Consider the following 60,948-nt stretch of genomic DNA (forward strand, 5'->3'; position numbering starts at 1 on the left):
ACAAGGCAGGATGGATCCATGCTTTCATGTTGTTTATGCCAAATTCTGACCCTACCATCCGAATGTCGCAGCAGAAATCGAGACTCATCAGACCAGGCAACGTTTTTCCAATCTTCTACTGTCCAATTTCGATGAGCTTGTGCAAATTGTAGCCTCAGTTTCCTGTTCTTAGCTGAGAGGAGTGGTACCCGGTGTGGTCTTCTGCTGCTGTAGCCCATCTGCCTCAAAGTTCGACGCACTGTGCGTTCAGAGATGCTCTTCTGCCTACCTTGGTTGTAACGGGTGGCAATTTGAGTCACTGTTGCCTTTCTATCAGCTCGAACCAGTCTGCCCATTCTCCTCTGACCTCTGGCATCAACAAGGCATTTCCGGCCACAGAACTGCCGCTCACTGGATTTTTTTTCTTTTTCGGACCATTCTCTGTAAACCCTAGAGATGGTTGTGCGTGAAAATCCCAGTAGATCAGCAGTTTCTGAAATACTCAGACCAGCCCTTCTGGCACCAACAATCATGCCACGTTCAAAGGCACTCAAATCACCTATCTTCCCCATACTGATGCTCGGTTTGAACTGCAGGAGATTGTCTTGACCATGTCTACATGCCTAAATGCACTGAGTTGCCGCCATGTGATTGGCAGATTAGAAATTAAGTCTTAACACACAGTTGGACAGGTGTACCTAATAAAGTGGCCAGTGAGTGTATATATATATATATATATATATATATATATCTATCTTGCATAGTCTCCATTACTATGTATATTACTGTCTCTTATTACACAGTGCCCTCTCTTGCTATGTACAGCACCGTCCCTTACATATTGGATTATTTATTGTGCCCCCTGTCTTTATTACATACCATCCTGTCTTCTTAGATATATAATGCAATGACGGCTGTTGGAGCATGGTAAAGCTTATTTTCTAATGGAGGAGCTGATGGACTGGTGGTCTGGCCACTGGCTGTCATTTTATATCTAACAAGAGAGGACTATGTAATAAAAGAGGGTGCTGTGAATAAAAAAAATAACAAGAATACATTATGTAAGATACAGCACTGTACATAACAGCAGAAGAAGCTATACAATAAGGGACATCACCATATATAACTTGAAAGGATGGTACGTAATAAGGGACATTGTTATGCATAATAAATGAGGAAACTATGTAACTAAGGATGGTGTTATACATAATAAGTGAGTACACTATATGCTAGGGGACTCTGCTATACATAATAAGTGAGTACACTATATACTAAGGGACTATTGCTCGCCAGGAGGTGGAGATGGTAGAGAGCTACAAATATTTGGGGGTTCACCTTGACAGTAAACTTGATTGGAGGTGTCATACAGAGAAGGTTCACAAGAAGGGAATGAGCAGACTGTACTTTCTGCGGAAGCTCAGGTCATTCAATGTGTGCAGTAAAATGCTGGAAATGTTCTGCCAGTCCGGTGTAGCAAGCGCTATCTTTTTTGCTATCATTTGCTGGGGCAGTAATGTGCGAGTAGCTGACGCTAGTAAGCTCAACAAACTTATCAAGAAGGCAAGTACAGCTGTTGGCCTCCATCTTGACTCTTTTGAGGAGGTAGTGGAGGATAGAATTCAAAAGAAGTGCATGGCTATAATGAACAATAATACACACCCACTATACGAGCTGTTCTGCAATCAGAAGAGCACATTCAGCAGCCATCTAATCCTACTAAGGTGCAAGAAGGAGAAATTCAGGAAATCGTTTGTGTCTACTGCTATTGGAATGTATAACAATTCACTAAGGGTGAAAGATGGCTATGACCTAGGGCTGGCACACAAAGGGAGATTATCAGATCAGGGGTGGATTAAGGGTAGTCAGGGCCCCGGGCTGTTCAGACTCTGTGGGCCCCCGATCATGTGATGGGGTCGGGAAGTCACTAGTTTTCATGATGCATACGGTGCGTCAAGGGGCGGGAAGGGGTTAAATACTGAGGTAAAAAAAACTCTGCAAATACGCAACGTGTGCACGAGGCCTCACAAATACTCAGGTAAAAAACACCAAATGCTCAGTGTGTCCATGAGGCCTTACAAATACTGAGTGAAAAACTCAACAAATGATCAGCTTGTGCACGAGGCCTTATAAACACTGAGGTAAAAACTCACCAAATACTCAGCATGTGCACGAGGCCTTATAAATACTGAGGTAAAACCTCACCAAATACTCAGCATGTGCACAGGGCCTTATAAATACTGAAGTAAAAACACACCAAATACTCAGCGTGTGCATGAGGCCTTATAAATACTGAGGTAAAAACTCACCAAATACTCAGCGTGTGCACGAGGCCTTACAAATACTGGAAGGCTTCCACCCAACATCTAGTCCTGACTCACCTGTACCTATCATCGAAACCAGCTAATAGTCTGCAATCACCTGCTGACCTGGACCCATGACCTGTCAGACAAGTTACTTCACATGAGTCACACAGAGGCTTCTGCTTCATGAACTTCCCCAGATAGAAGAAGCAGCCTCCAATGTGCAGCCTGTGGCCGGATACACAGGAAGAGACGCTCCTCGTCACAGGCTGTGCCAAACATGGCAGCAGAGAGGTTAACACCACAGACAAGTCGCCGTCTCCTCACACACTGGACACGACGCTGCATCTGGCAACAAACAAGCGCACAATGTGCAATGTTAGTCATGTCCCAGATGTTCAGCATGTGGAGGACCAAGGGGGGACAAAAAAGACCCCAGGATTGGAACAGGAGCATGGGAAAGTGGATGGCGGTTGGAGGGGCAGGGTTTATATAGGGATCGGAGTAAATATATATATATATATATACAGACACATATTACTACATGCGGGCAGCGTACACATGCACAATCCTCAGGTTGTATAACTTTCAACTGGTCAAAACATTTCTCTCAGTAGGCCAAGAAAGAAATGTGGCAGGAATAAAGTACACCTCATAGTAACTTATGTGTGAGGCAGAGGCGACAAGAGCCGCCATCTCGTGCCCACCTTACTAGAGGTGCCCACTGCCCACATATAACAAAGTTGATGGAAACAGATGACAGCCACTATGATGATTGGTTACCGGCCGCCCGACCACACCCATTTCACAACTAGTCACACCCATGTCCATGCCCCAACCACACCCATTTAGCACTGCTGATCACACTGACTGGTACTGAGGGCACAGTGGCTGGCATTATGGGCACAGTGGCTGGTACTGTGGGCACATTGACTGGTACTGAGGAAAAGAAAGAAAGAACAGGGAGAGAGAAAAAAGAAAAAGAGAGAGAAAGAAAGGTGGGAGAAAGAAATAACAGAGAGAAAGAAAGAAGAAACAGCGAGAGAAAGGAAAAAAAGAACAGAGAGCAAGAAAGAGGGGACAGAAAAAAAGAACAGAGAGAGAAAAAAAGAAAGAGAAGAAAGAAAAAAAGAACAGAGAGGGAGAGAGAAAGAAAGAGGGGAAAGAAAGAGCAGAGAGAGAAAGAAAGGGAAAAAGAAAGAAAGAAAGGGGAAAGAAAGAACAGCGAGGATGAGAGAAAGAAAGAGGGGAAAGAAGGAACAAAGAGAGAAAGAAAGAGAAAGAAAGAGGTGAAAGAAAGAACAAAGAGAGAAAAAAAGAAAGAAATGGGAAAGAAAGAACAGAGAGGGAGAGACAAACAAAGAGGGGAAAGAAAGAACAGAAAGTGAAAGAAAGAAAGAACAGAGAAAGAAAGAAAGAAAGAAAGAAAGACAAGGAAAGAGGGGAAAGAAAGATTCTATAAAGATACTATACCAGCTCGGCTCACATTGTAGTGTCCACCTGAGCCTCCTGGTGCAGGACATATTATGATCCACTCACATAGCCGACATCCCCGAGTCCAAGGCGATCCCGCTGTCCGCGCTGTCAGAGGAGGATATGGTGATGATCTGAAGAATTCCCTGAAGTGCCTCCATGGTTCCATAACAGTCTCCTCTGGTCAGCTTCCAGCACGTCACTTCCGATGGAATGTCACGTGCGAATTTTCTAGTGCTCCTCGGGGCTCCGCCATATTCTCCTGTGTCCGTGGGAAAAGTAAGCTCCCGGTCGGGGCAGTGGGGCAGACACTCAAAATCTGGGACGGTTGGGAGGTATGAATGCTCTCCATCATACACCTTGTACACGCATGGCTCCGCACACCTCATTCACACACTGTTCCGCTTTGTATGCCTCGTACACATGGCTTCGCTCCGTACACCTCGCACACACATGGCTCCACTCAGTACACACATGGCTCCAATCCGTAAACCTCATACATATGCGGCTCTGCTCCGTACACCTTATACACACGCAGCCACGCTCTGTACACCTTGTACACACTTGGCTCTGCTCTGTAAACCTTGTACACATGCAACTTTGCTCCATACACCTTGTACACACGCGCTCCGCTCCGTAAACACGTGGATCAGCTTTGTACACTTTGTACACACAGGGCTCTGTTCCGTACACCTCGTACATATGCGGCTCCGCTCCGTACACACACGCGGCTTCGCTCTTTACCCCTCGTACACACACGCGGCTCCGCTCCGTACACACGCGGCTCCGCTCTGTACACCTCGTTCACACACGTGGCTCTGCTCCATACACCTCGCACACGCGCAGCCCCGCTCCGTAAACCTTGCACACGTGCAGCTCAGCTCTGTACACACAGGGCTCCATTCCATACACCTCGTACACACACGCGGCTTCGCTCCGTACACCTCGTACATACACGCGGCTTCGCTCCGTACACACATGCGGCTCCACTCCGTACACGTCGAACACACACGTGGCTCCACTCTGTACACCTCGCACACGTGCAGCTCTCCTCTGTACACACAGTGCTCCGTTCTGTACACCTCGTACACACACGCGGCTTCGCTCCGTGCACCTCGTACACACACGTGGCTTCGCTCCGTACACACATGCAGCTCTGCTCCGTACACTTCATACACACGCGGCTCCACTCCTTACACCTCATACACATACGCGGCTCCGCTCCATACACCTCGCACACGTGCAGCCCTGCTCCGTACACCTCGCACACGTGCAGCTCAGCTCTGTACACACAGGGCTCTGTTCTGCATACCTCGTACACACACGCGGCTCCACTCCGTACACCTCGCAATCCTCACGCGTGCGGCTCCGCTCTGTACACCTCTCACGTGCATGGCTCCGCTCCATACACCGCACGCGGCTCCGTTCCGTACACCTCATACACACGTGGCTCCACTCCACACACCTCGTACAGACACGGCTCTGCTCCATACACCTCGCACATTCGCGGCTCCAGTCTGTACACCTCGCACATTCATGGCTCTGCTCCGTACACTTTGCACATTCGCAGCTCCGCTCCGTACACCTCGTACACACACGGCTCCGCTCCATACACCTCGCACATTCGCAGCTCTGCTCCGTACACCTCGCACACACACGCAGCTACATCCACCCTGTAAACCCCTCCTGACCCCACACATACTTCCCTCATCCAGCACCATTACAACGAGTACAGCAGAGTCCCGCATACAATACATTGATGGCTGTGTGCACAGGACCTGTGATGAGGTCACAGGAGGGGAGGAGTCAGGGGTCACATGATCAGGGGCCTCCGACTGAAACCCCTGATCATGTAACCCCTGACTCCTCCCCTCCTGTGACCTCATCACAGGTCCTGTGCGCACAGAGCAGGGATTTATCAGTGAGGGGCTGGCGCCGCGGTGGCCGGTGGGTCTGAGAGGGGGAGGAAAGGGTCAGCACATGGGAGGGCATGGCGCTATGGTGGCAGATTATAATGGGGCAATTTTCCATGGGCTCCTGGGCCCCCCACACCACTGGGCCCTGGGCTACCACCCAGATTGACCTCATTATAATCCGCCACTGGATCAGATATTTGTGTACCTTTGTTTGTTACGTATTGTGATTAGTCATGTGCAAGACTTGTGTCTAGTAATTACTCTATGTAATGCTGTTTGTAATGTTTTGTTTGTAATGCTGTTGTAACGCTGCTGTGATGCCATAATTTCCCTTGGGATCAATAAAGTGTATTGTATTGTATCGTACTGTGATATACATAATATGTGAGTACACTATATACTAAGGGACTGCTATACATAGTAAGTTAGTACACTATATACTAGCAGACTGTGCTATACACAATAAGGCTACATTCCTGTAACTATGGGCAGTGTCAGTGTGCTGCAAGCTTTTACAAATGCATTCAGCATGTCTTATTCAGATCCTCAAAATCAGATAAGAACAGAACATTCTCTGACCCTCACGGATCTTATTCTCAGATCTGTGATTTTCGCGTATGTGTGAAAGGACCTATAAAACTCTATGAGTCCGTGTGCTGTCCGAAAAAAAACCTGGAAGCACACTGTCAGTTATCACAAATGTAGAATAAGGGATTTTACAAATAACATTATCACTAGTGTTGAGCATTCCGATACTGCAAATATCGGGTATCTGCCGATATTCGCTGTATCGGAATTCCGATACCGAGTACCGATATTTTTTCAATATCGGATACCGGAATCGGAAGTCCCCATAATGCAATGAGCCACTGTTGTGGCTGTGATTGGCTGCTGAAATTATGTCATCATGATGCGCGGTCTGTGCGCATCATGATGCGCGATCTGTGTCGACTGCGGGGGGTCCGTGCCGACTGTCAGGGGTCTGTGCGGGCCTCTCGGAGGTTTGTACAGGCCTGTCGGGGGCCTGTGCCGGCTGCCGGTGGTCTGTACAGGCCTCTCGGGGGCCTGTGCCGGCTGCCGATGGTCTGTGCGGGCCTCTCGGGGGCCTGTGCCGGCTGCCGGTGGTCTGTACGGGCCTCTCGGGGGTCTGTACAGGCCTCTCGGGGGGCCTGTGCCGGCTGTCGATGGTCTGTACGTGCCTCTCGGTGGTCTGTGCTGGCTGCCGGGGGCCTGTGCCGGCTGCCGGTGGTCTGTGCGGGCCTGCCGGGGGTCTTGTGTGTGTGCAGGCATCGTCCGATGCAACTACAAGTCCCATCGGGCGATGCCTGCTACATTGACAGTGATTAATACATTTGCCAATGATGGGACAGTAGCAGTCCCATCATCCGGCTAATGTGTTGAATGTAAAAAAAAAGAAAAAAAAAACATACTACATACATACTACATTCATACAACATACATACATACTACATACATACTACATTCATACAACATACATACATACTACATACATACTACATTCATACAACATACATACATACTACATACATGCTACATATATACTACATTCATACAACATACATACATGCTACATATATACTACATTCATACAACATACATATATACTACATACTACATACATGCTACATATATACTACATTCATACAACATACATACTAGATATATACTACATTCATACAACATACATACATACTTCATACATACTACATTCATACAACATACATACTACATACATGCTACATATATACTACATTCATACAACATACTACATACATACTACATGTATACTACATTCATACAACATACATACTACATACATGCTACATATATACTGCATTCATACAACATACATACATACTACATACATGCTACATATATACTACATTCATACAACATACATACATACATGCTACATGTATACTACATTCATACAACATATATATATACTACATACTACATACATGCTACATATATACTACATTCATACAACATACATATATACTACATACTACATACATGCTACATATATACTACATTCATACAACATACATACTAGATATGTACTACATTCATACAACATACATACTTCATACATACTACATTCATACAACATACATACATACTACATACATGCTACATATATACTACATTCATACAACATACTACATACATACTACATGTATACTACATTCATACAACATACATACATACTACATACATGCTACATATATACTGCATTCATACAACATACATACATACTACTTACATGCTACATATATACTACATTCATACAACATACATACATACTACATACATGCTACATGTATACTACATTCATACAACATACATATATACTACATACATGCTACATATATACTACATTCATACAACATATATACATACTACATATATACTACATTCATACAACATACATACATACTACATACATACTACATATATGCTACATTCATACAACATACATACATACTACATGTATACTACATTCATACAACATACATACATACTACATACATGCTACATATATACTACATTCATACAACATACATACATAATACATACTACATACATGCTACATATATACTATGTTCATACAACATACATACTACATACTACATGTACACTACATTCATGCAACATACATACTACATACTACATACATAGTACATACTACATACGTACAACCTGCTACAGACATACAACATACATACATACTACATACTGCATACATACAACATACATACATTCATACAATACATACATACTACATACAATACATCCATACATTCATACAATACATACATAGACATACAGTACATATAACATAGAGAACATACTCACCATCACTTGTCACTATGTTATATGCACTGTATGAATGTATGAATGTATTGTATGCAGTATGTATGTAGTATGTATGTTGTATGAATGTAGTATATATGTAGCATGTATGTAGTATGTATGTTGTATGTTGTATGAATGTAGTATATGTGTAGTATGTATGTAGTATGTATGTATGCTGTATGAATGTAGTATATATGAAGCATGTATGTAGTATGTATGTTGTATGAATGTAGTATATATGTAGCATGTATGTAGTATTTAGTATGTAGTATGTATGTATGTTGTATGAATGTAGTATATATGTAGCATGTATGTAGTATGTATGTATGTTGTATGAATGTAGTATATATGTAGCATGTATGTAGTATGTATGTATGCTGTATGAATGTAGTATATATGTAGCATGTATGTAGTATGTAGTATGTATGTTGTATGAATGTAGTATATATGTAGCATGTATGCAGTATGTATGTATGTTGTATGAATGTAGTATATATGTAGCATGTATGTAGTATGTATGTATGTTGTATGAATGTAGTATATATGTAGCATGTATGTAGTATGTATGTATGTTGTATGAATGTAGTATATATGTAGCATGTATGTAGTATGTAGTATGTATGTATGTTGTATGAATGTAGTATACATGTAGTATGTATGTAGTATATATGTATGTTGTATGAATGCAGTATATATGTAGCATGTATGTAGTATGTAGTATGTATGTTGTATGAATGTAGTATATATGTAGCATGTATGTAGTATGTATGTATGTTGTATGAATGCAGTATATATGTAGCGTGTATGTAGTATATATGTATGTTGTATGAATGTAGTACATATGTAGCATGTATGTAGTATATAGTATGTATGTTGTATGAATATAGTATATATGTAGCATGTATGTAGTATGTAGTATATATGTATGTTGTATGAATGTAGTATATATGTAGCATGTATGTAGTATGTAGTGTGTATGTTGTTTGAATGTAGTATATATGTAGCATGTGTGTAGTATGTATGTATGTTGTATGAATGTAGTATATATGTAGTATGTTTTTTTTTTTTTAAATTCACCACATTAGCCGGATGATGGGGCTACTACTGTCCCATCATTGGCTAATGTGTCAATCACTGTCATTGTAGCAGGCATTGCCCGATGCGACTTGTAGTCCCGATGCCTGCACACACACACAAGACCCCCGGCAGGCCTGCACAGACAACCGGCAGCCGGCACAGGCCCCCGGCAGCCGGCACAGACCACCGACAGCCAGCACAGGCCCCCGAGAGGCCCGTACAGACCACCGGCAGCCGGCACAGACCCCCGACAGTCAGCACAGATCCCCGAGAGGCCCGTACAGACACCGGCAGCTGGCACAGGCCCCCGACAGTCGGCACAGACCTCCGAGAGGCCCGTACAGACCACCGGCAGCCGGCACAGGCCTGTACAGACCCCCGAGAGGCCCGCACAGGCCCCGGCCGCACACACAGACATGCACAGTGTCCGCCCACGCACTGCCCACACTCTTCCCCCCTCCCGAACAGGATGTACAAGGAAAGAAAGGGCTTTTTTAATTCCGATCTTTCTGTCCCATGGACTTGAATGGGACTTCCGGGATCGGAATCGGCGATACCTGATACTTTTTTTGTATCGGGCCAATCCAATCCGATATTTCTGAATATCGGATGGTATCGCTCAACACTAATTATCACTCCAAATCACACAGTGCAGATGCAGAATAATATTTACATCCAGGCACTTACCTCTGATGTCTAGTCTGATTAGAGCCGCTTTCTCCTATTTCTTCTCCATCTGGTCAGACCTTCATGTTGACATCTCGCAGCCACGACTTCTCTTTTAATTATGATCAACGCAGCCCTGAAAATAACAAGGTCACATACAGGTGCTTCTCACTAAATTAGAATATCATCGAAAAGTTAATTTATATCAGTTCTTCAATACAAAAAGTGAAACTCATATATTAGGCAGAGTCATTACAGACAGAGTGATCTATTTCAAGTGTTTATTTCTGTTAATGTTGATGATTATGGCTTACAGCCAATGAAAACCCAAAAGTCATTATCTCAGTAAATTAGAATACTTTATAACACCAGCTTGAAAATGATTTTAAAATCAGAAATGTTGACCTACTGAAATGTATGCTCAGTAGATGCACTCAATACTTGGTTGGAGCTCCTTTTGCATCAATTACTGTATCAATGCGGTGTGACATGGAGGCAATCAGCCTGTGGCACTGCTAAGGGATTATGGAAGCCCAGGTTGCTTTGATAGCAGCCTTCAGCTCGTCTGCATTGTTGGGTCTGGTATCTCTCATCTTCCTTGTGACAATACCCCATAGATTCTCTAAGGGATTAAGGTCAGCCGAGTTTGCTGGCCAATCAAGCACAGTGATTCTGTTGTTTTTAAACTATGTATTGGTACCTTTGGAAGTGTGGACAGATGCCAAGTTCTGCTGGAGAATGAAATTTCCATCTCCAAAAAGCTTGTCAGCAGAGGGAAGCATAAAGTGCTCTAAAATTGCTGGTAGATGGCTGTGCTGACTTTGGTCTTGATAAAACACAGTGAACCTACACCAGCAGATGGCTTGGCTCCCCAAACCATCTCTGATTATGGAAACTTCACACTAAACCTCAAGCAGCTTGGATTGTGGCCTCTCCTCTCTTCCTTCAGACTCTGGGACCTTGATTAATAAATGAAATTCAAAGTTTGTTTTTATCTGAAAACAACACCTTGAACCACTGAGCAGCAATCCAGTTCTTTTTCTCCTTGGCTCAGGTAAGACTCTTGTGGCGTTGCCTATTGGTCATGAGTGGCTTAACACAAGTACTGTGACAATTGTGACCCATGTCCTGGATATGTCTGTGGGTGGTGGCTCTTGAAGCAATGACTCCAGCAGCAGTCCACTCCTTATGAATCTCCCACATTTTTTTAATGGCCTTTTCTTACCAATCCTTTCCAGGCTGCGGTTATCCCGGTTGCTTGTGCTCTTTTATTATTATTATTATTATTATTATTATGCATTTATAAAGCGCCATTTATTCTATGGCGCTTCACATGTGAAAAGGGGAAATATAGACAAGTATAGTAAACATGTGTATGACAAGGGACACACAAGTACATAAGGAGAGGGGACCCTGCCCGCGAGGGCTCACAGTCTACAGGGGTGGGTGAGGATAGAGTAGGAGAGGGTAGAGCAGGTCTTGCTGTGGTTCAGTAGACCGAGGATCATTGCAGGATGTAGGCTTGTCAGAACAGGTGGGTCTTCATGTTCTTCTTGAAGGTTTCCGTTGATGGTGAGAGTCTGATGTGTTGCGGCAGGGAGTTCCAGAGTATGGGGGAAGCACAGGAGAAGTCTTGTATGCAGTTGTGGGAAGAAGAGATAAGGGGGAGTAGAGAAGGAGATCTTGAGATGATCGAAGGTTGCATGCGGGTAGGTATCTAGAGACCATGTCACAGATGTATGGAGGAGACAGGTTGTGGATGGCTTTGCATGTCATGTTTAGGATTTTGAATTGGAGCCTCTGGGCGATAGGAAGCCAGTGAAGGGCCTGGCATAGGGGGGAGGCTGGGGAATAGCGGGGAGACAGGTGGATTAGTCGGGCAGCAGAGTGTAGGATGGACTGGAGCGGAGCCAGAGTGCTAGAGTGGAGGCCAGAGAGTAGGAGGTTGCAGTAGTCGAGGCGGGAGATGTAGGAGCATGCACTAGTGTTTTTGTGGTTTCATGGTTGAGGAATGAGCGGATCCGGGAAATATTTTTGAGTTTGAGGCGAGGGCTTGGATATGTGGTTTGAAAGAGAGCGCAGAGTCGAGGATCACCCCAAGTCACCGAGCGTACGGGACTGGAGAAAGAGAGCAGCCATTGACATTGATGGATAGGTCTGGTGGAGGGGTAGAGTGAGATGGGGGAAAGATGATGAATTCTGTTTTGTCCATGTTCAGTTTGAGAAAGCGAGCAGAGAAGAAGGCTGAGATAGGAGACAGACATTGTGAGATTTCAGTCAGTAAGGAGGCGAGGTCGGGTCCAGATAGGTAGATCTGCTTGTCATCGGCATAGAGGTGATACTGCAAACCGTGGGATTCTATGAGCTGTCCCAAGCCGAAGGTATAGATGGAGAATAGTAGGGGTCCTAGGACAGAGCCTTGGGGAACACCAACAGACAGGGGGCGAGGTGAGGAGGTGGTGTGTGAGAGGGAGACACTAAATGTTCGGTCTGTTAGGTATGATGACATCCAGGATAGGGCCAGGTCTGTGATGCCAAGAGATGAGAGAGTCTGTAGCAGGAGGGAATGGTCTACGGTGTCAAAGGCAGAGGACAGGTCCAGGAGAAGGAGGACAGAGTAGTCTCTTTTGCTCTTGGCAATTAGTAAGTCATTAGTGACTTTAGTTAGGGCAGTTTCAGTTGAGTGATGCGGTCGGAAGACAGATTGTAACCGGTCAAAGAGGGAACAGGAGGAGAGGTGGGAGGACAGTTCAAGATATACATGCTGTTCCAGTAGTTTTGAGGCGTAAGGGAGAAGAGATATTGGGCGATAGTTAGACACAGAGGATTGGTCAAGGGAGGGCTTTTTGAGGATGGGTGTGATTGAGGCATGTTTGAAGGAGGAGGGAAAGACACCATTTGTAAGTGAAAGGTTGAAAAGGTGTGTTAGAGATGGGATGAGGACTGTGGCCAAGTTAGGGATGAGGTGAGACGGGAGTGGGTCGAGGGCACACGTGATGAGGTGTGATCTTGACAGAAGGGTGGAGAGCTGATCTTCTGTCATGGTGGAGAAGCTGGCTTTTGCTGAACAGGGCTGAGCGGCTAAGAGGGGCATTGAGGGCTGCGGACCAAAGTTTTGTCTGATCGTGTCGATCTTCTGCTTAAAGAAGGAGGCAAAGTCTTCGGCAGAAATGAGAGGAGGGGGAGGAGGTGCTGTGGGACGGAATAGAGAATTGAAAGTGTTGAAGAGCTGTTTAGGGTTTTGAGACAGGGAGGATATGAGAGATGCAAAGCAAGTTTGTTTTGCGGCAGATAGCGTGGACTTAAAGCTGGCAAGGGACTGCTTGTATGCGTTGAAGTGCTCAGTAGAATGGGTTCTCTTCCATCTCCGCTCAGCGGCCCTGGATACCCGTCTCAGTTCTTTGGTCAGGCTGGTGAGCCAGGGCTGTCTGTTGATTGTTCGAGTTTTGCTCTGCGTGAGGGGGCAGCCGAATCAAGCGTTGCTGATATTGTGGTGTTATAAAAGGTGGCAGCAGCATCTGTGTCATGAAGGGAAGCTATGTCTGTAAGAAGGAGAAGGGATTCAGAGAGTGATTGTAAATTGAGGTGTTTGAGATTCCTGCGAGGGTGAGCGAGTTTATGGAGAGGGGGTTGCGCAGTAGGAGAGGAGAGGGAGGAGAATGTCAGTAGGTTGTGGTCAGACAGGGGGAGGGATGAGTTATTGAGATTAATGAGGAAACAGAGTCGGGTGAAGATAAGGTCCAGCGTGTTACCATCTTTGTGAGTGGCCGCAGAGGACCATTGAGTGAGGCCGAGGGAAGCCGTGAGTGATAGAAGTTTAGAGGCAGCCGGGGTGGAAGTGTCAATGGGGATGTTGAAGTCGCCCATGATGATGGTGGGGATTTCCGCAGAAAGGAAATGGAGTAGTCAGGTGGTGAAGTGGTCGAGAAAGGTGGAGATGGCTAGTTCTGGGGGACGGTAGATGACAGCAAGTTGGAGGTTGGAGGGGGAATAGATGCGGACGGAGTGCACCTCGAATGAGAGAAGAGTAGCAGAGGGTGGCAAAGGAATTGGGGTAAAGGAGCAGGTAGCAGACAGGAGCAAGCCAACTCCTCCACCATGTTTGTTGCTGGGGCGAGAGGTGTGAGAGAGATGGATTCCGCCATAGGAAAGCGCAGCTGGAGAGGCTGTGTCAGAGGGAGTGATGTTGTGAGTTCATTTTCCCCTCCGTCACTGAGGCCTGGTGAACTCCCTATTCTAGTGAAGGAAGGTAGTGAGCCTGATTATCAGCCACCTGGGACTAATGAAGACGATTGGCTGAGTGGAGTCACTGACTGGATTTAAGGCAGCCTACGCCCTTTCTGCCCTGCGGGTGATTTCTCTGTGGACTCTTGGACACCAGTCTGATTCCTGCTCTCCTAAAGCTAAGTTTGCTGTTTTGCCTTTTTGCATCTAAGATTTGTTTTTGTTTTTCTTGCTTTTTGGATTCTGCCACTCCCTGCTGGAGTGTGCAGTGTTCCTTGAGCTCTGTTTTCTGAAAGTACCTGAGTGCTGATTTAGTTTTTGAAGCTTAGTTGCTTCAGGGCCATTTTTATATCAGCTTGTTGGCTTTTGTCTCTGATAGGGTTTTGGCAGATTGCAGACAGCAGCCTTCCTATCCGTTCCTATCTAGGTAGTTTTTGGGCCCCGTCTTTGCTCAGCCTGTCTTTCTGTCTGTGTAAGTGTTTTCATCTTGCTTCACCGTCATTATATGTGGGGGGCTGCCTATTGCTTTGGGGTCTGCTCTGGGGCAGTTAGATTTCCCCTTTCCTTCTTTAGGTCTATGTATCTCTCCGGCTGTGATCGAGGGGTCTAGGTCATCGTAGGAACCCCCCACGGCTACTGCTAGTTGTGTTGATAGGTTCAGGGGTCTGCAATCTGATAGTTGCCAACTTCTCTGGTTTTCAGGACTTAGCTAGCATTTCTGTTTTTGCCTCCTACGGTGACTCAATCATAACAGAGTGAGCCAGGTTTCAGTGATGGTGAGGAAGGAGAGTTTGTTGGTTATTAAGAGGTCATGGATAAATGATAGCTTGTTGCAGACAAAGCATGCATTCCATAGGGCTTCAGGTAAGGGGGTTGAGGCAGAGGGGGCTGGATGAATGGGTATGATGTTATCATGGTTGCGAAGATGTGTACAGGATCGTGGCAGGGTGGTAGAAGTGAGTGTAGGGAGGTGTTGAGGAGGGCCAGGATTTGGGGATACGTCGCCAGCAATAAGGAGTAGTAGACAGAGCATTAGAAGGTGGGAGCAGGATAGGACATGATGTGGCCGTGTGGGTCTGGAGAAAAAGGATTGTATGTGGAGGAACAGTTGTGACGAAGAGGTGAGATGGCTGGGAAGGATGGAGGGGGAAATGACAAGTTCCTGGAGGGATTGCAGGAGTTAGGGAGAAATAGAGTAGTATGGGGGTGATAGTAAAAAGAAGGCGAAACATTGCTGTGGTGTTATAGTCTGTTACCTTTCAGTCAATTCTAGTCCAATTCAAGTCTAATTCAGAGTACTTAGAAATTAGTACTTTGAAATTGATGGAGACGACTACGTCTGGAGCAGACCCATGGTGGTGAATATATGTGCAGCTAAAGACAATCAGGTGTGAGTGAAAGTGGGGTGTGACTTCCCAGGTCAAATGCACACAGTTAAGCAGAGGTCATAAAAGGGGGAAGGGGTTATACAGACCACTTAGATGTGTGGCCAAGATAACAAGATGGAGTACAATTATGGATACAAGAAGGTGGGTAAGCTATGCATACCATATAAAATACAATGCAGTTCACATAGGACATTCAGGAGCATGAGAAAGTGGTGGAAATTCAGCAATGCATACCATATAAAATACAATGCAGTTCACATAGGGCATTCAGGAGCATGAGAAAGTGGTAGAAAATGAGCAATGCATACCATATAAAATACAATGCAGTTCACATAGGGCATTCAGGAGCATGAGAAAGTGGTGGAAATTCAGCAATGCATACCTGTGGGAACAGAAGAACATCTCAGTCAGATGGTGATGATGATGACAATACAGTAGGAGACATGAGTGGCCAAATGCATTCTAGAATTCAAGTCTAATTCAAAGTACTTAGAAATTAGTACTTTGAAATTGATGGAGCCGACTACGTCTGGAACAGACCCATGGTGGTGAATATATGTGCAGCACACACTTTCCTGCTACTCAACTTTCCATTAATATGCTTGGATACAGCACTCTGTGAACAGCCAGCTTCTTTAGCAATGACCTCTTGTGGCTTACCCTCCTTGTGGAGTGTATGACTGACTGTCTTATTGATATCTGTCAAGTCAGCAGTATTTCCCATGATTGTGGAGCCTACTGAAACAGAGTAAGGGACCTTTTTTAAATGCTTAGGAAGCCTTTGCAGGTGCTTTTTGTTAATTATTCTAATTTATTGAGATAATGACTTTTGGGTTTTCATTTGATGTAAGCCATAATCATCAACATTACCAGAAATAAACCCTTGAAATTGATCACTCTGCTTGTAATGACTCCATATAATATATGAGTTTCCGTATTGAAGGACTGAAAAAAAAATACTTTTTGATGATATTCTAATTTGGGGATAAGCAGCTGTATATTGTATGCATTCTTGTGTCTCCACCCTCAATACAGATAAGTACCACAGCATTAATACTATTAGCCACACACTATTAAAAATATAAAATGATAAGCAGCACTGTGTGCCTCATTAACTATAATCTTTGACTCCCAATAATATAGATTATTCATTCTGTGACTCCCCAATTACCTGTAAGGCTATGTGCACACGGAAAATGTGCAAAGTTTTACAGTACAAGCGAAGTGCATAAGATCCCTGAAGTCTCATGCACACATTGCTTAATTTTTTCTTACAGATTTGCAGCAGATTAAAATCTGCATAATGTCAATTCTTGCAGCGTACTTCACCCATACTAATGGGGGAAAATATGTAAAGCATGGAAAAAGTATGGAAAAAAAATGTAACTTACGCAACTTTCTTCCTGCCAACACTTTAGGATATGCAGCAGAATTTTTTCCTGTAAATCCTGAACATGTGCACATAGTCTTAGGCCCTGTCATGTGCCCCCCCTCCATCATAATGAATTTGGAAGTGGGAGAAGACGCTATCAGGTACTGAGCATCCTCCACCACCTCCCAATTCATTACAAGTCCCTGACAGCGTCTTCTCCCACCTTTAAATTCATTATAAAGGGTCCTATGCTCCTTATCGCCTCCTCTTCCTCTCTCCAATAAATTTTAAGTCCCCAATAGCATCACAATAAATTGTGAGATGAAAGAGGACACTATCAGGGGCTTTGCACCCTCCTCCAACACCCAATTAATATTACATCCATATCAAACATCCTCCTCCCCTGTTCGTAAGTCTATTAAAAGTACCTCTTCATCCCATTGCAATCCCCCACATCCCTCATTATCTTCCTCTCCCTGCATTCCATCATTGTCCTCTCCCCCACCTCCATCACTGCCCTCTCTACCACCAGCATTATTGCCTTCTACACCACCCCCATCATTGCCCTCTCCACCACCCTCATAATTGCCCTCTCCACCATCCCATCATTGCGCCATCTACCACCTCCATCATTGCCCTCCCCATCACCTCCATCATTGCCCTCCCCATTACATCCATTATTGCCCTCTCCACCACCTCCATCATTGCCTTCTCCCTCATCTCCATCATTGCCCTCTTCACCACCTCCATTATTGCCCTCTCCACCACCCCAATCATTGCCCTCTTCACCACCCCAATAATTGCCCTCCCCTGTCACTTCCATCATTGCCCTCTCCACAATCATTCTTTTCTCTACTACTCCAATCATTGGAGTCCCCTACCACCCCTATCATTGTCCTCACCCCACCTCTATTATTACCCTCTACAATCATTTTTTCTCTGGCACTACCTCCATCATTGCCTTCTTCCCCACCTCCATCATTGTCTTCTCCACCACCTCCATCATTGAATTCTCCACCACCTCCATCACTGCCTTCTCCCCCACATCCATCACCACTTCAAACATTGCCTACACACATACACACACCACCACTGACCTCTCCACATATTATATATACAAACACACACACCACCGCTTACCACTCAGCTGTCCGCACGTTCCCAGCAGCCACAGCATCATTGTCGCTGGCAGATTTCTATCTGACACAGGCACCCGCTAAATGCTGACTTCATCCTGCCACGTGGCTGTGTCAGACAGGAAGCACTGGGCAGTTAGCTGAGGACAGATCCCTGCAGCTTCTCTTCGCTGCAATTTTCTGCTGTAGGCAGCAGAGCTGGAGGAATCGCACCCTACCCTCCGCACATGTGGGCAATCTGTCCAGGGTCCCTCCTGGAACCTCGGGACCAGAGAAACAGGCCAGATTGCCTTCAGTGTTAGCTGCCCTGCATGGGCCCACCTGCACCTCTGGGCCCTGGTGCGGCTGCACATGCAGTATGTCTGCCCCTGATACTTATACAGTTATAAATAGAACACTATAAAAATCATAACTACAGTATCAATTTCAGTGTTTAAGTGGTTGAAAAAACTTTGGTGCACTCTTGACCTAAATTCAATCCACAGCACACAGCATATAACTGTATAAGTAATTTAATTTGTGTTTTGGGAATGAAAGACTTCCTCTAACTGGTTAAATAGCACCAAGCTCTGTTCGCTGCTGTTATAGGCAGATGGTGGCTCTCTATGGTGCAGAGTCAGCTCCTGAGCCTGTTCCATACACTGGAACCCAGCATAGGTCATTCTATTACATCCGATTTTGGGAAGAAATTAAGACAGTTATGACAAGTAGGGCAATATTGTGTTAACATCTTTAATTCCTGTCAAAAGAAGACTAGGCAGAAATTAAGTGAAATGTTTAATTTTTTATATATATATTGTACAGAACTAAAGTAAAAATAAACAAGTAATGTACAAAGGGATTCAATACACCTGTGCTACAGTTGTGAAAAAAGTGAACCTATGGGTCTTTTCTTGATTCCTTTATGAATTCTCTTTTAAAATGTGCTCTAATCTTTTAACAACTTATAATATAGAAAATCCTTTTATACATTGCCGTATTTTTACTGAACAAATGATTAAGTTCATTAAACATATTTAATACTTTATGGTAATGACCATGAAACAATCAAGTAGAGTTTGCAGTTCCAAAAAAATTACAATTGTTCTATAAAATGCACATTTTCATCACCTTTTCTTCATTACAACATTCTGATAACGCGCAAAATGAAGAAAAGTTATTTTTAATTCCTATAAGGTAAGGGTTAAATAGCCAAAAGGAACATTCCCTTGGAAGATATTTCTCCTTCTCGTGTATATCGTGCTTTGGACAGAGACTATTGCCCTGAAGACACCATACTTTCTGGATCACTGTAAGAAGAGGATCAAGAACATCGACTCTGAAACAGTGATGACAGATTGGGAACTTATGATTGCCTAGTAAACTAAGCAATGTTTTGGGGTTGGACTATTTTAAAGTTGAGAAGACCTGTCATTTGCTCAAAGAAATTGAATTTAATACCTTAAATCCCTGAGCTATCCAGGTTCTCCCATTTGTTTGGTTTTGTTTTATTTTGCTCTGCATCACTCTATTGTGCTCCAAAAGCAACAACTGTGAATATATCTGCAATGGAGTAATACAGCATAAAAAGGAAATAAAAAAGTAGAATTGGGCAAGCTCAGGGCTTTTTAAAAGGTATTTACCACTTTTTAACTTTTTTCTTTGAGCAAGCAACAAGTTTTCTTTAAAGGAAAGGTGGCACTAAAAAAAAGGCTTAATAAAGGGTAGTCCACAACTGGACAACATCTTCTTAAATGCAACAGTGCCCAATGTAAAATTAAAACAAAAATTATAATCACCTCCCAGACCGGCGCCATTCCAGCAACATCAGTACTGATTCTGCCGGTGCTCACGTGACATTGTTATGTCAGGTGAGCCCTGCAGCTTATCATCAGCTGTTGATAGGCTGGATTGCTCATGTGACATTGCTGGAAATGGTGCCACTCCAAGAAGTGAATATAGATTTTTTTGATTACTTTATTTGACTTACTTTAATGTTTAAGCAGGTGTTGTCCACTAGTGGACAACCCCTTTAACTCTTATATGAAATGAAGAAAACTATGATTTATGGGAGAAATGTGTCACTGTTGCTCACTAGGAGTCGGAGTCCTACATAGATCTAATAGTGCTCTAGAATCCTTAAAGAATAATTAGCTAGCTAACAATCTGCAGCAATTCATGGCATTGGCTGCAATGAATTTTCCACATGGAAATGAACCAAATGTGTCGTTCATGAAGTTCAATACTGATGTTCTATTGTTTGCTAAATTATTCACATCCTTTAACAAAAATGAACTCAATTGTTAACGCCAATTGCTCAATAAAAATATGGCACTGTTAAATGCTGTCAATTAAGACTTTATGGCTTAGTTGACATTTTAGGATTTAATCATGAAATCCAGATGTTCCCAAAGGTTTGCAAACTTTTTCTCACAACTGCTATGATATTACTTTGGGTGAACACATATATCAGAAGAAGGTAAATTTTTTTTTTTTTTAAGTCTTCATGATAAACAGCAATGGATGATGGTTGGATATCTTCAGCTGTGGAGTTAATGGCTTTCCTGCTCTTGTATTAGCTATAGATCTTTAAGGATTTTGGCAGCACTTAAGACGAAACGACTAATACAGTGCATCTCCAGCCTGAAAGAAAGAAACAAAAAATGCAATTATCACAATGTTTAAGATCACTTTCTCAATTTATTTTTATTAATTCACACAATGCTACTTAATTTTCCATCATCTGTTTTTGATACTGCTTCAGATTGTCAAAATTCCTGATTGATCATGGTTGTTGAATGTACCTCTTAAAAAAAGGTCTCGGGGACAAGGAATGAAGTCTGTATCCATGTTTGTTCAACATAGGGCTGAAATATAATACCCTACTGGCTCACACAGGTGTAACAATGTGCAAGGGTCGAGGAAAAAGTGCTAAAAACCAGTTGTTACCAGGTTGCACCTTGGACTGTAAGTGTTCAGTACTTGTATAATGAACAATAGAGCAAGATGTGAAGATGATGGTAGCATTTTTGACTGTATCACAAACATTATAATATTGGATATTTAAGTAGTACTTAGATCAGTACCGAGTTTGGCATGTAAGTTTTATTTTCTCACAGTGACAAGAATGTTTTCACCAGGTCCAGTCTTCTATGGCTACTGGATGTGACTCCTGTATGAGTCATGCTTCAAAGATGACATCAAGCCAGCATGGCTAAGCAAAAGAGGAGTTGGGATGCCATTAGAAAGGAGAAATTTCACAGCCCACCCATTCAGTGGCCTAGAAATACTGACCCAGTCCTCTAAATCGATTTGATCATCTGTAGTTGACAAATTAGCTGTCCACTTTCAATTAGCAACTGACAAAATAATTAAAGGGTGCCACTGAAAAATGTAATGGGGGAATTCCTATTTATTATCAGGCTCTGAAAGGTAAGCAATAAGAAGGAATCCCATAGAATTGTTCATGCTAATTTCCCAAGAAGGCAGAAAAGGTTGTTTCTGCTCTACTGTAAATACATTGGATGAAAAATGTGTGTCATGCTTTATATTATTTTATAGTATAAAGGTATTGTAGTAAACCAAATAGAGCATCATATGACAACCAATGTTATACCATCCATGGCCTGGGACAGCATGAGCGCTGGAAGTTTTGGCCCACGGGCTGCTCTCTCTAACTCTATCCATCATCTGTATTCCTCTAGTATCTGTGTATTGTTGAAAACAATGATGAGAAAGGCAGCCATCGGCTCCATCGTACACCATTAAGCCTGTGCGCCTGAGCGTCTCAATGTAATAGGTGTGATGATGTCATTACTTTGAGCCTGCTTTGGAGCATTGGTGTGCAGTGCAAAGACCAGATCAGTCCACTGGAGGAACAGGGTGAGGTGAGTAGAATTTTTTTTTCATTAACTTTTGGGGGAGTGAATGGTACCATCATTTTGTGTTTGAGGACTCTGGGGGATCATACTAGGTATTGGTCATAATGTGTTTGGAGTCTGTGGGAGATAATATGGTAGTGGTCATCAGTCTGTTCTTGATGGCTGTGGTAGACATATTAATGTTTTGTCAAAGTCATTCTATGTGTAAGGGTGCATGTGTAGTCCATTCACTATCTCCATCCATCTTTCACTCCCTCAAGATGGCTGGACCATCATTATAAATACACCATTGTAAATACACCCCTGTACTCTGTACCTCCCCCACCTCATTGTAGATTGTAAGCTCTCACAAGCAGGGTCATCTTATTTCGTCTTATTTTGCTTTATTGTATTGTTAATGTTGTTACTTATGACTTGTGTTTTGAAACTGTTAAACTGTTAAGTGCTGCGGAATATGTTGGCGCTATATAAATAAAGATTATTATTATTATTTGGAGACTATGGGGGATCATACTGTCAGAGTCATCAATCTGTATATAGGGAGCTGTTTGTGTGTAAAAAGTCTGTGTGTTGAATCATACTTTTTGAGGGCTTGTGCAGGCCATCACATTGTGTAGGTAGTTGTGGGGGTGATCATACTGTGTTGGGGCTGTTGAAGTTTATACTCTAAGGAAGAAGGTCATACTGTGTGGACAAGTAAACTTTGTGGGGGCCATCATACTATGTCTGGTATCATACTTTTTGAGGGTTATGCGTACTCTTACAGTGTGCCATCTTGCTATGTTGGGGGGCTGTAGGGACATCACACCATGTAGGACACTTAGAGGTTTAGTATACTGTGATTGTAGCTGTGGGGACATCATACTCTGTGCTGAGGGAGCTATTGATCGTTGTACAAGGGCAGAATAACAGGACCAGTATAAGTTACTATTTTTTATAAACTTTATAAAAACCAGTAAATAATATGGTTGATCTGCTCAATAATAAATACTAAAATTGATATTAATATAAAGTAATAGTAATATGTTGATATTGAATAGAATTAAGTTCAACATAGTAGTTGGGCCTTCCACAACAATCACGGTCTCTCGGGTGGCATCTTGGGGAAGTTAATTGTCCACCCTTGGTCTAGGAGATTTGAAGCAATAATTGCTTGTTTGCTACTATGATACTTCAGAATACATAGTATTTAAAACGTTATCCCCTGTCTGGGTTATACTACTACATAATAGTTGCTAAAAGATCTGGGGGTTCCCTGGTCATCAAGGTAGTTTGTCAGCGCCCCACTGTCGCATAATAGACAGCTTAAGCACTGTCCCCATGTAAAGTATATCGGATGTCATGTAAAATATACTGGATGTCATGTAAAGTATATTGGAAGTCATGGTCGCTAAAGACAAAGGTATCTAAGGAATTATGGATCAGATTTCTATGGTGTGGCTGCAGCAGTTCACAAGGATAGAGCACAAGAAAAGATTTTGTGATCACCATGACATACTGTACAATTATGGATGGCATGGTGCATTTACCTAATCCCTTGTTGTCATAGAGCAACAAGGGATTAAAGAGACTGTACAGGATTAGAAATGTCTGCCTCCTCTGTAAACAGTGCCATATCTCTGCTCAGTTTTATGTGGTACTGAAGCTCAGACTATTAGTTTCAAAAGAGCTGGACTGCTGTCCCATACGAAAGACATGGAGTGATAGTATGATGCTATTTGTGAAAAATAGGAATCTTTTTTCTATCACCTTGGGAGGGAAAAGTGTGAGGCAGCAGTATGGGAGAATATAAGATGACATATGGGGTATTGTGCAGGGAGAGTATGGGGAGAGTTTGAGGTGTCAATATGAGGGGGACATGTTTGAGAACAGTATGGGTTGAAAGTGTGAGGGGACAATATTAGAGGCAATGTGGGAGTTAACCTTATAGAGATTGGGTAGTGTGGGGGGCAGTATAGAGAGGGGGCAGTATTGAAGGACAGTGTAAAAGCACAGCACGAAAGAGACAGTATGCAGGGGAAGAGTGTGTAAGGAAGAGACATACTAGAGACTAGGCAGTATTGGCTGAGACACTGTGAGAGGAAAGACTGAAGAGAGGGCCCAGCATGTAAAGTGGGCAGCATTGTGGGGGACACTAAAAATAGGGACATAAAGGAGGGCAGTGAGGCGGTTATAGCTAAGGGCAGACAGTGGTACTTAAATTTCTTAAGAGGGACAGTCTGAGAGTCTTATTTTGTGCATGGAGTACAGTGAGAGGTAATTATTTAATCAGGGGCACAGTATCGGCAGATATATTTTATTCAGGACCACTAAAAAGACAGGAGAAGATGAAAGTCTGCAGAAACGAGCTGTGGATGTCCAAATGATTCCAGTCAGAGAAGATATAACTTGCAACGTACCTGGATGTAAATGTTTATCTGTGATACTGCCTAATTAGTAGTGCCTTGAATGGTCTGCAGTCTTATGATGGCTCTTAGCAACCACTTCAAGTATCTCCTTACTATTATTAAGGACATACTTGTAGGTTCATGGAATACAATTTATATCCTGACATTGCAATTGATTGCTGTACTAAGCTTGGTGATGTGTTCATGTACTGATGGTGGTTCTGGTGCTGGATTCATATAATGATGGTAGTTCTGATGTTGAATTTCTGTTCTGATGGTGGTTCCATTTCTCTATTCCTGTACAGTTATAGGTGTTGCCTCTGTAGACATGTAGCAATCCATAACTTGTCAGATAACGTGATACATGGCAATGTTAATAATGCATTGTGCCATCGGAGAAGTTAAGGATTACTACATCTGTATTTATGTTAGGATCATTAATTATAAACTTCATCATATTAAATCGTAAGAGCATATAATATACTCACTGTCAGAATTCGGCTCTGCGTGCCAGTTCCAGCGGTCAACACATGACCACTCATATGCAATATCATACTTACGGTTATGTTCCAACTAGGTGGCCTTCCTGCTTCTCTCAATAAAGCAGGGGACAATAGTCTTTCATTGAACATTAGGAGAATTAGGAAGACCAGCTATTCAGCCCATGACTGTAAGTATTGATATCGCATATGAGTTGTCACATGACAACTACGCAAACCTCTTAAATTGTGTACAGGAAACGACATCAAACTAACTTTTTGCCCTAGGTGCAGGATAACTCAGATTTGCCTCTGCTTATATGTATGTATACATGATTTGATTGGAGTATTGGGGGGTCAGACTTCCTTTAATAATTATTAAATCACATCATATTGAGCTGTAAATAGCACTTTGTTTCTGAATCTCATTAATCCTGCTTGTGTTGCTAGGTAACATGAATTTAGTAATAATAAATATTCACAGTGTTCGCTTCAATTTTTAACTAGTAGATCATTTATTGTGAAATGTCTCAAGTTTTACATTGTTTTTTTGTTATGTAAAGATTTGTCATATTTAAACCATAAGACAGAATAGCACTTGTTAATTCATCTATCACATGTCTAATAAATGTCACCACTCAGCAGTCAAAAGTGCATTCTATTTTACGAGTCGATGACACATGCCCTGAGCTTTAACAAGACTCAAAACTTGTAGATGAGCACTCCAGGTGGAAGGTTTTATGAACTGCACCCTATAGTTAAAAATTTTGAGGACATAAAAAGACATCAACAACAATGAAAACATCAAACATTTGCATTGTCTCTTTCTCACCATTTATTCAAAGTGCAGTTGTGTATAATTTTACTTTATAGGGAATCTGTCAGCAGGTTTTCATGCCCCAAATTATTTATATGTGCATGTAGCTCTTTCAAAGACAAGTCAAAGAAGATCTTTACATGGCCAGTCCGTTCCTCTATTATTGAGAAATCTGAGTTTGAACTAATATGCAATTGAGGCTGAAGAGCTATTGTAGATTGAAGGCTCTGCCACTCCAGCTCTGTTCCCCATCAAGCACCGCCTCTTGCTGGTTGATTGATAGTCTTTATACTTTAGGAAGAGGAGCTGTCGGTCAAGCAGGAGGAGGTGATGGTTGATGGGGAGCAGAGCTGGAGTGACAGAGGCTTTAGATCTATGAATAGTTATTACACCTAATTTGCATATCCAATAAAATGCTGATTTTCTTTTACTGGAGGAATGGACTGGCTATGTAAAGGAACTGGACTTGATATGGACTAGACTTTGAAATAGCTACATGCACATGCTAAAACTTTGGGGTATGAAATCCTTCTGACACATTCCCTTTAAGATATTTCTGTCTTTAAGCTGACATCCACACATTTCTCAAGCTTATAAGCTCACTCATATAATTTACATTTCCAAGAACTTTGCATAATTTTTTTAAAGTTTTCTGGTTGTTGAGGTTTTGCAAATAAAAGATTTAGTCCCATCGCTATGGATAAACTTTGTCAGATGCTGCTTACCGTATATAAAAAAAAACGCTTTTGCAATTAACAGTTATTGAAATTTGCAGCTCTTCTTGAGATATTAACGGTTTTCTTTTGTTTACAGCTCATTGCCTAGGAGACCGACCACTGCTGATGTCTAGTTTGTAAGCACTTCGTTTAAGCTTTCCAGGGATTAGGAGGTAAAACGCATGCTCCAGCAATCCTTGCCAGCTTCAAAACAGTTCTTGCAAGCTTAATAAAAAAAAGCTTGCGAGCACTGCGCAAGTTCTGCTGTATAGCAGCAGTGGTCAGTCTCCAAGGCAATGAGCTGCAATCAAAAGTGTTAATATCGCATGAACAGCTCAAAAATTTCAACAAGCTGTACATTGCAAAATTGCTTGCACTATCTTAAAAATATCTGCTTATGAAGATGGTATTAACCCTTTAATAGGCAGAGGAATGTAAAAACTAATACATGTATCAGAGTTGTATGGCGGCACATGAAGTCCCCTGTGGCTCAGGATAAAGGAGACATAGGCCCTCTCTATATCAATGTGTGATGTGCCATGCTGTATTGTACCGCTTACATAGCCTGGCATGAGCACATATATAACTGAGTGCCACCAATTGCCAAAAATGTTGATTATGTTTAGTGGCTTGTCAAAAAGGGGCTCTTTTGGGTAAGACTTATTGTTGCTTACCTGCTCAATGGCTTCTGTGGCCTCCAGTGCTGACTCGTCTGCACCAACCGCTTCTTCTGGGTGTATAAAGTCGTCCTGTAATTTGAAAAATACTCAATCACACTTAATCCTCATATATTAAAACTCTATAACCATTATAGATTGGGAAAGAAATATATAGGGGAAGCATACGTAATCAATGTCAACCCCTAAGGTAAGGTCTAAATGGGGGACCCCCACCACATGAAATTTATATGCCCAAAAAAATCACATTTATTGTCACGATCCAAAGTCCACATGTGATTTGTTGTACCTTGTTTTCCATTTTTGTGGTATAACTTCTGCCCTTCAAGGACATAACTCAGGAAAATGATGATTGACCATTAATACAGGAACCACAGCTTGATTCCACCGATTCATTAAATATTTCAGCTTATCGATATCTAACTGACATATGAGCTGCTACAGGAACTAAAGGCACTCATCTACACTCATGTGGCTATCGATCACATTGCAATGACCTATAGATTCCTAAATCGAAGCCATAGCAAAGCTTTATTTCACCTGGAGCAAGTTGCCCCGGACTTGTATCCTAATTACCCTGGCCAAGACAAACAGGATGGATACCCAGCAACAATGACACATGTCCCATAGCCCCTGCCTAAATTAAATGAAATATTGCATGATCAGAGTAATGAGATAGCTAAAGGCTATTCTGACCTGAAGAAAGAATTTGAAGAACGGAGAATGTCAAAGCTGTCACTATTTTTGGCTAGTACATAGTAGGTGGTAGTTGCATAGATAGGTTTATTGGAGTTGGAAATATCTCGGTAAAAAGACAATATAGGGCAGATATTATGACTTGTTGCTACAGAATTACTATTATGTGACGAGCAGAGTCATAATTACCATAGCTCCTTTATTATGTCTGGTATGCCGCTGATTACAGGTTGTCTTCTTTATCCATTACCTATTCATCATATAGCTCTTTCATTCTCTACACCCATTTCATCATCATGCTGCACCTTCACATTATTGGGCAAAGCTTCCCTCCCGTACCTGTTTTTCCAGAACAGACTAGTTGAGGTGAAACTTGACGTTCCCATGAACAGATAATAGGGATGCAACAGGGAGTTATCCCACAGGATTTCATCACTACATATCTTATGATCTTGTGTCAGCACAACAAATTTCACTTTATTCCATCCTTAAAATATATCAAAATGACTAGTTTGAAAAGAAGAACGTAAACATTTTTTTAAAAAGTTTCTTGTGAATTTTCGTAGAATCTATGCGATGTGTCATAAAACTTATTCCATACATCAGATGTGCATCTTGAGCTCTGTGTGTGCAGTGGATCTTTACAGACTACTGTGGAAATTTCCCTAACCATGTCAACGTCTAAGCCTCTGATCCAGGTTATGAAAACTGAACCACCAGCTAAACACTCAATAAGTAACCATAGAGAACCGCGCTCCATGGTGAGAACATGTAAAACCTAGAATCTCCAGGCAGAAAATCTGTATTATTGATGACAGAGGAAAATACTGATCCATATTTCAGTGGAATCTAAATGAGATTACTATTTCATACAGCACTGACTTCCATGAGAATAAGGAAGATCTACATGTTCTGATCTGCAGTATATTTGTAGACTCCTTAAATCTCTATGACCAGGATATGGACCTGTTTCTCTCCATATGCTGCAAAAAAAAATAGGTATTTAGTGTTTAGTGGATGCTCCAACCAGGTTACATTGGTATAAAGTCCAAATCCTGGTAAAGTTTTACTGCTAATTACTTAAGATGATTACTTGCATCTCATAGAAACAGTTTGGTGTAAACATGCCTTATGCACAATAGTATGATCTTTCTTGAAGAAATGATTGGCCTAGGTCAAGGGTTGACTGACGTTTTTTTCTTGGAGTGCTGTTTAACAAAAATACAGTAGTGCCATGCATAGAAAGTCATATAAGACAAACTGTTGAGGCACATACATGTTGTGATATGGGGCCAGCTGTCTACTTGCATCATGGCAGACCTTTATAATTTAGCCTCTAAATGTAGAAAAGGTTGAACTCAGTGCCACTCACGGTGCCAGGCAATGACCCTATACACTTTACCAGCCCATTTGCTCAATATATACGATGGCATTCTCCTAGTAAAAGTGTTCGGTCTTTATGCACCCTATGTGCCAGCTTGGTATTATGTTCACAAAGGATGCCATTCTAGCCGTTACTGCCACCTTCAGCTGGACAAAGACTGCAGGTTAAAACTCCAAAATTCTGATGTCAATGTTAAACTTCAGCTGAGTTTCAGCCACTTCAACAGTTAGATCATGTGGTTTTCAAAGCTGCACAATCCCTCTGTCTCTGCACACTAAGCCTTGCCCGATATGTTCATGATATTATGAGCCAACTACTCAGTGTGCCCAACAAACCTAACCCAAGCGCTGGCTGTGGCAAACATGCTAAGGGTTACTAATCCCGGTCTGGGTGAAGCATAGAGAGATTTAACCATAGTTGCAGCAGACTGTAGCAGCCTGAGCTTTGGAGCCTGTAGGAGCATGAAAGGTCCATGTTCACAAGAAGAAAAGCTAGTGCTATATATAATCTCTAATCAATGGGGGCACTGCCACAGACTTAGCATAGGGCCTAAGAGCTTCGAGTTGTACCTTAGGTAGTGATGTTGTGGGCTCCTAATTTTAGAGAGCAATGGATTGTACGAGCTTAGAAGACAGTCACACCGTTTATCAACCTGAATGTTTGCAGCTTTGGTGTCAAGGAACAGATCAGATTTCTGAAACGTTATTAAAGTGGTCCTCTCCCCTTCTGACATGGTCACTTTCAATAGACTAGTAAGACTAGTAAGATTATACCTAGTTTCCAACTGTCTTCAAGAAAAAGGCAGTGCGCATGCGCACTGCGCCCGAGATCCCTGCATTGGTCAAAGGCCTTTGACCAATGCAGGGATCTTGGGTGCAGTGCGCATGCGTGCCGCCATTTTCTTGAAGACAGTTGTAAACTAGTTATAATCTTACTAGTCTTACTAGTCTTTCAACTGCCGGCGTGTGGATGTGGCATCATGGAGGATTTCCTTCCCACACACCGGAGCTGAGTGCCGGAAATAAACGCACCTGGGACCTGAGGACGGCAGTGGCATGTGCGGCATACGACTCGCCCACTATTGGTTCAGATTGGATATAAAAACAGGATGAGGTATGGATATGACATACACACTTTTCCCCTTGAGAAAGCAATCCGTGAAACGCGCGTCGGGGCGTTTGCGGTACCATGGACGGGAACTCCATTCATATATGGATATGTTTTGGAATTTTACACATAACATCCTGTGTGGTTTACATTTGCCTTGCACTTCTTAGTACCTTATAGCCTGATATATTAAGTGCTTGCCGAGTGGCTGCTATATCCCAGGATAGATCTATGTGATATGTCTTTGCAATAACCCATAGCCTGTTACTATTCCCACTCTATCACTTGTGTTTTCCTTGAGTAAACTCTTTTCCTCGAATATAATTGTTTATTGATGTTAAATGAAAGGTTTTTTTTGACATTTTATGAATTTTTGTTTTGTAAAAAATTGTTTTCAATAAATTTACTATTTTTTAATATACTCTCTTGTGAGAGGTGTGTTTGGGTATGGGGTATCCAATTTTTTAGGTTATATACAACCTGTCTGTCTGCAGCTTTGGTGTCAAGGAACAGGACAGATTTATGAAATGTTATTAAAGTGGTTATCCAGGTTTTTAAAATTGATTAAATATCCCTAGGCTAAGCCTGAAATATAAGACGGTTGGGGTGTCTGACTAACAGCAGCCTTGCCGATCAGCTCTCTGAGAGGAACCTCTTTGTCCTGTTTCACACTTCCGTTTTTGACCATCAGTCAAAATCCGCCGTTTTTGCAAAAAAAAACGGATCCGCCATTTTTTTTTGGCGGATCCGTTTTTTTCCCCATTGACTTGCATTACCGGCGGATCTTGACGGATGGCCATCTGTTGGATCCGTTTTTTTGCGGATCCGTCAATTTTTTTGCGTCCGCCGAGATGCCTGGACGGACCATGTAACTTTTTTTACTGCAGGATTCGCATTTTTATACAGCACATGCCCGGAGGAATGAAGTCAGGAGGAAATTTAACCCTGAAATCATTTCTGGCGGACAGAGAAAAAATTCTCTCTCTCTCTCCTTCCCGGGCAGCGGTTCCTTTAAAATTCTTCATTCAGCGGATCCGTCAAAAAAACGGATCCGGTGCCTTCCGTTCACATCAGTTAGCAACGGATCCGCTTTACGCCTTTTTGGTGGATTTTAACTGAAACAAAAAACTGAAGTGTGAAACAGGCCTGTTTCCATTGCTATGTACTACACAATGGCATAGGCATACATTTAGTAGGCAATGGGCTTTTTATTGTACAGCTTTGTTCCATTCACTTGAACAGCTCATTGATCTAATATTGATGGCCATTCCTAAGAATTAGCCATCTGTTATAAAATTATAGATGACACCTTTAAGAAAATGTAAATATGCTTCAAACTAATCTCATGGGTGCAAATCCAGTAAGGATGGAATCCTACAGATAGATCCCCTCACTAGGTCCTCACAAGTATTCAGAATCCCCCAATAAGACCCATCAGGCTCATTCCTGCTAACAAGTCACTCATTTAAAGGGGGTTCTCCAGTGACATATTTCCATAAACCTAACACAAGTCTCAACAGGGTAACGGCTGAGGTGTACTTTTATCTACAGGAACTGTTGATAATAAGTTTGGGCCACATGTCGGGGCGTCCATCTAAAGCCTTGAAAACGGGATTTGTCCATTCACTGTAATAAGGCAGATGGCATCACTTTGTGATCTGCCTGGCCTCCAACTCAGCCGTAAAGAAAACCCTCCTGGTTAGTAAGTGTCTGAAGGTTATATTTGCTGTACAGAATCCTCCCATTACCTGTAAATTGTATTCTTATATAAATGCTGACTGCTCCACTAATTTTTGCTCTGTATTTTTTTTAAGTTAAAACCAATCTTCATTGTTTTTCCCATAATTGTTATCGGAATGATGCCTATTATGTTTATCTAAGCTTTCACTTAATCTTTGATTATGGATTCATTTATCCCATTTCATTAGAAATGAGTACCATCTCTCAGTCCTGAGACAGAACTGCATATTTCACGTCCACTTACTACTACTAGATGACTTGTCTGTACAAGTGTTGTGTACTATGTTGGCGCTATAGAAATAAAAATATTACTACGTACATGATACTGAGTGAGTCTTTGACTAGTGCTACAACACTGACCTCTAGCTGCCAAACAAGCTCTGTGCAGCATTTTGCTTTTTCTCCCTTTGTAATAGGGTTTTTCATCTTTAGTATCTAAATAGCATCAGTTATATTTAATATATATTAGTAAAGTAATAATTTTTTTTTACAGAATCATACTGTTGGCTTAGCATTTCACCTAACAATAAATGAGGCATCTGCAATAATTACGCATCAGGCTACATGGATACATTTCCTTATTTCCTTGACCAAGCTACCAAGATGTAGATTTCAGAGCCAAGATGCCACAATGAAAACATTGCCTGAAAGAACACCACCTACCACGTTTAACCCTTTCATAATGATTTTATGTTTTTGCACTTTTTTTTACTTCTTCATCCAAATGCCAAAATGTTTCATTTTTCCAATGACATAGTACAAAAGGTCTTTTTTGTGTGTGTGAGAGGGATCTACAATGTACGAAAAAAGGGAACAGAAAAAGCGATGTAAAATCAAAAGAAAAAAAAAACGCCACGCTGCCATTGCTTTTTAGATTTGGTTCTTTCACCTTTATCTGAAAACCTGTACGATTTTCAATTTTACGTCAGCAGAGCTGTGGGCAGGCTTGATTATTTGCCAAGCGAGTTGACCTTTCTGCGGACACTACATTGGGGTACTCACAATCCTTTTGATCACGTTTTATGGCATTTCTTATTCGAGCAATTCAAAAAAAGACAATGGCAGCTTTTCGATTTTTGCTTTATTTATTTTTAAAAATTTTCCAGTATGGATTGTAATTAAATTGGAATTTTGATAGCTAACGCTTTCATGCATTCAGGAATATTGAATATCTTTATTTTTTAATGTTTGTAATTTCTTTTTAATTGATGGAAATAGAAACTGTCATGGTTTGAACAGGGTTCTTGCCCTGCACTCACAGGGTTAAGTGTATGTGGTTTCTGGATCTGGGAGGGGTATTTATACTCACTCTTTCCCTGGGTTCTCTGTCAGCTATACTGTTGTTCTGGTGTGTCTGACCCCTGGTGTGCATGTATTCTGCATTGCTTGTTTGCTTCCCGTGTATGACCCGGCCTGTTCCCTCACTCTGTACTCCGTCTCTCGCTTTGGTACTATTGTCTTCTCCGGTTCTGACCTCCTGGCTTGGCTATCGTTACTCCATTACAGTTTGTCCCTAATGTACCGTCCATTGCCCGTTCTGGTTTTCTGACCTATTGCTACGTCCTGACTATCCATTCTGTCTAAACCTTTGGTACTGTATTTGTGCTTTGACCCTGGCTTCATCTGGTTTCTGTCTCTGTCTATGCCCCTTGGTAACATTGTCCTGTAGTTACCTTTCTAGGAGTTTCCCTGCAACTCCTAGATCTGTGGAGCTTAGGCCACGCCCCCAACAGTCATGTGCTTCAGGTCCTGATACTCTGAAGCACGCATCGTCACCGCTGCTGCCCTGCTCCACAGGTATCTTTGAGCACTGTCTTTGTACTCAGGACACCCGCACTGGCTCAGTGAGCAAGTGCAGTGCGGGGCTCCTGACAGAAACCACCCGGACTGTGCGCCTTAAGTGCCCCTGTCAGCGATTGATAGTGGTATATAAGGGGTTAACAGCACTGAGTCGAGTTCTGCCCCCCCGCGCTGGCTATGTAATCTATGTATCGTAGAGGGGGTCCAGCACGTCCCATGGCCTTGGTGTGACAACAACCTCTGCTCCTTCTGCAGCTGTTCCCCTGTGTAAAGATCTACATTGATCCTTTATTCACCATTCCGTCTAGATCCCGTGCTTTGCCATTTACGTATACGAGTAACTTCCATCATTCAGCTCTACAGAACACATCACCTTTTTTACAACGCCGGCTGAAGTTACAATGTTTTCTGCTCCTTCTACAGTCTTTGATGCCACTTGGTTTGCCCCGGCGACTACTGTTCCTCCCACCACGTTGGCTTGTTCTTTGGTCTTCTCAGCAACTAAAAATGACAACAAAAGAAATGAGTAGTAAATATTTGCACAGTCGCTTCCACCAGCACAGCAGGACCTTTCCCTGAGTACAGTGTTTGGGCTATCGATGATTTCCCGTACTTTATTGCTAATGAAGTCACAAAAAAACATTACCTACAAATAGTTTACAAGACATATCAAGCCAGAGACCAGACATTTGATTACGTGTAAAATGTCCAGTAGTACCATGTATTAACTCTACTATGCAGCATGACATGTAACCGGGGGGGAACTGCAGGTCACAGTGCCCCCCACAACTTAGGCCATCTAATCTGCTTATGTAGTATTTGCTACGGCTTCTCTCTTTGCTCTACAGTCTATATCAGATGCAGTTATTTATGTCAGTGCCATTTGTCTGGATTAGCGCAAATATTAGCCCAATACACCAAAAGTAAAAAAGAATGCACCCTTTCATGTTGGTAGTCAACGGAAGTCTCCTTATCTCTGATGACGTTTTAAAAAATATGCGTCTTTTTTTAAATAAGTCAGCCCAGTTCTTGGAAACCTTGCACCCTTGCATTATATTGATATACGTCCCCTTGATATTGGGTTCACTTCTTTCCAATCACTCCTGACGGTGCCACATTCTCCCCCAGAATAACTCAAACCCTTCATAATTTATGTTCAAGTTATTAAAGCAGTTTTGTGCTAAAACACAGTATTGTTTTGGTTTTGCAGCTCCCATGAAGTATGGATGGATCAGGCCCTGCATAAGCATATTTGTGTTTTCTGTTAACACGGCAACACATTAGTCTGCATAGGAGCTGCAGTCACAAAATGGTCAGGGAATTTTTCTTGATTTTATTGTAGATGAATTAGTGCGATACATATGGGTGCAAAGGCGGAAATATCATTTTTGACCACACTGAAAGCCCGATATAGAAGAGACTTGTAGCAAACACTGGATCCATTTCAATGAGTGTTAATGTGACCTACCTGTATTGACGCTCTGCACCACACCCTCCTTAGTTTTGGCGCCTATGAAACAAAATTGAGATAATGTATCACACAATTACACAAGACCGAGAGCACAATTTACCAACGACATGGGGCATGCCGTCAGTTTATGGAATTGGGGTTCTTTATCTATATTTGGCTCTGTTATTCTTCTCATATGGAATATACATATTTTTTCACTAAATGAATGTAAATGTTTAAAATTAACATGACTAAATGGAGCACAAGGTTCTCATGTTTTCTCCCTGTGTAGTCTGAGTTCGAGGGTTCAGATTGTTGTTTCTTCACTTACCTGTTGTCCATTGCTGTACTTGACCCTCTCATGACTCCATGCAGCCTCTACGTTACGTAGAATGGAAATAGGGTGTATGTCATATTCTGGACATGGGACTGCTGCAGCTAATCACTGATCAGCTTTGCTCATGCATTGGACACCGCTGCTGCAAGTGATTGGCTGCTGCAGTCACATAACTCTCTGGCAGGAGTAGGCAGTAGGGAGACCAGTAGGGCGACTCAGGCAGCATATGAATACAAGGGGTGGGGGATAAGTAATGCTTGATATTACTTTCATGTATTTTATAGCACGCACGACAGTTTCTGAAATTTTCAGGGGTGGGCAAAACTTTAATGAAGTACAGGTATATAGCGATCCTCCATATATTACATAATTATCATGTTCTCTAGCTGTAAATATTGCAGGAATAATATCCCAAAACTATGCCAGTAAAGCAATATAGTGGTTATATTACATAGTTATTTCATGTAGTGATGTCACCTGGTTGATAATTAAAGGGATTGTCTGGTGTTGTTTTTTTTTTTTCAGATCTCCAATAAGGGAAATTCTAATCTAAAGGGTTGCTCCCTCACTTTTATATGGGTAACTTGTGCACATGATACTCATCAATATCAGATCAGTGGAGGACCAACACTTGACTGCCCCAGCAGATCTCATTGCCTGGATGTTAGGAGTTGATGAGTTAAACAGCACAGCTCCATCAACTGTGTAGTGGCTGCGATCAGGTACTGCACATCCATTCCTATTCAAATGAATGGATCTGCAGTACTTGGTTACGGCCACTACACTGATGATGGAGCTGCTAACATCCGGCCAATGACAGCACCAAGAGCAGCTTATCGATGGGGGTGTCGGGTGTCAGAACCCACCAACTTTACAATGATGGATTACATTGTGGACCCTGTATCCATCAATACAACAGTGGTAGAGTAACCCTGTAAAAGTATTGTACAAGTATTGAAAAATAGTCATTTTTACAGATACGGAGCCACGTGATGAATATGCCACTGAATTGCGATATTAGACGTGTACCATGGACGATGTAGCACAGTTCTAAAAAGAAAAGGCTCACAAATAGGAATTGTGTCTATTGGCCAAAGCATTGATTGGCTCCAAACATTGTCACTCACTCTGAAGGGCTCAGCTTGATCACATATTAAATGGACGGATCAATAGTTTCAATAGGATTTGTGTAATGCTCCTCTTTCCCTACGGTGACTTTGTAGGGAAATCAAACACTTGTCACCAGAGATCACATAGATAACGGCTGATCACTGAGGGTCCCAGCAATGGAGCCCCCCTCTATTCAGGTTATCTATGGAGGATCCTAACAAAAAAACTTGAATAAAGTAGAATTCCCTTGAAATCATGGTCACTCCAGCACTCAGTTCCAACAATGTTACATTTTATAAGGTTAAATGTCACAGGAAAAGAAGAAGAAGAGGTAGGCTGGAGAAAATCTAATTAGTAAACATTATAGTACCCAGTTTTGTCTTGATATTTGTTTTTCTCTGAATTTTATGTTTTATTTGCTATCTTATAGTTTGGAGCATATATACATTTTCTGTTGTTTTTTTTTGTTCTGATCTTGTGAGAATAGAAATTATCTGGAAGCTTTGTACAGACAACTATTATATCATTTCTGGACTACTGGATGCCAGACTATCAGATGAAGGATGTTTTATTCATATTGTTGGAGTATCTGGAACCATTGCCCTAGATCGATGTTTTGTCCCTACCTTCTGTACTCTCAGTACTGTAATACCGGCAATACGCTATAAATCACCCCATGACTGGCTAATTGCAGGATCCGCTCATGTCACAGGTGGAACACCATTTGGAATATTAGGACGTACGTGCCCTCATTTCGTACTACCTTGCTTTCTCAGAGTAATGAGATTTCCTGTAGGTGTGGAGATAATTGGCGTGATCAGGGCATGGTAGCCGCACCCAAATCTCTGCAGATTCACTGGTGAATGGACACTGAGACGCCAGAGCTGACGTGTCCCATCCTGCAGCAATGTGTCAGGAGCTTTCAGATAGATTGATTCTGGCTTCTGTGCCAAAAGTACATCAGCGAAATGAGGTTACAAAACCAGATTCCCTTTTACCACTGAAATGTTCATTTTGATGTTTATGTGTATTTATGTATATTTATGTATTAGGCTCTGACAATATTGACTTGCTCAGAGATTGTTATGCCATATGCTGCTTTATTCTTTAGGCACGGGTTACATATACTATTTCTAGGCTTCTAATTCTCTAAATACTCAAACAAAAAGGATCCGATGTTGTAAAGCAATGCACCCAATCCTTCTCTCCTCCAACATCATCTTTCAAAGTGATCTAGAAGGCCCCCAAATATCTTAGATGGTCGGCCACGTACCCCGGAAATCAATGGGTTAGGTCTGACTTTAATCTAATGTGCATGAGGACCTTTAAGCTGAGTTAAGAGATGGATGAACAAATGGGTGGTGATCCGGGGATACACTGATGTTACGTCAAATATATTAAGGATTATTCTGTAATTCACAATATTAAATATATTGATGAACTTTGACTCAAAATTATTTATATAGCATTAGATTTTCTATAAAGGGCTGATATCGACCTCATCGGTAAATCCAATGTGCCAAAGTCCGAGTATGACGCTAAAGGCCCAATGAGTCAGCTCTTCTTGTACTACCGTAGTGAGCCACAAGGGGCATTGTGATGACATTGATGATGATGATGATGCAGCTATTTCTGTCCCCGTTCCAGGAGTTTAGCATTAAGCCTCAATCCACAATACAATCCACAAATAAAGATCATTTGTCATTTTTTAGCTTTTCTTAGATATGACTTAAGATTTTCTAAAAGAAAACATAACTTGTAAAAGTATAAACAGGGATAGTATGACAGATAATACATAGGCAGATGGATAGATATAGACATACAACATGCTCTGTATACTTAGACTATTCTGAATCATACTTTGCATTGCTAATAACCATATTGATATACACAAAAAAGCACATGTCCAATAATAATTATATCTCTGACATGTATTTGCCGCACCCAGCTCAGCCCTTCAGACATTGATTCATCTGCCACACCTAGAAACCCTGCTCATCAGCGTAAGTCCTGAGATCTGTCAGATGCACGTTGTCAAAACACAGTCAGCACAATGCAGAATATTCCTATAAAGTGACTTTCTCGGGTTTTTCCACATCTGCCATTCTTCCATCCAGCTACCTGCAAATCCCACTTCTTATATAGAGCCAACGTAATGCTAATTATTGACAAACTTCATAAACAAGGCAAAAGATAATAAGATGTAAGAGCTGACATTGCATGCTTTTCACGGCAAACTTTTACCATTTTTTACACTTGTGAGAAGGTTTTGCAGTTATAGGGAGAAACTGGGCAGCTAATTAGTAGCCAGAGATCAGCACTTTGGACAGTTCACACATGGATGGAGAATAGGCCCCTCTTTGGTTATCTGATAGGAGCCATAAAGTGTACCCCCGTAATGAAAAGAGACCTATTAATGTTCCCTGGGAGCCTGCAGTCATTTCATGATGGGACGGCTGGATCAGAGGGCACATTGGTTTCTCTTGTAAATCTCAGTAAAAGCGTAGTATTCCTTGTCCATTCACAACTAGGCTTATTATTCACCAGTCATATTATATTTACTGCCCTAGCCCTGTATTTAGGGTATCCTGGCAAGAAAGACCCCCCAACTGCAACCAGGGCACAAGTCCAACCAAACCTCTTCATGCCACACTCCTGCTGCTTAGCTTTGTCAATGTTATATATATTTATATATATATATATATATTTACCACTAAATATGTCTTACTGTTTATATATATATATTATGTACAAATATACGTGTGTATATATATAGATAGATATGTATATATATGAAACATATATATGAGTGTATATATATATATATACCATATAGGAATATAGATAAAGAAACACACACATATATACATATATATATCAATGCATTATCATATGGAAAGGGAAAACTCAATGTGGCTATATCACCATCCCATGCATCTCATGAGATATAGTTTTATGATGCTGTCCTGTTAGTCTGTTGTCATTTATTATATTTGATTAATTAAAACATTTTTAAAAAATCCCAGAAAGCATTCATTTTATAAATGCTCAATAAAGCCGATGCTACAACGATCATTTTACTGTAATGTGCCAATACTTCAGTAACTAATGGGTTGGGCAGGGCAGGGTTGTGTGACTGTTAAAGTCAAGGTCATTAGTGTGAGAATTGCAGGAACACAGCCTATGACATGATTTTCCATCCTGGTAGTCACTCACCTACATACATGACCCCCTCTTTGGTCTTCTCTGCAGCCTCTGTCACACCCTGCTTGGTTTTCTCTGCAGCAGCCACCACACCTTCCTTAGCCATGGAAAAGCCTTTCTTGAAGACATCCATGCTGCCTTTATAAATCTAGCAAAGTTGAAGAGACCCCTTAGCTTGACCTGAGTCCTACTTGAGATGTGCCGGTCTTCGGTACCGTGGTGGCAGTGGGATAGTTTTCAGATTTTTCTCCAGCTTCTTATCAAATTGCTGCACTGCAGTCTGACCAATGACCGGGACTATCCAGCTCTAAAATATTAATAATGCTAGAGTTAGGTGGGACAGGGGGCTAGAGAGGAGGAGCTGAAGGATGGAAAAAGGATGGGGAGGAGGGAGAGAGAAATGCAAAGGACCACTGGATCCTTTCCAGCTACTTCCAAGCTGGAGAATTGCTGGGCTGCAGTATGCTGCGCTCCTTCAAGGACAAGCTGCAGTTGCAGGGAAGATGCTGTACAAGCAAGATCTGCACTTTCTAGATGTAATCTGTGTGTACAGGGAGACTAAAAGGCTTCTTAACCCTTTCCAAAAGGAATTAGAAATAGATTTCAATTTTGAACAGTTATTCAAATCTTTAAAATGGTATAGAGAGGCTGAAAAGAGTGGGGAAAATGCAAAAGATGGGTTGAAACTACTGATAAAGTAAAATATATTATACAGATGACAAAAACAGGGAAAATCAGGTACATCCATGGGTTACAGCCTGATGTAAACCAAAGATATCTGCGTCCCACCGCACTGTATAAGGGTCTCTCTATGGAGTAATGTATATCAGTATCAGCATTATCCTACACACTCCTGTATAGCAGATGCATACGCTGGATCATAGCATCACATCAGATGCACTTTGCTGCAGAGTGATGTCACTTTTGCATGCTGGGAGAGCAGATCTTCCCTGTGGGCAATGAAGCAATGTCTAATATAATGGACACTAAAAGCCTAATGCTTAAAATGAATGTCTTGTAGAGCAGCTAGTATGTTACCTCCCCTCCCTAGCAGCTGCGCCACACACCCACTACCGCATTGTATGACTGCTTTGTCTGTAAGATGCTACATAGGCCTGATTACATATGTGCCCTGCTCCTCCGCTATGTAGTGATGCTATTATAAGGAATTATGAGATATAGTCAGCATTCATTAAAAAAAAAAATATATGGAACATTGGCTTAATACTTGTAAAGTCTTTCTATGGTGTTTGAATATTTAGGCTGGGTCATGCGATCACACCCACCATTATTAGGGCTCGTCCACATGACCATATTTTTCGGTTCGAGAGCAATCCGACAAAACATTGGATCACACTCGGATCAAAGTTATTCTATGGGGTCGTATACATGTCTGATTTTTTCCCCAAAATGAGCCGAACGCAGGATAAAATCGCAGCATGCACAAGTTGGATCCAACTATCAGATCACACTAGGCCATGCAAGTCAATGAGTGAGTGGAAAACATCGGACTGCACTGGGATGACATCTGAGTGCAGTCAGATTTTCACAGATATAAAGAATGGAGTAGATAAAGAATTTTTTCTCTATCTTCTCCTCATCCCAGAAAATCTGTCCAGTGTTACGTATCCAGAAGTGATTACGAAAGTGAATGTTGCATATAGGCAGGGGTCACACTTGCGAGTGCAATGCGAGAAACTCGCGTCTCAATACCCGGCAGTGCCACCGGTGGTTGGGACAGGAACGTTCAGCTGCATAGAAAGACATATACCACTGTTACTATGATGCTTGTATACCACTGTTGTTGTAAAGCCTGTATACCACTGTTGTTGTAAAGAATATATACCACTGTTGTTGTAAAGTCAGTATGCCACTGCTTTTGCAAAGCCTGTATACCACTGTTGCCGTGAAGCCTATATACGCTTGTTGCTGTGAAGTCTGTAAACCACTATTGTTGTAAAGTCAGTATACCACTCGTGCTGTGACACCAGGATAACTACTTTGGTTGAGATGTAAGTCACATTCCTCAATTCTCCTTGTCTTCTGTCTTCATACTTTCTCCCTGCTGACTAAGGCCTCTTTCACACATCAGGTTTTCGCCGTCAGGCGCGATCCGGCGCTTTTGACAGAAACCGGATCCGGCGAAATGCAATGCCGGATCCGGTTTCCCCCCCATTGACTTGCATTTGCGCCGGATCGCGCCGGATGGCCATGCGTTTCATCCGGTTTTCGCCGGATCCGGCAATGTGTCGCAATCCGGCGTCTGGAAAAAACGTCTACTGTAACGTTTTTTGTCTCCGGCGAAAAAGCCGGACACGCCGGATCCGGCGCGTCCGGCTTTTTCACACAATGAAAGCCTATGAGCGCCGCAATGCGCCGGATCCGGCGAAGGTTTTTTGGTCTGAGCATGCTCAGTAGCTCTGCCCACAGGAGATATATAAAAGCAAGACAATGGGACCCTCAGCCACACCCAACATGCCACCCAAGCCAAGAACCAGGAGCAGGAGAAGGCAGCAGACATCTGCAGCAGCAGCACCATCAGCACTACCCCAAATGGAGCAGCAAATGGAACATGCTGAGGAGGGGAGTCCAGCAGCAGATGAGAGACGGTAATTATCAAATCCCCCATTCCTCCAAACTAGGGCCATGGAATATCAAGATATTCATTGGCCCTTTGTTTCTCTTTATTCAACAGCCGCCAAAGAGATGCAGCAGCAGCAGCAGAAATGGCATCACTGGCAGCAGCAACAGCAGCAGCAATACCCACAGCCATGGAGTCTGGCCATCAACAGGACAGCACATCTTCTTCTGGGAGCCCTCCCTCGCATCGTCAGCGTTTGACGGTAAGTTTTTATTTCCAAAATCCATCATCTCTGTAATATATGTCTATTCATTGACTTTTATTTCAAAACAGGAATCACAAGATGAAGAGGAGCTCCCAGAAGAAGAAGGAAGGGGTGGACACACACCTGGAGTGGGCTCACAATTGGTAAGTTTTTTTGCATCAAACGCAGAAACACAACATCACACTACACACAACACATAGAAAACAATGTTTTGCAGACCACACACAGCAAACAAATGCCTACATCCAAAGACATAACATTTTTTGTTTTCTTCTCTAGTCTTCCCAATCTGGTGCTCGGCCAAGAGGTCCTCGCAGTGCCTCCCAGGGTCGTCGGCGACAGCAACGCGGCAGTTACCAGCGTGTAAGTATAAATATTTTTGCTTTGTTTTTTTGCACTTTTTATTTCATTTCTTTTGTGGAGGCTAATTATGTTATTTTTGTCTTTTTCTTTAACAGCCTTCACAGCGTGCTCCCGACTCTGACGGTGAGGATGGAGGGATTGATGTGGACCGCCTCATCGATCTCGTCAGAGAAAGGGAGCCGCTCTGGAATATGGCTGACCGCCGCCACGCTGACCTGATCGTTACCCGACGACTCTGGGAGGAAATCTGTTCTCTCCTTGTGGGCCGCTGGGAGGACCTCGAAGCTCGGGCCCAGATTAAAGAGCGTAAGTATATACAGTACCGGTTGCTTGATGTAAACCAGTGTTTCCCGAACTCCAGTCCTCGTGGTCCCCACGGATCATGTGTTCAGGATTTCTATTTACTATGGAAATCCTGAAAACATGACCCCTGGGGACCATGAGGAATGGAGTTTGTGAAACACTGATGTTGTATACTAACCACTCCTTTCTCGTTTCAGGGAACAGAATTGTGAATCGGTGGCGGTCTGTGAGGGATCGTTTCAAGAAGGAGTTCAATAAAGAGATGCGGGCCCCAAGTGGATCTGGAGGACGCAGGAGCAAGTACAAGTACGCACAAGCCCTGTCGTTCCTCCGGGAAACAATGCTCACCAGAAGGTAAATATTACACACCACATGTGAAAAAAATGTTAGATGTAACTTTTTTTTTTCAGCCAGGGCCATACCATGTCAGTATTTTAATTGTTTTTTTTTCTCTTTATTACACAGCACGGTGAGCAGCACTCGGGAGCCTGCACGATTGGACCCTTCTGAGGCGATCCCTGAGGAGACCGGCACCGAGGGACACTTCGACCGCTCCGGTACATCTGCACCTTCCCAGCCTTCCCACACATTCGACCCATCTGTCCCATCCACCAGCACAGGAGCATCGTGGCCGCCTACATTACATGAAGCTGCTGGTGAGGAGATCGCTTTCCCTTTACCCCACCCTTCTGCCCCTGCCACCTCTAGTACACCTGCGGGTACTGGGCGGCAGCGGCAGAGGGGTCAGGAAAAGAGTTATGCGCAAGAGTTCTTGCATCTGAATGCATCTTTCCAGAACTGTCTCAAAGTCTTGTCAGAGCAAATCTCCGCAGGCTTTCAGCAGATCAACTCCAGCATTCTGGAGGTGAAGACACTTCTGCAAACCATGCATTCAGAAGCAAGATCTTCGCCAAACCACACCTTTTTCAGGTCTGTTGTGGAGCGCATGGCAACACTATCTCCTACCCAGCAGATGCATGTAATGCATTCGTGCCACGGTGCTCTACAGCAGGTTACCTCCCAACCTCCACCTCCCACCACTGTAGTTCCTCCACCTGCACCCCCTCCAGCCACTTTCCATCCTCCCCCTCCTATTACATCTGCACCCCCTCCAGCCACTTTCCATCCTCCCCCTCCTATTACATCTGCACCCCCTCCAGCCACTTTCCATCCTCCCCCTCCTATTACATACCAGCAACCTCACCAGTACCAGCAACCTCCCCAGTACCAGACATCTCCCCACTTCCAGCAACCTGCCCCGTACCAAACTCCTTCCCCGTACCAAACTCCTTCCCCATACAACTTTCCATCAACATCATCTGCTCCTACAGTCCCTGCCCAACCCTCCACTCCACCGCCCACCACCTCTTCTGCCTCCCACATGTCCACCCATTCTGTAGCTTTTTCCACACCTTCACCTCTAACTGTTCCTTCCCCACCACGATCCCAGTCCTCTCTCCACACACCCAGTGTCGAAGTGTCCCGCAGCCCCTCCAGCAGTATTTCCACCCCACAGTACACAGATTTGTAATGTGTGTTTTTTGTAATAAAAATGCCCATTGGGTTTAAAACCTTTATTTAAAAAGTTTTTTGCACTTTAAAAACATTTTACAAAAAAAAAAAAAAATTTAAATAAAAGTTAAATTATCGTTTCACAATGGTTGTCTGTCATTTCTTTCTGCGGCGAACTATGTTTTAAAAAAAGGTTAAATACAGGGTATTTCAAAGGTAAAAAGGTATTCAAAACCAGGTATATAACTGTGGGTAAATTTTAGCTTTTTGCCACAGTTGTGTTCCTGGTTGTGTTTGAAGCAAAGTATTTCACCTAAAAAGTTGTGTTTATTGTTGGTGATTTCCTACCAATGTACACAACTTTTGTTAAAAGGTGAAATACTTTGCATAAAACACAACCAGGTACACACCTGTGGCCTAAAGGTAAAAATAGTAAGACCATGACAAGATAGCCAACTTTGGTTGGCAAAGGTATATACATTTGGTCCAGAAGGTACACAAGTTTAGGGCACAAATCTTTCACACTCTGTCATCCCAGTGTACTCTGCCTTGAGGTGACATAAAGTATAGTGGAAAATTGTCCCTGAAACCGTCACAGAACTTCTAGTGGTAATATTTCCAATGACAACATCCATCTTCGCCAGTAACTTGCTCTTCTCTCCAACCTGCACTTTCTTCTCTACAACCTGTCAAATAAGGGCTGTAGGAACATGCTATATCTAGTTTTCCAGTAGCCAATCCCGTTCGGAAGGCCACAAGGGTCAATTTTAAAAACCAGATCCGGCGTAATCCGTCGAAAAACGGATAGAAAAACGGATAGAAAAACGGATGAACCGGATGAGACGGATCCGGTTTTGTCTGTCAAGAACAAGACGGATCCGGCAGAAAACCGGATCCGGCACTTCAGGTTTTACAAAACATTTGCCGGATCCGGCATTCCGGCACGACACCGGATCGCGCCTGACGCCGAAAACCTGATGTGTGAAAGTAGCCTAACTGTTCCTGTGGTTTACAAGTGCATGGAGTAGATCTGTGAGTGGTTAAGCTAAATGTATGTCATAAATGTTTAAAAATGCAAGATCCCTTTATTGAATTCCAGACCCTTCCTCTTCAGAGACTTATATCTTTGAGCAATCATATTTTGCTCAATAGCCCATTTAGAAGTTGAGATTTTGGATTAGGTTGGAATGAAAGGAATTCCGTTGTTCTGTATTTCTTTTTGAACATATGAACAGAAATGGAGTTAATTACATCTAGTCATCAATTTGCAGCATCAGTAGGAATCTATTGACATTCTCAAGGTCAAATCTTCTCCGCTTTCACTCCTCCATACGTTCCTGCAGTATTGATTACCTTCTCATTTAGCAGAAACAGACCATACGGTACAATTTTAGTGCTTTTATGTTACATAAAGCTTTGAAGGTTGCATCATTGACTGGACAACTGCATCAAGAGATGGTTTTAAATTTCCACTCATTGTTATAATGAGAATATTCCAGATCCTATGCTGTGTTACATCTTTTCATGTGATTTATTAATGATGCAATGATGAGCATAATTTGGGTACCAATGGAATATCAAATTATTTTTGACAATTGCATTTTTTTTAATCAAATTGGTTATTACTTTTCTCTCTAAGGGTATGTGCACACGTTGCGGATTTTGAGGCGTTTCCGCAGTGTTTTTGGACGTGTGGAATTGCCTCAAATCCGCAGTGCAGAGTGCACACAATGTTAATGAACGGGAAATGCAAAAACGCTGTGCACATGCTGTGGAAAATTCCACGCGGAATCACAGCTTTTTATTTTCCGCAGCATGTCAATTCTTTTGGTGGATCCTCAGCTGCGGTTTCCATTCTGGCACATAAAAAATATTCTCTCTCTCTCTTTCTCTCTCTCTTTCTCTCTCTCCCCTCCAGAAACACAAGAGAGAAAAAAAAACACAAGAGAGAATCCGCATCAATTTCTGTATAAAACCACAAGCGTTTTACCCTGCGTTTTCTGCCAAGAGATGCCGATTCTCTGCAGAAAAATCAGCAGGCTAATCCGCAACGTGTGCACATACCCTAAATGTGGATACCACATAATGATGTCACAGTTGTACCTACAGAACATGTGTGACCTAATTACATTGAAGTTAGGTATGTAATATTACCTGCTACTAGGAATGAGCGGATTGCTTTGTGCACCTCAGATTCTTATTCCAGGTCAGTGCATTCTGTTCGTGCACAGGAGCTGTGCATATTTACTCACCCTTCACGATTAGGGAGGAGTAAGTCGGAAGGCGAAAATTCTGTCCATTACCGAAACCAAAAAATGGACATTTTACTGTATGTACGGTTTCCTGTTCGGGTTCGCCCGTCTAATAAAACTTGTCTAAAGGCTGCAGCGCAGCCAATCAACAGGCTTTTAGACTGTGGGCACTTCTGGAGCCATCACAGCCATGACAAAAAATGGCATGGCTGTGATAGGCCAGTGCAGCACGTGTATATAGATCGGATCACGAGTCCTGGATGCAGCTGGAGTGATGGACAAATTGTGACTGCACACTCTACCAAAAAAAACGTTGTGTGTACTCTGCAACCCATAACAGTGGAAGCAGCACATGACGTCCCTGCCATGCGCTGCTTACAAGCATTTAGCAGCTGCAGGCAATTGAGCAGGATGCTGTGAGAGAGTGGAGGAAGGTGTCATGATACCAGTGCTGGGTGACCGGCACTTCTGGGGTTAATGTTTTGATCTCAGTGCAGACTCTTACCTGCACACCTGGGACCTATTATGGTGGCATCTCATTGGTTCTGGGAAAGCTTCTTATAGCCTCAGGGCGCTCCCATCCCCATCAGTTATACTTTCGCCCTTGGCAGAGTGTGGTGACCCCTGAGTGTGTTTGTGCTGTGTTCTTGTTGCTTGATTCTCTGTGTACAACTCGGTCTGTTCTCTGGATATTGCTTTGGATTCTGCTTGGTACCTTCTATGTCTGTTTGATTTTGACTTCTGCTTGGCCCTGACTATCCGTTCTGTCTCATCCCTGGTACTTTACTGATATCTCTGTGTATGACCTCCGTTTTTCCTGACTCAGAGTATTTCTGTATAGTGTCCTGCCATCTCTGAAAGCAGGATGCTAAGCCCCGCCCTCTTGCAGTCACATGACCGTAGGTCCTGTGACTGCTTGCTAAACTCAGCATCCACAGGTCCTGTGTATCTGTACTTTTCTGGCTGTACCTGACCTCGGGCCCCCTACAGTGCGGGTGAGTCCCTGCTCAGCGGAGACTGCATGCCGGCACTGACAGGATCCTTACAGAAGGTAAGTGTAATGGTTTGTTTTTTTAATCTTTTCTGATGGGGCCAATCATAGCAGGATAAGGATGGGGCTATGCATGCCAGGACTGGGATGGGGCCAATCATACGAGGACAGGGATGGGAACCAATCATACTGGGATGCTACAAAGAAATGTATATTTATTGCCCTCCATGCCCATGGGTGTAGAATGCAGTGAAAATTCATTTCTTTTTAGCAGTGGGCATAGGAGTTTGCCGCAGCCGTGGCTCCTGCTTCTGTGACTCGCTGATCCGCCGGTGCTGCTCCCCCACATCCTCATCACAGCCAGAGCTGGTACATCCGGACTATAAGACGCACACCCCATTTTCCTCCACATTTTGGGAAGAAAAAAGTGTGTCTTATAGTCCAAAAAATACAGAAGTTTGTAAAATGGGGTCATTTATGGGGGGTTCTGCCTTTCTGGCACCTCACAGGCTCTGCCAATGTGATATGGCACCCTCAAATCAGTGCAGCAAAATCTGCACTGTAATATGGAGCTACTTCCCTTCTGAGCTTTGCACTGTGCCTCAGAATTAGTTTTCACTCGCATATGGGGTATCAATGAACTCAGGAGAAATTGCAAAACAATCATTGGGGTCCATTTTCTCCTGTTACCCTTGTAAAAATACAAAATGTGGAGCAAAAAAAGATTTTGGCAGGAAAATTGTGAGTTTTTTATTTTTACGACTTAACGTTATAAACTTCTGTGAAGCACCTGGGGGTTCAAGGTGTTCAATACACATCAACATAATTTCCCATTTGGGTCTAGAATCCAAAATGGTGTAACTTGTTTGGGGTTTCCACTATTTAGGCGACATGACATCCGCTAATTATTCCAGCAAATTTTACATTCAAAAAATCAAATGGCTCTCCTTCTCTTCCAAGCCCTGCCGTGCACCCAAACAGTTGTTTTCCTACACATATTGGGTATCTGTGGACTCAGGATAAATTGCACAACAAATTGTATAGCGCAATATCTCCTACTGTATGAAAATGCAAAATTTTGAGCTAAAAAGATTTATCTGGGAAAAATGTGATTTTTTTTATTTTCACGGCTTTCCGTTATAAACTTCTGTAAAGCACCTGTGGTGGGTCCAAGGTACTCAATACACATCTAGATAAGATTGCTAAGGGGTCTAGATTCCAAAATGGTGTGAATTGTTGGGGGTTTCAACTGTTTAGGCACATCAGGGGCTCTCCAAACATGACATAGTGTCCGCTATTTATGCCAGCAAATTTTACATTCAAAAAGTGAAATGGCTCACCTTCCCTTCCGAGCCCTGCTGTGTGCCCAAACTAGGGGGCAGGTCAGTAGGGGATCAGTGACCTGTCAGTAGGCTGAATTATGAATAGCTAATCAGAGCACCACATGAAGACCCCCCACACGCCGCCCCAGAGCACGAGCATATCACTAACTCAAAACTGAAAATAAAGATTAAACTGTTAACCACAAGACGGATTCCATCAACCAAAGTATCATTTTAATCAGTATAACGGCGCCAACTTGACACTGTCTGTAGGTTACTGTGCACAATCCTGCTGACAGGTTCCCTTTAAATGAGACTAGCAGTTTTGCAAAAATCCAGAAGGCATCAATTGTTTGCTCTCACTTTTCTTCCCTTTTTTGTAAAATATTGGAGTTTTTCCTTTTTAGATATTTTTTATCCTTGCATAATATTTTTTATCCATTTCTCTTTATTGGTCTCTCGTTTTCTTTTAAGCTACCTGGTTGAGATAACATGTGTAATTACTATCAGCAATCTAGGACTGTGTTTAGACACTGGTGAAAATGTTGTTAAAGACTGCAACGTCTGATGTAAACCGCATGTAGAACGAAGTAAATTAATGCTGAACACTAGTATTATTTGCATTTAGTGTTACAATATGATTTTCAATCATTCATCAGCTCTATTTTTTGCTGTTCTCTTACATATTTACTACACCAGTATTGTCCCTGTTTCTAGTAAGTTGCTCTTATTTCATGTCTAAGGTTCTTTATGTGCACATAAACTTGCCTCCTGGCCAGAGTCCTCCTTCTCCATGGCATCTATGTGTTTTGGTGCGCATATCCAGGAGCAATAGAGTTACATCCACACTCCCGCAGATAAGTAATGACGTGGCCAGTCGGGCACGCATGCACTGCCTTTACAACTCTTGTTGGTCAATTATCTGGCCACATGACTGGACACCATGGCCATTTAAGGTCCTGTCAGTGAGGATATTAACCACTCCCCCTGATGAAGCTGCACACGTAAAGAAGCAGAATGAATGTAGGGGATCCAGGGGGGTCTTTCTTTTCTGGGCTGGCCTGCTTTGGTGTTATATAATTTTTTGTGTGTTCTGCTGTGTATTAATTTGATCTTAAGCGCACTACTGCACTTTATTGTTGTGTCCTTTAACACACTGCTCTTATATACAGTGGAGGAAATAAGTATTTGATTCCTTGCTGATTTTGTAAATTTGCCTACTGACAAAGACATAAACCGTCTTAAGGGTAGGTTAATTTTAACATTGAGAGCTAGAATATCAAAAATAAAATCCATAAAATCACATTGTATAAATTATATAAATTTATTTGCATTTTGCAGTAAGAAATAAGAATTTGATCCCCTACCAAACATTAAGAGTTCTGGCTCTTACAGACCAGTTAGATGCTCCTAATCAACTCATTACCTGCATTAAAGACAACTGTCTTACATAGTCACCTTTATGAAATACTCCTGTCCACAGACTCAATTAATCAGTCAGACTCTAACCTCTACAACATGGGCAAGACCAAAGAGCTTTATAAGGATGTCAGGGACAAGTTCTTAGACCTGCACAAAGCTGAAATGGGCTACAAAACCATAAATAAAATGCTGGGTGAGAAGGACACAACTGTTGGTGGAATAATAAGAAAATGGAAGAAATACAAAATTACTGTCAATCGACATCGATCTGGGGCACCATGCAAAATCTCACCTTGTGGGGTATCCTTGATCATAAGGAAGGTGAGAGATCAGCTTAAAACTAAACAGGGGGAACTTGTTAATGCTCTCAAGGCAGCTGGGACCACAGTCACCAAGAAAACCATTGGTAACACATTACGCGATAAATGTTTAAAATACTACAGTGCCCGCAAGGTCCCCCTTCTCAAGAATGCACATGTGCAGGCCCATCTGAAGTTTGCCAATGAACACCTTGATGATTCTCTGAGTAATTTGGAAAAGGTGCTGTGGTCAGATGAGACAAATATTGAGCTCTTTGGCATTAACTTAAATCATCGTGCTTGGAGGAAGAGAAATGCTGCCCATGACCCAAAGAACACCATTCCCACTGTCAAGCATGGAGGTGGAAACATTATGTTTTGAGGGTGTTTCTCTGCTAAGGGCACAGACCTACTTCACCGCATCAATAGGAGAATGGATGAAGCCATGTATCATAAAATCTTGAGTGACCACCTCCTTCCCTCTGCCAGGACTTTAAAAATGGGTTGTAGTTGGGTCTTCCAGCAAGACAATTACCAAAAACATACAGCCAAGGAAACAAAGGAGTGGCTCAAAAAGAAGCACATTAAGGTCATGGAGAGGCCTAGCCAGTCTCCAGACATTAGTTCCATAGAAAACTTATTGAGGGAGTTGAAGCTCCGCGTTGCCAAGCGACAGCCTCAAAATCTTAATGATTTAGAGATGATCTGCAAAGAGGAGTGGACCAAAATTCCTCCTGACATGAGCGCAAACCTCATCATCAACTGCAAAAAAGTCTTACTGCTTAGCTTGCCAACAAGGGTTTTGCCACCAAGTATTAAGTCTTGTTTGCCAGAGGGATCAAATACTTATTTCTCACTGCAAAATGCAAATAAATTTATTTAATTTATACAATGTGATTTTTTGGTTTTTCTTTTTTGTATTCTATCTCTCAATGTTAAAATTAACTTACCCTTAAAATTATAGATTGTTAATGTCTTAGTCAGTGGGCAAACTCGCAAAATCAGCAAGGAATCAAATACTTATTTCTGCCTCTGTAGGACTGCCATTATTGTTAAATCTAAGTCGGACTAAGTCATATAAAGTCTCAGGTGATAGTTATTTAAGTTACACAGACATTTTTGAGGGTCTCAGATCGTTTGTGCACTAGCTGCATTGGTCAGCTATGTTCATTGTCTATGATCAATTTTTATTGTTCATCTGTCATGTTTTATATATATATATATATATATATGTATATATATTGTAAGGCAGCGCTCACCGAGTGTATTGGGGGACACTCGGCAGTGCATTCACGTCACACAGGAACACTTTCTGTTAAACAGTCTATGTGGTTTATTGAACGGCATAAACCATATAAAGCAACACAAAGAAAACAGTCTTGTATCAGATAGATCAGTGTTCACATTAGAGCTCCGCTCTCTCAGTTCTGAGGCCACACAGGCTCTATAGCCTCAACACAGTTATTTCCTTCTGTCTGGGGTTACCTCTGAGGAGCTCCTGCTCCAGACGCCAACTCTTGGTTAGTCCTTTCTCCCGGGGAAGCGGCCACACTGGGCTCACCAATCCGGACAGTGCCTTATTCGCTTGGCCGCCCATGGTTCCAGAACCACAGCCGGGCAGTGGCTTCCCCAAACGCAGACCATCACAGACTCTGATCACACACGTGGCCGGTCCGGGTGCTGTTCAGAGATCCGACCCTACACCTTGGGTCTCCCAACACACCGGCCTCACGAGGTCCAAGGTCGCAGCAGGTGCTATTCAGGAAGGTAGCACACCTTCCAACACCTAGACCCTCCTGGACCTTCCACCTGAACCATCCAGGTACACACTCTCTCCCTTTGTCACCTACCTCAGGCACATTATATGGTCCATAGCCACACCCACAAGTGATCACATGGGTATGACAAACTGAGAAAAAAAATCCAGAAAATCACATTGTCTGTTTTTTTTTCATTTTATTTGCATATTATGGTGGAAAATAAGTATTTGGTCAGAAACAAAATTTCATCTCAATACTTTGTGATATATCCTTTGTTGGCAATGACAGAGGTCAAACGTTTTCTGTAAGTCTTCACAAGGTTGCCACACACTGTTGTTGGTATGTTGGCCCATTCCTCCATGCAGATCTCCTCTAGAGCAGTGATGTTTTTGGCTTTTCGCTTGGCAACACGGACTTTCAACTCCCTCCAAAGGTTTTTTATAGGGTTGAGATCTGGAGACTGGCTAGGCCACTCCAGGACCTTGAAATGCTTCTTACAAAGCCACTCCTTCGTTGCCCTGGCGGTGTGCTTTGGATCATTGTCATGTTGAAAGACCCAGCCACGTTTCATCATCAATGCCCTTGCTGATGGAAGGAGGTTTGCACTCAAAATCTCACGATACATGGCCCCATTCATTCTTTCATGTACCCGGATCAGTCGTCCTGGCCCCTTTGCAGAGAAACAGCCCCAAAGCATGATGTTTCCACCACCATGCTTTACAGTAGGTATGGTGTTTGATGGATGCAACTCAGTATTCTTTTTCCTCCAAACACGACAAGTTGTGTTTCTACCAAACAGTTCCAGTTTGATTTCATCAGACCATAGGACATTCTCCCAAAACTCCTCTGGATCATCCAAATGCTCTCTAGCAAACTTCAGACGGGCCCGGACATGTACAGGCTTAAGCAGTGGGACACATCTGGCACTGCAGGATCTGAGTCCATGGTGGCGTACTGTGTTACTTATGGTAGGTCTTGTTACATTGGTCCCAGCTCTCTGCAGTTCATTCACTAGGTCCCCCCGCGTGGTTCTGGGATTTTTGCTCACCGTTCTTGTGATCATTCTGACCCCACGGGGTGGGATTTTGCGTGGAGCACCAGATCGAGGGAGATTATCAGTGGTCTTGTATGTCTTCCATTTTCTAATTATTGCTCCCACAGTTGATTTCTTCACTCCAAGCTGGTTGGCTATTGCAGATTCAGTCTTCCCAGCCTGGTGCAGGGCTACAATTTTGTTTCTGGTGTCTTTTGACAGCTCTTTGGTCTTCACCATAGTGGAGTTTGGAGTCAGACTGTTTGAGGGTGTGCACAGGTGTCTTTTTATACTGATAACAAGTTTAAACAGGTGCCATTACTACAGGTAATGAGTGGAGGAAAGAGGAGACTCTTAAAGAAGAAGTTACAGGTCTGTGAGAGCCAGAAATCTTGATTGCTTGTTTCTGACCAAATACTTATTTTCCACCATAATATGCAAATAAAATGAAAAAAAAACAGACAATGTGATTTTCTGGATTTTTTTTCTCAGTTTGTCTCCCATAGTTGAGGTCTACCTATGATGTAAATTACAGACGCCTCTCATCTTTTTAAGTGGTGGAACTTGCACTATTACTGACTGACTAAATACTTTTTTGCCCCACTGTATACTATATGTTCAGTTGGTTCTAGAATCAATTAGCATTTTCTTTTCCTATGTTATCCAGCAGTTATGTATTTGTTGAACTTTGTGGTTTTGGGTATAATAAAAGCACTGGTTATATAGCTTACTGACATATTTCTATCTATCTCTGTTTCTCATCATTTTCTGTATCTTTGAACATCTTTAATAACTTACACCATTAATTTCTATTAAGCATTTCATTCCATAGGTGTCACACTGACAGCACACGGATGCCACATGCGTACATAGAGATGGCACACGGACATGGAGCATGGAACTCACCAGAAATCATTTTTCCAGTACAGCACTCACCAAGATGTGTGAAAGGCACCTTTGTCTTTGGAGTGTGAGAGGAAACCAGATTACCCAGAGGAAACCCATGGAAACATGGTGAGAAGATAAAAAATCCTTGGTTGTCCTTGAACCCAAGACCCCAACACTGGAAATCTACAGTGATATTCACATTGAGCCACCGTGTTGTCCTGCCTCTTCCATCTACATCGCCATGTCCATCTCCTCCAATTGGACCTGTTCAAGATTCTAATTTTTTATTTCTGCTCTTCTTATCATAGGTCAGGACGCAGCTGAAGTGAGGGACAGTGTTAGGTTTTGCATGTGTGCTGTTTTATAAAAACATTCTCTATGTTTAATCTGTACCCTTGTGTGTGATAGTAGCATGTGTATTCAAAAGTTTTAATATTCAACTGTATAGGTGGGAGTGATGTGCCTGTAAACATATTTTTCTACTCTTATGCAACCATGTCTTTGATAGTACTGTGCCAAAAGCCACTGTATGTATTCTTTAATTTATATTTGTGGGAGTACTTTGCCATAAGCCACTGTGCATATTATTTGACACATATCTGTGGGAGTACTGCACCTTTAAGCCGTTGTGTGTATTCTGCAACCCTGCCTGTGTGGGGTGCTGTGCCCCATTGACTAGTTGTAAAATTTTTAACCAGCTTTCTTACGGAAATGTGAAAGCATGTTCTGTGGGTGAAACTTGTTAGCACTTAGCTTCTATGGGTGAAATGTGGACACATTCTCTGTGGGTGAAATTTGTTATTAACTTTTGTGGGCATACTCTGCCCAAAAAAGCCTCAGTGTACTCTGCAGCTGTCTCTGCATGAGTAGTGTGCATAAAAAATAATTATACTCTTCTTTTGTGACCAGGCCTAATGCTCATTTAAGAATAATAATAATCTTTATTTTTATATAGCGTTAACATATTCCGCAGCGCTTTACAGTTTTCACACATTATCACCATCACTGTCCCCGATGGGGCTCACAATCTAAATTGCCTATTAGTATGTCTTTGGAATGTGGGAGGAAACCGGAGTTCCCAGAGGAAACCCGCACAAACATGGGGAGAACATACAAACTCCTTGCAGATGTTGTCCTTGATGGTATTCGAACCCAGGACTCCAGCGCTGCAAGGCTGCAGTGCTATCCACTGAGCCACCGTGAAAAAAACTGCTTTTTCCAATTACAGACCGTCTAAATTACCATGGATAGCTATTCTGTCTTGCAACATGAACTGCTGACTTGGGTGTGCTACACATTTATCAGGCTGCCTGTTCTACCTTCTTCCACATATGACGTTGTGTGGATTCCAGCATACGGCTAAACCCTTCATCCACTCCCAGTAAAAAGACTGTATGGGTGCTTAAGTCTATGTTTATTGAGATGATGATGAACTTAGTAACGGAGAACAACAATGGTGGATGATATCGGATGATATAGTGGATGAGATCGGATGATATAGTGGATGAGATCGGGTGTTATAGTGGATGAGATCAGGTAAAAACTACAAAGAAATAGACAATACAGTATGTCAGTACTGGCAGATAGCAAACAACAGCAGTAATACAGAGTGCTATTACATCAGCAACAGGCAATAATACAGGGTGCTATTACATCAGTAGCAGAAGTATTACAGAGGTTGCACAATACAACACATAATGCAGTTAAGAGGATATCTAAGCAAACAGGCTGCAGCATGACACTACCCTAAAAAGAAGTGCATCTATCTAACATGCAGTGCAAAGAGCAATACAACTAGCTAGCACAGATGCATAGCACAAACACAAAACTGTATTAAACCCTCACCGGAATCCGCTTGACAGAAGCAATGATTTGCAGGGACCAGGGACACATGTGTGTGTAACTCAGAGCTCCGGGGAGAAAATGGCTACAAGTTCCCTAGCCCAGGAAAACTGAAGGGGTGGTTCTAAACAGAACAAGCTATTAAAGGTAGATGATCCTAAATCCAAGAACAGGAAAAGAGGGGAACTAATGACATCTAATGGTCATAACTGGTACAGCGCTTATGAAATGACTTGCTGCACATAAATGGGCAGAACATTCCCCACTTGGCATCAACGAATGCCACTATTTAGTTATTTTGGGTACAAAAACAACACAAGTTCAGTAACTGGACTGAGGAACAGTTTGTTCTCCTCAAGTTTGCACACTCTGACCTCTACTTTGCGCACTTTACCATCCTTGCTGGGAAGAGGCTTGGTGACTAGACCGAGTGGCCACTCATTTCGATGTGACTGACTGTCTTTGACAAGTACAACATCACCGAGTTGGATGTTTGGGTGGTCTTTTTGCCACTTTATCCTGTTTTGCAGAGTGGAGAGATATTGCTTTTTCCATCTGTCCCAGAAGACATTGGACATGCTTTGTACTTGCCTTCATTGTCATCTGTAGAGGTCTTTATCATTGAAATCTCTGAGTGGAGCTATCGGGACACAGGTTTTCTGCATAAGTAGCATTGCAGGAGTAAGGACTGTCAGGACTCCAGAATCGCTGGAAAGTGCTGTCAGTGGCCTGGCGTTCATGATAGCTGATACCTCGGCAAAGAGCATAGTTAAACTCTCAAGTGTGAGTCTGGTGTTTGTTTTGACTGATGCGTCACAGAAGATACAAAGTCTTTGTGTCTTGACTTCTGTGGATGGCACAGCAGCATGCGGTCATTTCTAGAGTTGAGCGACTTTTGGTTTTTTAGGGTCGCGTTTCGTTTCGTGAAACCCGACTTTTCCAAAAGTCGGGTCGAGCAAGATCGTCCGATTATAGGGAAAAGTCGGGGTCGTCCCGAAACACGAAACCCAATGTAAGTCAATGGGGAATAAAAGTCGGCAGTGAGAGGAGGACAGGAAACACACCTACAGTGCCCATTTGAATGCCAAAAGCATCAATTCTTCTTTCTTAAGCTTGTCAACCTTAATTAACTTCATAATACAAGTTACGCACTGAAAAATGGGGGTTATTTGGCTACAAACTGTGGGGGGGGAGGGCTGGCTCCAGGTTTTCATGTGCCCTGGGCGAAAGAGCGCCCCTTTAACACATACCACAACTCATCATGCTCCGATACGGCAGATAAATAGCGGTATAGTACAATGAAAAATACCTCACTTTTTACATCTCATGACGAGGCCCATCTATTTCTCCATACAGAATCATTGGTCCCAAATAATGTTTGAAACAGTATATGATGAGCTCCACATAATGCTACAGTATATGTTGGTCCCCATGGATGAAGCTCCACTGTCTTATGGGCCCAAATAATGCTCCAAACATAATGGGCCCCATTTCTAATGCTCTAGTGTATAATGGGCCCTGTAAATGCTGCTCCAGTGTCTGATGTCCACCTTTGGAATGTTCCAGTGTATGGTGGGCCCCATCTATCATTCTCCAGAGTATAGTGCTCCCCAAAAATTGCTGTCCCAACATTGAAAACAATCAAATAAGTCTCCTCGCTAGGGAATCCCTGTACTTGTCTGGACAGGTGCTGTAGCTTGCTTAACAGCTCGCTAGCCGTTCTCACGCCCAGTATGGATTACACGTGATTGCACAAAGGTGAGAAAGGGTACCGTATCCCCAGATAACATGTATGGATAGCGTACACATTCAAAATATATGTCTCAGGAGGCAGGCTCAGACGGTGTTAGGCCCAGTATGGATTGCACGTGATTGCACAAAGGTTAGAAAGGGTACTGTATCCCCGGATAACATGTATGGATAGCGTACACATTCAAAATATATGTCTATACAGCATGAGGCAGGCTCAGACGGTGTTAGGCCCAGTATGGATTGCACGTGATTGCACAAAGCTTAGAAAGGGTACCGTATCCCCGGATAACATGTATGGATAGCGTACACATTCAAAATATATGTCTATACAGCATGAGGCAGGCTCAGATGGTGTTAGGCCCAGTATGGATTGCACGTGATTGCACAAAGGTTAGAAAGGGTACCATATCCCTGGATAACATGTATGGATAGCGTACACATTCAAAATATATGTCTCAGGAGGCAGGCTCAGACGGTGTTAGGCCCAGTATGGATTGCACCTGATTGCACAAAGGTTAGAAAGGGTACCGTATCCCCGGATAACATGTATGGATAGCGTACACATTCAAAATATATGTCTATACAGCATGAGGCAGGCTCAGATGGTGTTAGGCCCAGTATGGATTGCACGTGATTGCACAAAGGTTAGAAAGGGTACCGTATCCCTGGATAACATGTATGGATAGCGTACACATTCAAAATATATGTCTATACAGCATGAGGCAGGCTCAGACGGTGTTAGGCCCAGTATGGATTGCACGTGATTGCACAAAGGTTAGAAAGGGTACCGTATCCCTGGATAACATGTATGGATAGCATACACATTCAAAATATATGTCTCAGGAGGCAGGCTCAGACGGTGTTAGGCCCAGTATGGATCGCACGTGATTGCACAAAGGTTAGAAAGGGTACCGTATCCCTGGATAACAAGTATGGATAGCGTACACATTCAAAATATATGTCTCAGGAGGCAGGCTCAGACGGTGTTAGGCCCAGTATGGATTGCACGTGATTGCACAAAGGTTAGAAAGGGTACCGTATCCCTGGATAACATGTATGGATAGCGTACACATTCAAAATATATGTCTCAGGAGGCAGGCTCAGATGGTGTTAGGCCCAGTATGGATTGCACGTGATTGCACAAAGGTTAGAAAGGGTACCGTATCCCTGGATAACATGTATGGATAGCGTACACATTCAAAATATATGTCTATACAGCATGAGGCAGGCTCAGACGGTGTTAGGCCCAGTATGGATTGCACGTGATTGCACAAAGGTTAGAAAGGGTACCGTATCCCTGGATAACATGTATGGATAGCGTACACATTCAAAATATATGTCTATACAGCATGAGGCAGGCTCAGATGGTGTTAGGCCCAGTATGGATTGCAAGTGATTGCACAAAGGTTAGAAAGGGTACCGTATCCCTGGATAACATGTATGGATAGCGTACACATTCAAAATATATGTCTATACAGCATGAGGCAGGCTCAGATGGTGTTAGGCCCAGTATGGATTGCACGTGATTGCACAAAGGTTAGAAAGGGTACCGTATCCCTGGATAACATGTATGGATAGCGTACACATTCAAAATATATGTCTATACAGCAAGAGGCAGGCTCAGACGGTGTTAGGCCCAGTATGGATTGCACGTGATTGCACAAAGGTTAGAAAGGGTACCGTATCCCTGGATAACATGTATGGATAGCGTACACATTCAAAATATATGTCTATACAGCATGAGGCAGGCTCAGACGGTGTTAGGCCCAGTATGGATTGCACGTGATTGCACAAAGGTTAGAAAGGGTACCGTATCCCTGGATAACATGTATGGATAGCGTACACATTCAAAATATATGTCTCAGGAGGCAGGCTCAGACGGTGTCAGGCACAGTATGGATTTGACGGCCCAGATTACACAGCGGAGGAGCAGGGAGAGGTAAAGATTGCAAATGCTGGGGCCCTGCCCAAGCAAGGGGGGCCCACTCGTGGGCGTCGGTACTGGCACTGGGCCCCTCATAGTACAGCGGTGTGTCTGACGGCGGGTGTGCACCACCACCGTCAGAGACACTTGATTGCACTATGAGGGACCCTGTGCCAGTGCCCGCGCCCAAGAGTCGGCCTACCCACCTGTCCAGGGCAACGGCACTCGCACGGTGTCATGCGGTAGGTGGTGACCCCGGCCATG

General features: G+C 42.7%; 1 protein-coding gene across 1 annotated transcript; it reads right to left on the reverse strand.

Annotated features, from left to right (window-relative positions):
- Positions 1-19,175: 19,175 nt before the first annotated feature.
- Positions 19,176-40,599, reverse strand: SNCG (synuclein gamma). Its single transcript, XM_073574859.1, has 5 exons — positions 40,188-40,599; positions 35,543-35,584; positions 34,448-34,575; positions 27,345-27,419; positions 19,176-21,033 (listed from the first exon to the last, which is right to left on the reverse strand). The coding sequence occupies exons 1-5, from the start codon at positions 40,306-40,308 to the stop codon at positions 21,013-21,015; spliced, it is 387 nt and encodes a 128-aa protein (XP_073430960.1). The 5' UTR covers positions 40,309-40,599; the 3' UTR covers positions 19,176-21,012.
- Between the last annotated feature and the right edge of the window lie 20,349 nt (positions 40,600-60,948).

The sequence above is a fragment of the Dendrobates tinctorius genome, unplaced genomic scaffold (assembly GCF_039654945.1).
Source record: "Dendrobates tinctorius isolate UK_male_01 unplaced genomic scaffold, ASM3965494v1 ptg000040l, whole genome shotgun sequence".
Taxonomy (NCBI): Eukaryota; Metazoa; Chordata; class Amphibia; order Anura; family Dendrobatidae; genus Dendrobates; species Dendrobates tinctorius.

Coding starts and splice junctions, on each gene's coding strand:
- SNCG (XM_073574859.1), bottom strand. CDS start 40,308: ATGGATGTCTTCAAGAAAGGCTTTTCCATGGCTAAGGAAGGTGTGGTG. Junction 35,585..40,187: donor AGAGGGGGTCATGTATGTAG/GTGAGTGACTAC, acceptor TTTGTTTCATAG/GCGCCAAAACTAAGGAGGGT. Junction 27,420..34,447: donor CAGCCGGCGTTGTAAAAAAG/GTGATGTGTTCT, acceptor TTCAAATTACAG/GACGACTTTATACACCCAGA.